Genomic DNA, 72,089 nt, shown 5'->3' with positions numbered 1-72,089 from the left:
AGACTAGGTCAGAGAGGGCTTGGTAGCTCATTCTCTGGACCGGACGAAGTCGGAGAGGGCTCGGTAGCTCGTTCTCCGGACTAGGTCAGAGAAGGCTCGGTAGCTCGTTCTCTAGACCAGGAAGGCAGATAGAAAGACCTAGTGAGTGAAGCTAGGCAGTTTGGAAGTCCTGGTGAGTGAAGCCGGGCAGATGGAAAACCCTGGTGAGTGAAGCCAGGTAAAAGTCCTAGTGAGTGAAGCTAGGTGAAAGTCCTGGTGAGTGAAGCCGGGCAAGGGAAAAATCCAGATGGATCAAGGATGATCGGACATCTGGTGTTGGAAAGACCAAGTGGGTCAAAGGGATTGACCGGACACTTGGTAGGGAGTCTTAGCAGGTCAAGGGAGTGATCAGATGCTAAGCATGAGATACCAATAGGTCAAGGTTGACCGGATATTGGTTTGGAAGGCTTGGGACTTGGTTTGGGCAAAAACCAAGCTCTGGATCAATCAGTGGATCGATCCAATGATACACTGGGTATCTAGATCAGTCTGGTGACCGATCAGTAACAAGCGAGCCTACTAGTGTTATCGATCGGTGCGGCGATCGAAACTCGATCGAAGGCAAGCTCGGGAGAAAGGAAGGATGGTCCTGGACCGATCGGAGAAAGATCTCGATCGGTCCCGGACCGATCGAGGATGGCCGGACGATCGGAGCATGCCCGATCGGTCCGCACTAAGTCGTAAAGGCCCGAGCGGAGGCTTAGCTGATCGGTCCCATGACCGATCGGAGCTTGTGGACCGATCGTGATGAGCCTGATCGGTCCGAACTATCCATTGTGGTGACAACGGCTATCTCCGTCTTCTTGATGTCCTCTTTGCGCACGGGTTATAAAAGGAGATCGAGGGCTTCTAAGCGTGTGCTTCTACCGCTTCTTCTTACGGTTGAAGCTCGCTTCTTCTTCTTCCTTCGTGATCGAAGCTTTCTTGAGCTTACGCTTGAAGCTTCGTGTGAGCTTCCCGGTGGTCACTGCTTTGTTCTTAGTGAAGTTCTTGCCGTCAACGAAACCGTCTAAGGCAAGCAAGGTGTTTTACATTCATATTGTTTGTATTTCTTGCTGTATTTCTATCTTGTTGTTGCAAGTTATTGTGGCGAGGTTTCTCCACCCAGAAGGAGTTGTTATTAGCCGGTTTTCCGGGGTCTCATCCACCGACGGATTGATAGGCTTCGCCCACCTTACGGACACGCCGAGGAGTAGGAGTTTATCTCCGAACCTCGTTACATCATCGTGTTAGGTTTGATTTTCTTCTCCTTCCTAGTTTCGTTTCGTGTTTTTATTTCCGCTGCGCTAACCCTAGTTTGTAGAAAGAAACGAGAATTTGGGACGGCTATTCACACCCCCCCTCTCTAGCCGTGACCATCGATCCTAACATGTGGTATCAGAGCGAGGTTGCTCTTCGCCGGATTAACACCCGAGGGAGCACAAGCTAGAGATGGATCAACTCGGAGACGACATCACCATTCCACCCTTCTACGATCGCGACGACTTCGCGTTTTGGAAGGTAAGAATGAAATATTTTCTTATGACTAATCTTGAGAATTGGAGTTGTGTCCAATTAGGTTTCAAGCCTCCGACGGACAAGAAAGGAGAAACCCTAGAGAAGAAGGAGTGGACCAAGGAACAAGTCCACCAATCCCTAGTCAACGATGAGGTATTGAAGATTTTTGAATTTTTTTTTACCTAATGATGTTTTGTGTAGGATAGGTGGATACAACAATGCCAAGGAGTTGTGGAACAACTTGGCTAAGTTCCATGAGGGGAACTCCACTTCAAGCCATGAAGAGGAGTCAAGTGAGCCAAGTAGCTCACATCATGAAGGAGAGGAATTAGAAGTTGAGGGCTACTCAACATCTAAGGAAGAAGAGAAGAAGAGTTATTCTTCAAGAATGGAGCAAGAGGAAGAAGCTGCTACCTCCGGAAGGGATGAAGAAGAAAGTCTTCATACATCCTCAACCCTAGGTAACTCAAGCATTTCAATTTCAAATAAATTACATATAATGTGCTTTGAGTGTAGGGAGTATGGACATTACAAGAGTAAGTGTCCAAAGAGGATTAGAAAGTCTCCACCGGCGCCAAAGGTCAAGAAAGCCGGAGTCCCGATACGCAAAGGCAAAGAGCACGTTGTGTGTTTTCAATGCAAGCGAAGGGGATATTATCGGAGCCAATGTCCGAGGGGGAGGCAACCTCACAAGGACAAGAAGACGAGCACATCGATAGGGGGAGCTAAGGCAAACCCTAAGGTAATCTCTAAGGCTCATTTTTGCAATTCAACTAGAACACATGCTAGTAGCCTTATTGCTATTGCTAATAATGATAAGCATGTTAATTATAGAAATCGATACACATGCTTAGGTGCCAAACATGTGAGCCTAGATAAGGATAACACTAGGAAAGCCAACCCTAGGACTAACTCATCTAAGGCTAAGGAGAACCTAGGTAGAAATCCCAAATCAACTAGACACATGCCTAGGAATACCTCAAAGAAAAATGAAAAATTAAAAATTGAGGTATTAGAGAAGGAGAATCAAGTCTTGAGGTCAAGACTTGATATTTTGGAAAAGGCTCTTAAGAACTTGGAGAAGTCATCTCTAGGGTTTAAGGGTCAAAAACCAATGTCCAAGGACAAAAAAGGTTTGGGTCACAAACCTAAGTCCCAAGTGGTCAAGCCCACTTATCACAATGTTCCATTCGATTATGGAACAAAATCTAGGGCTAGGAAGACCATCACCAAGGTCACAAGGGGAGTCACCCCTAGAGTTGATCTTGATGAGTCCCAAATGACCAAGGCTTCAAAGCCTAGGAGGGTCATTAGAAGGGTTGCTAGGGAAGTCATCCCTAGTGAATACTTAGTGAACCCAATGAGCTCAAATAGGTATTGGGTTCCTAGGAGCGTGATTTCATCACGCTAGATGAGTTAGGGTGTGCCAACCTTACTTGAATAGGTAGTTAACCTAATCATGGCAAAAGGTGGCACTTTAGGAATTTTCAAGGTGTGATCAAGCCTTGAAAATGAAATTAAGAGTTATTCCTAAGGTGATTAGAATGTGCCAACTACATTTGAGGAGTTCTCTTAGGTCAATCTAATTGGCACATAATGATCTAAAAGTCTTGAGGATATGACTTTAGGTCTATTACACTTAGGAATATAGAATTTTATGGCAAAATGATAAAAATTATCAAAAATGGCAACTAAGGCTAGAATTAGGTATTTTCTATACCTTTACATGTTATTTGCCATATGTTATTTGCCATATGTCATGTCATGACATCATATTTATTTTATGATCATTTAAAATGTCATGATAATGCTTAGGTTAGTTTAAATGTCATGCTTTATTTAAGTTTCATACTTTATGCCATGACATCATGACATTGGCACATGTTTCCATTTATGATATCATTTTATGCCATGTCATAATTTCTTGCATTTATAATCAATGAAATTGATATAAGGATAAGAAACACAATTTGATATGGAGATCAAATTGTTGTTTAGAAAAATGCATGAGAACTTAGAATAAGCTAACCTAAATCCATATCTCACATCAAAATTAACTTGGATGTGTTTTTGATACACCTTAGATGTGTGTGAGATATTAGGATGATGAGTTAGGATCAAGGTGCATAGTTCTTGTGCCTAGATGAGCCTAATTCGAAATTGAGGATCATAGGGAAAGCTTGTGTACAAGTCATGTACATTTAGCCCAAAGATTGTGGTCCTAAATTAAATGGTTTAAAATCATTTCAAAATTGATTTGAAAAACCTTGATGAAGCTTTTCTAGTAATAGCATTCATCATTGAACAAGTTGATACAAAGATAAGTTAACTTTGAGCTATTTCAAAGACTTTTGAACTTTGTATCAAGATTGAAAAATGGAAGTTATTTTCATATAAAACTATTTTTCCATGATAGTATATGTTATGAGGAATGTATCCTCAAAATTTCATAATTTTTTGAATTTTCTGTGATTTTCTAAAGGTTTCTGAATTTCGGGAGAAGAAAAATTCAGAAATCAGAAATCAGAGTTGTGGACCGATCAGGAGGTTCCCTGATCGGTCCAGGTCTGTGTGGATCGGTCACTGGACCGATCCAGAGGGAGCCTGATCAGTCTGGTACCGATCAGGGCGTGCCAACCTGCTGAATTTCGACTGTTTATCTGAAATTGCAGCTGTGGAAGTGGTGTTTTAGAGTTCTAAAGGTTTGAAACTCTCCAAGACATTGTTGGTGCAATGGTCAAGGGGGAGTTGATCTTTAGGGGGAGTTTTACGTATTAGTCAAGGGGAGTTGACTTTTAGGGGGAGTTTTTACTCATAAAGATTTGAGTGATATGGGATTATCACTAAGTTAATTGTTAAACCTTAGTATTAAGGGGGAAATTAAGAGTTTCAATGAAAGGTATGGGACTTTCATTAGGAAGAAAATCTTGACCTTGATTCACTCTTTTTGATGTGTGTCAAAAAGGGGGAGAGTGTAGGTTTGGGGAGAATGTTCAAGGAAGAACATTAGAAAATCTAAGTTAGGTTATCGGGTTAACCTAACTTGATTATGGGTTTGATTATGAGTTTTGTCAAACATCAAAAAGGGGGAGATTGTTGGTGCAACCTTAGGTCAAGGTTGACCTGGTTGACCAGACTCGAGTTGACTTGACTCGAGTTGTGTTTTGATGTTTGACGAGTTATGTTTGACAATGTTTGTACCTTGATGTTTGATAAGGATACAAGCTTGGGAGATTGTGGGTGCAACCCTTGGTCAAGGTTAACCTGGTTGACCCGACTTGAGTTGATCTATTTCGAGAAGTCCAAGCAGGGAGCTTGGCACGGGAAAAGTCCAAGTATGGAGACTTGGCACGGAAAAGTCCAAGCAGGAAGCTTGACACGGGAAAAGTCCAAGTATGGAGACTTGGCACGGAGAAGTCCAAGTATGGAAGCTTGGCATGTGGAAGTCGGAGAGGGCTCGGCAGCTCGTTCTCCGGACTAGGTCAGAGAGGGATCGGTAGCTCGTTCTCCAGACTAGGTCAGAGAGGGCTTGGTAGCTCGTTCTCTGGACCGGACGAAGTCGGAGAGGGCTCGGTAGCTCGTTCTCCGGACTAGGTCAGAGAGGGCTCGGTAGCTCGTTCTCTAGACCAGGAAGGCAGATAGAAAGACCTAGTGAGTGAAGCTAAGCAGTTTGGAAGTCCTGGTGAGTGAAGCCGGGCAGATGGAAAACCCTGGTGAGTGAAGCCAGGTAAAAGTCCTAGTGAGTGAAGCTAGGTGAAAGTCCTGGTGAGTGAAGCCGGGCAAGGGAAAAATCCAGATGGATCAAGGATGATCGGACATCTGGTGTTGGAAAGACCAAGTGGGTCAAAGGGATTGACCGGACACATGGTAGGGAGTCTTAGCAGGTCAAGGGAGTGACCAGATGCTAAGCATGAGATACCAATAGGTCAAGGTTGACCGGATATTGGTTTGGAAGGCTTGGGACTTGGTTTGGGCAAAAACCAAGCTCTGGATCAATCAGTGGATCGAGTGATACACTGGGTATCTGGATCGATCGGTGACCGATCGGTAACAAGCGGTAGCCTCTTGAGTGTTATCGATCGGTCTGCACGATCGAAACAACGATCGAAGAAGCTCGGGAGAAAGGAAGGATCGGTCCCGGGACCGATCGGGATGCTGGACCGATCGAGAGCATGCACGATCGGTCCGGACTCTTAAGTCGAAAGGCCGAGCGGAGGCTTTGATCGGTCCCATGACCGTCGGGAGCTCTGTGGACCGATCGGGATGGAGCTGATCGGTCCGAACTATCCGTTGTGTGACAGCGGCTATCTCCGTCTTCTTGATGTCCTCTTTGCGGTCACGGGTTATAAAAGGAGATCGAGGGCTTCTACAGTGTGCTTCTCGCTGTTCTTCTTCTCTCGCTTCTTCTTCTTCTTCACCGACGACGATCTCTGAGCTCGCTTCTGCTTGAAGCTTCGTGTGAGCTTCCTCGGCTGGTCAGCTGCTGCTGTTCTTCCGTGAAGTTGCTGCTTCGTCAACGGAAATCAGTCTAAGGCAAGCAAGGTGTTTTACATTCATATTGTTTGTATTTCTTGCTGTATTTCTATCTTGTTGTTGCAAGTTATTGTGGCGAGGTTTCTCCACCCAGAAGGAGTTGTTATTAGCCGGTTTTCCGGGGTCTCATCCACCGACGGATTGATAGGCTTCGTCCACCTTACGGACACGCCGAGGAGTAGGAGTTTATCTCCGAACCTCGTTACATCATCGTGTTAGGTTTGATTTTCTTCTCCTTCCTAGTTTCGTTTCTTGTTTTTATTTCCGCTGCGCTAACCCTAATTTGTAGAAAGAAACGAGAATTTGGGGTGGCTATTCACACCCCCCATCTCTAGCCGTGACCATCGATCCTAACAGGTAGGACTATTTGAAAAACCTTGAAAGCATGGTTACTTTAATGAGTTCCTTGTGACTCACCATAGCCTAGAAGTTTATTCAAAGAATGCTTACTTGTTGAACCCAAAGCTAAACCTGAATCTAACACAAAGTTAAATCAAACCCTTAAATTGAACCTCAATTCATCTCACAAAAATTATAGGATTCTCTGATTGAAAATTTAGATCGGGTGATATGACTAGGAAATTAAATTATTAAAATTGACTTGACCTAAATCAAGTTAATTAACAATTAAATTATTTTAACTTGAATTATTTTCAAATCTAAATTATTTTAAAAGTCAGTTTCTAAATCATTCTAAATTGTTTAAAATTATTTTTCAAAGATTAATTAACTTTAAAATTATTTTTTTAGTTTAATTAACTTTAAAATTATCTTTCAAAAATTATCATTCAAATTTAATTAACTTTAAAATTATTTTCAAAATTACTTTAAAAGCCTTGTAAACTCAATTTCAAAATTATTTAAAAATCTTTTCAAAATTACTTCAAAAATCTTTTAAACTCAATTTCAAAATTATTTTCAAAATTACTTTAAAAGCCTTGTAAACTCAATTTCAAAATTATTTAAAAATCTTTCCAAAATTACTTTCAAAATTATTTAAAAATCTTTACAAAATTACTTTCAAAATTATTTAAAAATATTTTCAAAATTACTTTCAAAATCATTTTAAAATTTTTTTCAAAATTACTTTCAAAATCATTTTAAAATCTTTTCAAAATCATTTTAAAAATCTTTTCAAAATTACTTTCAAAATCATTTTAAAAATCTTTTCAAAATTACTTTCAAAATGATTTAAAAATCTTTTCAAAATTACTTTCAAAATCATTTTAAAATCTTTTCAAAATTATTTAAAAATCTTTTCAAAATTAATTTCAAAATTAATTTCAAAATTATTTAAAAATCTTTTCAAAACTTAATTTCAAAATCATTTTAAAATATTTTCAAATCTTTCCAAAATTACTTCAAAAATTATTTAAAAATCTTTACAAAATTACTTCAAAAATTATTTAAAAATCATTTCAAAATTACTTTCAAAATTATTTAAAAATCTTTTCAAAATTACTTTCAAAATCTTTTCAAAATTAATTTCAAAAATATTTTCAAAATTAATTTCAAAATCATTTTAAAATCTTCCCAAAACTTAATTTCAAAAATTATTTAAAAATCTTCTCAAAACTTAATTTCAAAATCATTTTAAAATCTTTTCAAAACTTAATTTCAAAATCATTTTAAACTTAATTTCAAAATTATTTGAAAAATCTTTCAAAATCATTTTAAAAATCTTTTTAAACTTCATTTCAAAATTATTTGAAAAAACTTTCAAAATCATTTTAAAAAGCTTTTTAAACTTCATTTCAAAATTATTTGAAAAATCATTTTAAAAATCTTTTTAAACTTCAATTCAAAATTATTTGAAAAATCTTTTAAAAATCAGTTTAAAAATCTTTCAAAACTTAATTTCAAAATTATTTGAAAAATCCTTCAAAATCATTTTAAAAATCTTTAAACTTTAGGGCTCTGATACCTGATCAACACCAATTAGATAATTTGATTGTTATTTAAACTTAACTCATGCTTGGACTTAAGGACCAACTGAATAAATAACCTAAAATTTTAGCTACTCTCTCTCTTCAACCTAAAAATTAACAAGTTCTTTTTCAAAAATAAGTATTATTTTATTCAAAATTAAGCTAAGTCCCTTTTTCACTTAAACTATATTTTCAAAATTTAATGTTTGCAAAAGGCTCAGCTAAGTGACTCATATAGCAACTTTCAAACTTAGCCATCTTTATGAATTTTTGTTGAGTTACCTATTAGATTCATTCTATACTTAGCTAAAAGTATTAAAAGCATATTCCTTTACTTGCAAAATTTAACTCATGGCTTTCAAAAATTTTTTTGCCAAGTAAAAAGAGCCTTCAAAATAATTTGCCTCCAAAATTCTTTAAAATCTAGCTAAGTTTTTCTAAACTTAGTTACATTTTTTTTTTCTCTTTTCCTCTAAAACCAACTAAGTTTACAAAGAGGCTAAAGTCATCCTTCAAGTCATCCATAAATTAGCCATTTTAACTTAGGAGAAAAATAACTAACAAATTTTTCAGTTACTAGCTAAGTGTTTCACAAGCATTTTTCCAAAGACAAACTATTTTTTAAAAGGGGGAGAGTAGGAAATTCAAAATCATTAATTCAAAATCATTCAAAATCAAAAGTAAAAAGTGTTTTATTAAGGGGGAGAGTAGGTAATTCAAAAGTAAAACTTTATTTAAATTCAAAAAGGAAACCCTGTATTAAGGGGGAGCTTCACAAAAGTTTAAGTGTTAGCTTAAGTTAGGCGTTCATTTGAATTTATGTACTTAAGCTTGATCACTTAAAACTTTTTAACATACTTATGCATTTGTTTTTACTTAACTTTGAATTTGGGTTGCCATAATCAAAAAGGGGGAGATTGTTGGTGCGGGAAGCATCTGACGATCGAACCCAAGTTTTGATAATGGAAAATGGTTCAAAGTTAAGTCTTGTTGTTATCTAACATGTTGAATGAGTGTTTCAGGAAAGTCCTAATTGCGGTTAGGCAAAGGTGAAAGTCCTAGGGGGTGGTAACCCTAGGTCCTAGGGGGCGGTAACCCTAGGTGGAGGAAAGTCCTAGCTGCAGTTAGGCAAAGGGAAAACCCTAGGGGGCGGTAACCCTAGGTGGAGGAAAGTCCTAGCTGCGGTTAGGCAAAGGGAAAACCCTAGGGGGCGGTAACCCTAGGTCATAGGGGGTGGTAACCCTATGCGGAAAGTCTTGGCAGGTCGATGGCTTCAGGCAAAAGTTCTAAGGGGTGGTAACTCTAGGTGGAAAGTCCTGGTGTCGCGAACCAGGTGAAAGACTGGACTAGCCGGGAAGCGGATGTCCAGCAGAAAGTCCGGAAGCGTCGAGTGCTGAGCAAAAGTCCAGTCGATCTGGAGGATCGTACTGGCAGCAAGTAAATCTCCTGAGTGGAGTAGGTGAGGACGCGTTCCCCGTAGAGGGAACAGTAGGCGTCGGGTCGACCTAGGATTTCCGGACGAAAATCTGAAGTCAGACCCGAACAGTCCGGAGACTGTCATATTATTCTTTATCATATTCATACTGTTGTTTTATGCTAACTTTGTGTTGCAGGATATTGTTTGGGACTAACATGTCCTGCAGGTACAAAATAATGATGTTTTTCCTCGGATGAACAGTGTCCGAGGCGCCTCCATGGGGCTTGGAGGCGCCTCGGGTGCAAAAGCTGATCTGGCCTCGAAGCAGGGCTAAAGGCGCCTCGGTTGGCTATGGAGGCGCCTTGGAAGGCGCATTGGAAGGCGCCTTGAAGACCTATGAAGGCGCCTTCAAGGTGATAAGCGCAGAACGGTCAGCGCTTATCTGCACGGTGGACTCGGAGCTATGGAGGCGCCTTCGGAGGCTTCCAAGGCGCCTTGGACACCCTTTATAAGGGGGTTTCGAGCAGCACCTCAAGATATCTGATTACAAGTGATCGTGCTTCAATCGGCTGCTAAACGCGACATCCCGAGAAAGCTTCAACTCAACTCGACGACCCGACACTTCGATTTCCTTAGATTCTGTCGTCAGTATTGTATTTCTTTAGTTGACAAATTGTTCTAAGTTTGTAATATTCTTCGAGCTTATAGTTGTTGCCCACGGAAAGTGATCAAGGATCGCGGGCCTTCGAGTAGAAGTCGCCTTAGGCTCCGAACGAAGTAATTCCCTGTGTCTCTGTGTTTGACTGTTTTTATTCCGCTGCTTATTACTCTATTAATTTCTCGTACGATTTACGGATTCGAAAAACGAAATAGCCACGAGCGCTATTCACCCCCCCCCCCTCTAGCACTTTCTCGATCCAACACTTATGAGCTCCTCAAGGGGGCATCATCAATATAGATTACTAGGACACAATTTCTTTTTATAATCAACAACACACCATATAAATAATATCATTTCCCAACTTATCGGCCCTATTGATTTAATGAACTAAATCTCACCCATTGATAAATTAAAGAAATAAAGACTAAGTATATGTGCTTGTTATTATATCGGGATTAAGAGTATGCACATCCATAATAATAGAGGTTATGTTCTTTTATGCAATCAGTATAAAAGGAACAACCTCAAATGGTCCTGCTAAATACACACATAGTGTACTAGTATAATTTTATAGTTAAGATAAACTAATATCAAATTACACTACAATTATTCCAATGATTTGTCTCATTCCATCTTAGTTGTGAGCTACTATTTATAATTTATAAGGAACTGATAACATGATCTTCTGTGTGGCACCACATACCATGTTATCTACAATATAAATCAAATGAGCAACTACATTTAACAAAAATATAGACATTTGACCAATGTGATTCTTATGTTCATATAAAAAGCTAGGCTTTTAGTATATATCCCAACAAAGAAGATCCACTTGATGTGTCGTCGACCCTAAGGAAGAAAACAAGGTGAAGAGACCTTCTTCTTCTTCTTCTTCTTCTTCTTCTTCTTCTTCTCCACCAAACAATCGGGCACCAAGGATGAAGAGAGGTGTCGCCGGCCTCAAGAGAGAAAGGAAGAAGAAGGACCGACCACAAGGAATAGAAGAGGAGACTTAGGTTGTGTGTTACCCCATAAGACACCATCTACCTTTCTTTTATAATCCTTGGTCATGGTAAAAAAGGAAATTTTAATAATAATTAAAATCTCTCTCTTTTAAATTTCCTATTGTGATGGTTACAAAAGAAAAATTTTAAAATTAATCTCTCTCTTTTAAACATTGTAGATGACTACAAAAAAAAGAAAAGATTAAAATTAAAATTTTTCTTTTAAATCATGGTTACAAAAAAGGAAAGTTTTATCAAAATTAAAAATTTTCTTTTAAACACTACAAATAAGGAAAGATTAAAATATCTCTTTTTAATCCTTTGTAGATAGCTATAAAAGGAAAGATTTTAAAATTTAAAACTCTCTTTTAAAACCATGTGGATGGCTTCAAAAAATAAAAGATTTTACCAAAATTTAATTTTAAATAAAATCTCCTTTTCTATCATGCTATGGTTGACCCCTTGCTTGGGCACCAAGCAAGGCTTGGTCGGCCACATCTTGGACACCAAGATGGGCTTGGTCGGCCCCTTGCTTGGGCACCAAGCAAGGATGTGGCCGGCCCCTAGCTTGGGTAAGAAGCTGGGCTTCGGGTGGATAAAAAGACTTTTAATTAAGAGGCTACAATAGGGACCTAGAGGAGGAATTAGTTTTGACCTCCTGATGGACTTGAGTTTCCTGTGTTCGACCCGAACACCTAACTCAAGTTCATCAATAATAACTCATACCGCTAAAGAGTCATTATTGAACTACCGCGCCAATCCCATATTACATTATGGGCTCCTTCTTATCACGAGTGCATTAGTCTCCCTGTGTTTAAGATATCGAATGTCCACTAATTAAATGTGTTACTGATAACTCATTTAATTAATATCTAGCTCTAACAGTAGTACCACTCAACTTTATTATCATACCGGACTAAGTCCACCTGCAGGGTTTATATGAAAATCCTTATGAGCTCCTCAAGGGGACATCATCAACCTAGATAATTAGGACACAGTTTTCTTCTATAATCAACAACACACCATATAAATAATATTATTTTCTAACTTATCACGCCTATTGATTTAACGAATAAATCTCACCCATTGATAAATTAAAGAAATAAATACTAAGTATATGTGCTTGTTATTATATCGGGATTAAGAGTACACATATCTATAATAATAGAGGTTATGTTCTTTTATGCAATCAGTATAAAAGGAACAACCTCAAATGGTCCTGCTCAATACAAACATAGTGTACTAGTATAATTTTATAGTTAAGATAAATTAGTACCAAATTACACTACAACCATTCCAATGATTTATCCCAATTCATCTTGGTTGTGAGCTACTATTTATAATTTATAAGGAACTGATAACATGATCTTCTATGTGACACCACACACCATGTTATCTACAATATAAATTAAATGGACAACTGTATTTAACTAATGCAGACATTTGACCAATGTGATTCTTATTACAAAATAAATGTTCATTCAATAAATTTTTAATACAAAAAGTTAGGCTTTTAGTATACATCCTAACACCCTTAATGGAAGAGGGCATTTCTTCAAAGAAGGTCATCTTAGGCCTTGATTGAAACAGAAAGACACTAGGGTCCGACCTCTTGGGGTAGGAAAACATAAAAAAAATTTGGGGAGTCAGGGGAATGTCGAAAAGATGAAATATCATGTGCAAACCACATAGATAGCGGAATACATTATGGGCATATTGTTGTAAAGGGATATCGAAGTATCTGCTTATTTCTACCAGAAAAGGGGGAATGGGAAAGTGTAGGCCAGCTATCAGTTGATCTTTGAAAAAAGTAATATAACCGGCGGGAGGAAGATGAGGGTGAGCGTCAAGAGTAAGAATTGCAATAAGATGTTCTTTAGAAACTTCATACTCCAAGCGGATAGAAGCCCTATCAGCCTTATGGAAGGTGGAGGAAGTTTGGGCATACCAAGCGGCGAAAGACTCTTCGGCCATAGAATAACACAAGAACACAAGAAAGATAACTTACTGGAGCCTCGGAAGAAATGAACAAAAGGCGGAAGCTAGAAAGGAAGAAAAGGCAGTAGAAGCTAAAAAACACTAAACAACAGCATTAGCGAAGAGCGCAAGGGGGAAGACGAAGAAGGTAAAAAAATAAAGAGTTTAGGGTTTTTCCAATAATATTATAGATGATAAGCGTTGTTGGATATGAAGAACCCTCACAAGAGAAGCCAGTGATTTGCTAAGGGAAGAATGCGATAGAACGTTACTAAAAAAGTGTGCAAACTATTACATCAGGAAGAAGAAATAGAAAACACATGTCAAGAATCCATGAACGAACATTTATGATGGATATAACAGATTTAATCATGCTCGGGTTATTGTTGCAGTACCGTACGCCTCCAATATTCTCTTTCCGTTGAAGAACCAATCAACAACGAGGAAATGTGGAAAAAGGTGTTCAATTTTCTAAGCGCAATAAAGAGAAGAATGAGGAGTAAATATTGATAAATTAAGGCGAGGTCTGACTCCAAATATTCTGACCAAGCACAATCTAGACCGATTTTCGTAGATAGAATGAAGTCTAAAAACCTAATTAAGCTCATACTTGCTCGGGATTATACCTACAATTCTTTGTTTAATCACTCCTAAAGTAGTTGATCACCTGATTTTATACACCTCCCTCAAACATAAATAAAAGCTTCTGATATCACTATCAACGATTTTACAATCATAACCTTCGAGTTTCCATAGACAAATGCAAGGAGTTTGATGGAATAACAACCTAAACAAAGTATGAAGCAACAAGTCGACTTATTATCATGTTTTTTAGGAAGAAAAATTTTACTCAGTATTATTACCGATACAAAAATTTGTCACCCAACAGAATATAATGAGAACCACCCGATTGCTCTTCCCATCCTAAGTGGGGGCAGGTGGTAGAGTGACAGCTCGGACAAAGGGAGGAGGCTTGTCCTGTCCTGTCCTCTGGCGCTTGTGGGGTTCCCCCTCACAAACAAGTGACTGAAAGGTCATCTCTGACCTAATTTGAGCCAACTCGGCTTGTAGAAGATCCACCTTAGCCTTCTACTGATCCAAAGCTCGTTGCTATTGAGATATTAGTAAACCATCTGCATGTGCTTTTCTATTTAGAGTGGTTACCTTTGAGGTATGCTGGGCTCTTAGATTATCCAGCTCTTCAATTTTTTTCTTCAACTCCGAATAGGCTTTATTCCTCAAAGTTGCTTCTGACCAGACCTGTGATTGAGCTGATAACAGACGCACCTCTAGTTCCTGGTTGGGTGAACAATGTAGATCCAGGGCTCGCATGACCTCATTTAAAGATCTTTTCTTCTCGCGCAGCAATTAATCCCAAGGAGGAGGATCTGAAGCCATGACTTCCAATAAGACCTTTAGTAAGAAAGTAGAACAAGAGAAAGCAAAGTTGGATGTTGTAGAAGGAAGGATCACACACTTATAGCTGGAAGTATCACGAGACTATTGTAGTAGAGGTTACGGGATCATGATATCAGGAGTCATGGGATCATTGTAGCAGGGGTCACGAGATCACTGCCACACTCAAGTCTAGTCAGTCAGATACACCTCCTTCGACTATACTTGAAGGGGAGACTAGTGATATGGGTTATAAGGAGTGGAGTTCGTGTAATAATGTGCAAGGGGATGTAAGGAGAAGAAAGAGGAAGTAAGGAGGTTCAGTCAAGACAAATGTGCTCGGTAAGCAAATCTCGGTTGTCCACTTTGGACAAGCCGAGATAAAAATAACAGAGCACATGATATAAATTGGTATATGAGATCGGGCAAACCCAAATGGGTGAGTTACTAGCAAGTGCGCCTACACCTAACGAGGAAGTCTTGATCGAGCAGGAAATATCGACCGAGAATATAGGTATGGTTGAGAGTATAAGCCAGATCGAATTATAACAAACGAAGGATTACCGCATGTTGATACGCTCGACGGTAGAAGGGTGACCAAGCAGAAAATATCAGCCAAGTTAAAATAACAAAGGGTCAATAAACCTAGGAGCACTTAGTAAGCAAAGCTCCACTAAGTTTAAAGGCGTAAACCCGTAAGCAATCTTTGTAGTTGGTTTAGCAAAGACCGATTGCCTTTCATAAGGCCATGACTTGGTAGAAGAACCCCGGACGAGCATACACATAACTCACTCGGTAATATAATCTCGGGCGATCGAGCAGGCATACAAACCTAGGTTGTCAGAAGGGGCCCGGCTTAACACGGTCGGTATAATAATCCCGGACGAGCATACACATAACTCGCTTGGTAATATAATCTCGGGTGATTGAGCAGGCATACAAACCTAGGTTGTCAGAAGGGACCAGGCTTAACATGGTCGGTAGAAGAAGCTCGGACGAGCATACACATAACTTGCTCGATAGTGTAATCTCGGGCAATTGAGCAGGCATACGAACCAAGGTTGTCCGAAGGGACCTGGCCCGACACGGTCGGTATAGTAAGCCCGAATGAGCATACACATAACTCGCTCGATAGCATAATCTCAGGCGATTGAGTAGGCATACAAACCAAGATTGTCCAAAGGGACCCGACCCGATACGATCGGTATAATAAGCTCGGATGAGCATACACATAACTCGCTCGGTAGTGTAATCTCGGGCGGGTATACTAACACACACTTTTATAAGTTTATTAGTATAAAATCGACTTGGCAAAATCTGGTCGGGCATAAAGACACTCACATTCATTAAATCTCGAGAACGTAGCCAGTAAGGAGTACTACAACCAAATATAGGTGGTGTATGAATAATATACAATCATATGGCAACCTGGCGGGAAACAACTTCTAGAAACTTCTGTAAATGTGCTAGACGATAAAGAAGGTACATCTGTGGTACGAAAAAGATTCCTTAAACTATTATTACAGGTACTTACGTAATCTTATAACAAGCTCTAACAAACCGGGGTCCACTTCATGACTACGGAGGTTATATGAAGTGGTATAAAAAGGGGAATCCTCTCCGTTGGCAAGGCACGTGCACAACATCACCACTAAAACCCTAAGTTCCATTTGAATTCACTGTACTTCTTCTTCTTCCTCTTCCTACCTGAGAGAGGGGGCTGACTTGAGAGTCGGAGGGCCTAGTGAGGGATTCTCACCCCAGTCTTAGGTCACTAATGTCTTGTTGATTGGTTGCGTGGTGTGCAGGAAGCGATAGCATCCGCCGGAACCGTGAGCTGGGTTTTCTTCGACATGGTGTTTTAATTCGTAGGAGTCTTCCCTAGATCGACTTTCGATTTTTCTAATCTAGCTTCGACTTGCTATTCTCACCGCTGGGAGATATTTTTGATTAGATTTCTTCAGGATCTGCTTTGGTTTTCTCAGCTCCAACGTGATTCTACTTCCTCGGAGTCATCATCTACTTGCTCTCCGAAGTCTTCGCTCATCGTCTCCAGCTCTTCATCGTGTCACGTTCTCAGAGAGGATCAATAGCATTATAGGAGTTCTGAATTCTGGGAGATTATTTTTCATTGACTCAAAAGATTCAAAGTGGAATGCCTGTTGAAACAATTTGTTGCTGAAAATAGTTCATTGCTTTCCAGGGTTGTTGTTATTGTTAAGGGGAAATAGGAATTTAAAAAAAAAATAAAGAGAAGCTTAATGAGGGGATTGGTTTCTGCAGGACTCAGTTTGATTTTCCATCAATGCAATAAAAAGGCATGTCTGAAGTTAAAAAAAAAAATCAAACGCTGGGAATGCAGGAACTCAGTTCTGAGTTGACACTGCTGAGTTAAATAAACTTGATTCGGCTCTGTATTGATGCATTGTGAGACAATTCAAGATGGTAGAAGGGAAGTAAAATCTGAAAAAAAAGAACAAAAGAAAAAAATATATAGAGAGAGTGCTGAACTGCTTCAGTTTAAAAAAATTTGTAGAACAGAAATTATGTATCAGCTATCATAAATGTGTGCCAGGTTTCTATTACAAGCTTTTGATTAGTAAGATTTCAAGTGGAGCACTTGATCTACTATTACCATTTGCTGTTCCATCTTCTCCATGGAGCCCCTCTTAATTGACTCAATTGTGGCAAAAGGTGAATACGTTCGCCCCCAGTGTCCCCGTCAATTTGTCTCAAATTTAACACGAAGGAGGTAAATCACGGGCGGCTACTAGCCTTTGGAATATTGACTAGCACATAAGAGAGGTATTTATTTCGACTTTGCCGAGATTCGAACCTCAGACTTCATTATGGCAATACCTCATTTGCTAGCCACTAGACCCATCAGAGAGGACCCCTCTTAATTGACTCAAAAGCCTTGGAAAAGGGGTTAATACAAACGCTGAAATTGAAGTATAAAAAAAAAACTGATAGGGTAAAAAAAAAATTAAAAAAATATAATTTATATACAAAATTGAGCTATTTTAGATGATAATTTCTTCGATTAAATTTACTAAATGAAAGACATCCAATCTATGAAATCACGAAAAGATTAGGGGTAAGAGACGTAGAAATCCGAACTGTAATCATTTGGACAACTCTTCCATTTACTCTTCGCCAATTCCATCCGTTTTTAAAATTAAATTGTGACCTACCATTCTACTTATTAACATTTTTTTCTTTAAAAAGAAACTAAGGAATTAGATTTTTGTTTGGATCAATAAAAAAAACGTGATATGAAAAACTAATAAATTCTTCCTTCATTGAATATTTTAAAAACGGACTTTTATTTAATTTTTTAATTGTTTCATATAAACATTATGTAAAATAAAATTCCCTCGGCAGTTGAATCAATGGATTTCTCATATATTTGGAGATCTCTAATTCTTTAAAGTGTCTTTTGGAAGATGAATTACTCACATTATTTAACTAGAATTTTATTAAAAATATACCACGTAAGCCTTATCCTATGACCATATAAATCTATCATTTGATTATATTTCTTATTTATATCATTATTTTATATTTAAATAATTTTTTTTTTATTATTACTAATTAATATTTTTATTTTTAATTTATTTTTCATAATTTTAAATCACTTAACTAAAATATTTATGTGGAATATGGAGTTAATGGTAAAGCTAAGAATGGTAGCTCGTCCAGACTAAAAATATCATCCTAATAGATCTATGGGCTAAAAGCCTTTTCTTTCCCTTTAAAAATTCAAAATACATGATGAATATGTCAAATTAACTCAATCATCAGCTGCCTCCGAGTTATAGTTTGAGTAAAATGTTTGACTTCGTCATTGTATGGAGTGAGACAAACTCTATAGTCAACAGATGTTCAAATCTCATCCAAGGCATATTATATCAAGGGAATTTGAAAAACTTATGATGTTAGTCATCCATCAAGACTTATCTGACGGACTTATCTACTCTTCCCGATTTACTCCAACTATAAGGATAATTATGACCTTTTTCCTAATATATATTTTTTAATTTTTTATCTTTTACCTTTTATCTATCAATTTTTCTTTTCTTTATATATTCCGCACCTCCATCTTTATATTCTTATCTATGTAAATCTTTTATGCTTACGTGTTCCAGTTATAATGAAATTTTATTTAAAATATATTAATTATTATTTAAGAGGTTGATTTTATACTTACATATGTTATTAATTTAATTTATAAATTTTTAATTAATAAAGTAAATTACAATCAATTAATATATAATAGCAGTTTCTATCTTTTGTATCATTCTTTAATACTTGAGTGACTAAATATTTTAGTTCCTCAACAGTTTACTTAATAATGTTATCATTAATTTTTTTATATACTGTATTAAGTCACTTTCTATTTAAAATATATATTAAAAAAACCAAGTAAATGAAAAGTGTAAAATTTAAAATTTTACCTTCTCTATTATATTAGGTTAAGTAGAGCACCTATGAGTGTGAATCTAAATAAAAAGGGAAAAGGGTGTTAAAAAGGGAACTGAAATTTATCTGTTTTTTTTGTTGCCCCTTGGACTGTAACATACTGGTAGAATTTTTCGGGAACAAGGAAATGCTCAAGCAAACCTCCACTCCCTTTAGATCCGTCTACTTATGACAATGAACAAATTGAGAGAATAACAATGAGTGTAAATTATCCATATTGTAAATCATTAAATATATTTATAACCGTAAAATTTAATAAATTTATAATCTAGAGGTTTCCAAATGAAAAAAAAATCTTAAAATAGATTAAAATTTTAAAGTTTGGTAATTTTTAAAAATAAAATTTAGTTTTAGGGAGTATATATATCCTAATTAAATTTCAATTTATTTTATTATAAAATTATTATCAATGAAATATTAATTAATATGATAATATTGGTTTACATAAACTATTAGAAATGCTCCACTATGTCGGATCTAACGGTCTGTGTCTGTAGCCATCGAACCCGACCCGATAAAGAACAAGGTCATGTCCCATTCGCGTCTAAAGATTTCGACCCAGAGCGTCACTGCGTCACTGAGTGCGCCGGGGTCCTAGAGAGGACAGTGGCATGGGTAAAACTATTTAGGAGGCTTAAGGTACGGTAGCGGTCCCATAGCATGACTCACGCAGAAGACGCACACTCGAAATCGTACCCAGATCCACACGGTGATACGTGGCCCCACAGTCCCCGAGTGCATTCCCGCGGTGTACACTACGTGTAAATAAAACCCCTTCGTCGTCTACGCACCCACAGGCCTCGTCGCTTGATCCCGTCGAAGGGCTCGTCCTCTTCCTTTCCTCCCGATCCACGTCTGCCGCCGGCGATTCTCCGCTTCGGATCGGATTCCCCTACGCCATCGCCGCAGCAACCGACCACCCATGACTACGATGACGCCGCCCCCTCCTGACGTACGGTTCTTTCGACAATTCCTACTGTGTTCATTGGTCGCCCTAGTCATCGATTCTCTCGCTCGAGACGGGGCTGTAAACTTGGTTTTGTCTTGTTGATCTCGCTTGCTCCACTGCGATTTGTGTCGGTTCTAGGGAATGCGCGTCTGTGCCTGCACTCCATCTCGGGTTGAATTGCGATGTCTATTGACCCCTATCATGAATCTACTTGGGCGTCTTTTCTCAATCGAGGCATAGTTGTTTTGGGTGGATCTGACACTGATTCGCGTGACTCGGCTTTTTTGCAGCAGCAGGGGGACGAGGAGATGCAGGTGCCGCATCAGGAATTCGCAGAGGGACCTCAGTCGATGGAAGGTATTTTTTTTTTTTTTTTGGATTTCGTTAAGCCTACTGGTTGTGAGGAGTTCCTTCTTCGGTTGCCGAAAATTTATGATGTTGCGCCTAGGTTACTGTTGGTTTTGGTTTTGATTTTTAATGCGTTATTCTGCTTGACGTTCCTTCTTTTCTTTTTCCTGCTTAGTTATATCGGCCGACGCAGCAACTGCACCGGAGAGCCAACCGGTGGAGGATCCTCCTACGTTCAAATATAGGTGGACAATTGATAATTTATCCAGGTCGAACACCAAGAAGCTCTACTCTGATATTTTCTACGTTGGAGTGTACAAGTGGTAAGCTGATGCGTATAATGCCTGTTATGTCTCTATTTCCTAGGTGCATGATTCGTCTCGCTCAGTTCGGGTGATTGAAGGTCATTGAGCATTGATTTGACTGTTACAGGCGGGTGCTAATTTTCCCCAAGGGAAATAATATAGACCACTTGTCTTTATACCTTGATGTTGCTGATTCAGTTAACTTGCCATATGGTTGGAGTAGATTCGCCCATTTCTCACTTGCAGTTGTCAATCAAATTAATGGAAAGTACACAATAATAAAAGGTATATCATCTCTTATAAATTTACTCCTTTCTTTGATTTCATACTGTTGTCTTGTTGCAAAGGGATAGACTCGAAATAATCTGATATATGGGAACCAAGTAAACAACTCAAAGTTCTGGACTTGATGCAGAGAACACATTATTCTGGCATCAATATACTTATGAAATTTGGTTTTATTTGAAGAACTGAGATCCACTCATGTGATTAAACTTTATAATATTGGAATAGTGAAATTTAAGCTTTATAGACATTCAAGTCATGGAATGAGAAACCCCTGAATTGCCTTTCTAGTAATCATGCATGCATGATCTAGGTTGGTTGGTTAATTATGATTTAGAAAGTGTACAATGTTGCACATTTCTGAATGCACAGTTAAACTACTTACATTGGTTCTGAGATCTCCATCTCTTGCCATATCTACTATTTAAACAATTTCTAACCCTTGTTATCACATCAACTGAACTATCTCCGATTTATGACCAACAGAGACATTTTCTTTATATTGAGGAGCAAGTTAGTTGAGTAGTTCTTCATCCATGAAATACCATCGCAAATGATTTTTCAATACTGCCTAAATTATAGTCATAAAGGCCCCTTCAAGAGTGTAATCAGAATAGTGTTGTAGCCTCATCTTTGGGAAACAGTGTAGAAGATTGATCCAAGGATAAGCTCTTTGGGAAAAGACTGATGGTATTGGTTGGTGCCATCATATCTTCTTTGCAATTTATCATTCTATTGAGCTCTTTGTATATATAGATAGCTCTATTTATGGCTTTATCACTACTACCAATTGAATCAATTCAGTAATTTTTTATTATGTTAAAGTTTTTTTTTTTGTCTCCCTTTTCCCATAGCACCTTCCCCTACCATTTCAACTTATTTTTTCTCACTTATATCATCGACAAGCTAGTTGCTTCTGATTAGTAGTATATTTTTTTGTTTGATCCTCTCTAATATTCCCACAGCCATTTTAGTATTTTTTTTATCTTTGATATATTTTTTTTGTACGTGTTGTTTAAAACATTGAACTAATTACACTTTATTTCAAGTAACCTTTATATTATTTGCTGGCTGTTTTTTCTTTCTTTTTTCATTAAAGTAGGCAGCGTGTTCAACATTCCTGTGGTGGTTTCTTGAATGTTCTCTAGTCTCCAGGTTTCTGAGAAAATGTGTGTTAGCAATTTTGCATAAGGATCTAATTGAGAATTCTTTTCTTTAGTTGTTATAAATATGTTTTTTCCCCTGCAAAGTTGATATTTTTCGGTTTGTCTTTTTCTAAGTATTTTCTAAATGCAGATGCACAACACCAATTTAACGCACGAGAAAGTGATTGGGGCTTCACTTCATTTATGTCTCTGAGTGAATTCTATGATCCAAGTCAAGGATATCTTGTCAATGATACTTGTGTAATTGAAGCTGAAGTCACTGTACGTAAGGTTGTAGATTACTGGAATTATGATTCAAGAAAGGAAACAGGTTATGTTGGCCTTAAGAACCAGGGGGCTACTTGTTACATGAATTCTCTTCTACAGACTCTATATCATATTCCATACTTCAGAAAGGTAATCGACAGTTCATTTTGTTGTATGATCAAATTTTTCTGAGAATGATCTTACAAATCTCATTTCTAGGCTGTTTATCACATGCCGACAACAGAAAATGATATGCCATCTGGAAGCATTCCCTTGGCTCTTCAGAGTCTGTACTATAAACTTCAGTATAGTGATAACAGTGTTGCTACAAAGGAGTTGACAAAATCTTTTGGTTGGGACACGTATGATTCTTTCATGCAACATGATGTCCAAGAACTTAACAGGGTTCTTTGTGAAAAATTAGAAGACAAGATGAAGGTTTGAAAAATTGTACTGAAAGGGTCTTTGTTTATCTATTTCATTCATTAAATCGTTATATTCAATGTTGACACAGGGAACTGTGGTTGAGGGTACAATTCAGAATTTGTTTGAAGGGCATCACATGAACTATATTGAATGCATTAACGTGGACTACAAATCCACCAGAAAAGAATCATTTTATGGTATGTAAATGCTGTGACTCTGCTCTCATTGGATATGTTTCCTTATAAATTAATGCTGTCTTGGCTGCATTTTATATAGATTTACAGTTAGATGTAAAGGGTTGTCGAGATGTTTATGCTTCATTTGATAAGTATGTTGCAGTAGAGCGGCTTGAGGGAGATAATAAATATCAAGCAGAAAACCATGGGTTACAGGTATGTTGAACTAAAGTGCTGATCTTCTGGTAGTTCTTATTTCACTTGGTAAATTAAATTAAGTCTAACAAGTCCCAACTACCTAGATTGTATATGATCATTTATAAATAGATTCTTATTACAACAACTAAGTTCATTTGATTTTGATCTGTGTGATTTTCAATTTGATCTTGATCCATCTATCTTTTAGATTCTTTCCCATTTATATTGACCGAAGAAATAATTATTCTTTCATTTTATTATTTCTTTAAAACTTTGAAATCGGAGTCCATTTTTGGAAAAATTTAGAAACAACGTCAAAATATCTAGCAACATAAATTATTTTTTTCTGCATTTAGAATTTTAAAGGGGAGCCTTGGCACAATGGTAAAGTTGTTGTTGTGTGACGTCACGGGTTCGAGTTTCGGAAACAACCTCTTCTAAAATAGGGTAAGGTTGCGTACAATAGACCCTTCCCCAGGACCCATATTGGTGGGAGCTTCGTGCACAGGGCTGCCCTTTAGCCTTGGCGTAATGATAAAGTTGTTGCTGTGTGACTTAGAGGTCATGGGTTCGAGTCTGGAAATAGTCTCTTGTAAAATAGGATAAAGTTGCATACAATAGACCCTTATCTCGTATTGGTGGGAGTTTCGTGCACCGAACTACTTTTTTTTTTTTTTAGAATTTTGAACCACAACACTTAACAATCTTTTTTGACAATTGAAGTACCTTAATATTCTGTTAAGCTATTTTGCATGAGGATTTTCTTTCACCTTTATAATTGTGATTCTGTCAGGATGCTAAGAAAGGTGTTCTGTTCATTGACTTCCCGCCAGTTTTGCAACTCCAACTAAAGCGTTTTGAATATGATTTCATGAGAGATACAATGGTGAAGGTCAGTGAAATGCAGATCTAGGCTACACTGTTTTGCTCTATTTTTGTGAATCAAATATGATCATTCATCATTCTCTTTATTGCAAGCTTCCATCTTTTCATTTCAAATTATATTTGTTATCAGGAATATTTGTGTTGATTATATCTCAGCATTTAAAATTTTAAAAATCTTTGTTTGAATAAACACAAGGTCTGATTTTGGAGATTGTTTTTTAATGCAAAATGAATACTTTGTTAATTTCATTCTCATCTCTGACTAGGGCATAGTTGCAATTATGCTCAAGATTTGTTAGAGAATTCACCACCAATGACCTTCCTAGACATTGTTTTATGGACATTGAAATTAGGAGCTCTGGTCCCTACTTATCTTAAATTATTTTTTTTTTCAATTTTTTGTTGTTGTTGTTGTTATATTTTCTCAAAATTGTCAGTTAATACTTAATGAATATGCATTCTCTGTTTAGTTTTTTGTAAACCTTGTTATTAAGGGTTATTTACTTAAATGTTTTTCCATTATTTTTATTTTTGCTTGATATATTTTCCGAAATCTCTCAGTTAATATTTAACAGATATGGATTCACTATTTAATCAACATCACCTTCTGATGTAAACAAGTATGATATGTTTTTCAAGTTCACTCTATATCTCCGCCAATATATTATAAAGGGCAGCCCGGTGTTATGACACTCCCGCCAATGCGGAGCCTTACCCTGCATTGCAAGACGTTTCCACAACTTGAACTTGTGACTACCAGATGACATGGCAGCAACCTCCGCCAATATATTATGCAGGCTTAAATATAGGGCAGCTGCTGTTTTGAATTTCCGTGCAATGTGTAACCCCTGCCCCTCATTTAATATGTTCCTTTGAGTTGCATAGGAGGGAAATGGACACTTAAAGAACATAGAGGCCATTCAGAATAGGATTCCTTTGCTTGATTTTACTTGTTTATTTGTATGTTATTTCAACATAGAAGCTTAGTTCATATATTCTATAATTCTAGACTTGTAGCTTACTTTTTGGTGCCTGAACCAAAATAGTAAATATATGTAGGCCTGGAATCCATGAAAAGGAGTTGATTCGATTGCAGCTGCACGTATCAATATGGTTGTCTAACAGATTCATATCATCTATCATCTTTGAGTCCATCCTCTTCAGCTTATATATTACTCTTTGAACCCGAACAACTACACAAATTCATTTTGTCTCTGCATATGGAATAACTGAATTGATCACACTCATGTGGGATCATGAAGAAAATTCACTAGGGTTCTCCACACTTTGAGCTTGGAACATTATACTAAAATGTGTGTATTGCCAAATTGTGCAATCTAATAGCATTAGGATTAGGAGTTAGGATAGTTTTTTCATAACTTCTTATTTCATATTTATGGCCAATTCTTCCTTGGTATGCAGATAAATGATCGCTATGAGTTTCCACTTCAGTTAGACCTTGATAGGGATAATGGTAAATATCTCTCTCCCGATGCAGATAGGAGGATTCACAACGTGTATACTCTTCACAGGTAATATCTCTTTTCAAATTAAGAAAATTAGAAAACGTGGACATTGAGGTAATGGGGGCAAAAATTATTGGCATCACCCATCCTGCAACATTGAATTTTGATCAAAACTTCAAAAATATCATTAAAAAGTTTTCATATAGAAATAATTATAGTAAATTTTCCCTCAATGATTCTATATCGATTGAAACCTTTGAATGTTCAACTATTTATCAATACTACTGGATACATCTTTATCTTTTCTCCACATAAATAAATAATCATTTAATTAACAATCCATTACTCTGTTCCGCAATGTAATTATCAGATATCCATTTCTAAAAATGTGGCATGTGGTAGCATCTGTTGAAATGCTAACTTCACAAACAAATAACTACTATTAAGCACATCTTTATATTACTAATCCATATTTCTGCTCCACATTGTATTCTCAGATATTCATTGCTAAAGACTTCTCCCTGAAGTGGCATGTAGTAGCAACCACTTAAGTGTTAGCTTTACAAACTACAAACTAGTGAGCAAGTTGATTATTGACAATGCAAGACAAATGGATCTTTTCTTGTTTTGACAATTAAAGATTCTCATGACGTAGGTTTAGCATAAAGAAGCAACTCAGCATGCATTTAAGTGATTAAATTAGACTCTTGAGGGTGTTTGTCTATACAAAAGAGAATCCTACATGATACCTGCTAAATTAAGAACTGAATTTCATTAATATATGTTTGAAGTTCATGATTTTCATAATGAATTGCAATATTTGACATCCATGCTATTTCCTCAATGAATTGGAAAGATTCATCAGCTAATTAATTATATTAATCATCTAATGTTACAGTTGAGAAGGATACTGCATTTTAAAATCAAATTTTCTCCTTATTGTTACTTTAATCAATTAAGATTACTATTGTTAGAGATTGACTAAAATTTTTGGTATTTTACTCTGCCATAATAAATTATGACTGATGCTAAAGAATTTTTAATGAAGGACGAAACTGAAACTAATAAAAAATGCTAAATAAAATGGGTCATAGGTAATAATGGAATGCATCTTAGCGAGGTCTAATGATATCAAAGCATAAAGTGTGTTGCTGCAAGCTTCATGCTGTGTTAATCCTAAGTGTTTGGGGTTGTTGCTGAAAGCTTGTAAATAAAACATTTTAAGGATTCAATTTAGATTAAAGATTTTAGCTTGTACTGAGATCATTTGACAATTATAATATTGAGGATCAATTTAGTTAAACATTGTGCATATTCCAATAGAACTTCTTGCCTTGTTAGGACAATTGACCACATTGAGCTCTAGTATGTTCATGATGCTACCTCTTTGTAGGAAGTTGTGTAAAATATTATCATAATCACTTTGTCAATTATTTTCTGATCATTTGCTTATTGCATCAGTTGTCTTCAATATTATCTCTTATGTATCTAATATGAAATAACTAGAATGCAACTGATTTCAAATGAACTTATCCTTCATTTATTTTCTTTGGTTTCAGTGTTCTTGTACACAGTGGTGGGGTGCATGGGGGACATTATTATGCTTTCATCCGACCATCTTTATCAGATCAGTGGTATTTATCTTTATACCTGTATCTTCAAGCACATAAGCTTCTATTGTGCTTGTGGCAAAAATATGATTGGGGATCCTTCACATTAGCCACAGATCAACTAACTATATTACACTGAGTATTGATACATGTCTCAGTTTTAAACAATACCAATTGCTATTTCTTAATGTATACAGGGGTACTTTAAGCTTAAAGTGTTTATTAAATCTCTTGCATAGAGCAGTTTAAACCATTTGAGAATTGAGATACTAATTTATTACCATTTGTTCTGAAACCCTTCATTGAAGGAAGTTGAGCAGCCTTGTAGTTTGGATTTCAATTTTCCCTTTATAAAGTTGCATTATTGATTGCATAGATAAAAATCTCGAGTTGCTTTGCCCAATACGAGTGAAACATCTCGTTCCGCCCATGGGCTGACACAACGTTAGCACTCCGCGACCTCCACGGCAGCCCAGAGGGGTTATGTGACCCCCTAGGCCGTGTCGGAGGGGTGGCGCGGCCACCTCGGGCGCACAGGAGGGATCACGCGACCATCTAGGCTGCGCTGGAGGGGTCGTGCAACCACCTCGGCCAGCTGTGCGGGAGGGGTCGCTCGACCCCTCGGCCTCGTCAGAGAGGTCGCCGGTTGCATGACCCCACGACTGTGCTGTAGAGGTTGTGTGATCCTGGCCAAATCGAGGAGGTGGTGGGAGGTTGGTTGCGCGTCAGTGATAAATTTTTTAATTAAATCATTGCTTAATAATTTCAATTAACTTCTAGCTATAATAGGGATAATCTAAATAGACTTTATTAAACCCTAATACAATTATCACATTAATTATATATATATATATAATTTATTTGATTTCTAAAAATATATAGTAAGAGTTATTTATTTATTATATGTATTTTTTAATTTTGTAATATTTAAATTAAAATTTTTATTTTTATTAATATATTTTATATTAGAAAAGTACCGAAATTATATTGGCATGACATGGCATGCCACGATACCAAAACATAGACCGAAACTCCGATACGGCTTGAAATTTTAAACCATGATTGATTGTACTAACTACACTACTGTATAAGCTTTCTGTTTAATTTAGTTATGAGTGAATATATATATGTAACTGGGGCTCCTTGTCTTTTGAAAATATCCTCTACTGATTGCTCATGGGAACAATGCTTTTACTTCTCCAATTTCTCAAATGACAGATTGTTAAGCAACAGCTTCTAATTTTATGTTTCTTTCTTGGATTTGACTAAACTATGCTAGTTGTCAGCTCTTATATAAACTATATGAAGTTAAGCAGAGTTTCATCACAGGTTTAAGTTTGATGATGAGCGAGTAACAAAGGAAGAGGCCAAAAAGGCACTAGAGGAGCAGTATGGCGGTGAGGAGGAGGTTCGAGCAATAACCACTTTGTTTGATACTAATGCCTTATGGAACTCTGTATATGCTAATTTAGCTTCGACTATTTGTACCTTGCAGTTACCTCAACCAAATCCTGGCTTCAACAATACTCCATTTAAATTTACTAAATACTCAAATGCTTATATGCTTGTGTATATTCGTGAAAGTGACACGGAAAAAATTGTGTGTAATGTTGATGAGAAAGATATTGCAGAGCACCTCAGAGTAAGTTCATGAGATTCAGTTGCTATATGGTATAGAGTATCTTTGAGATATTCACAATTTGATGCCTACAGATTAGATTAAAAAAAGAACAAGAAGAGAAAGAGCACAAGAAGAAAGAGAAAGCTGATGCTCACCTTTATACTATTTTAAAGGTTTACCTTATGATTAAATTGTAATGGGATAATTCTTATTAATTATCCTGCTCTTCAATGATTTTTCCCTTAACCCATGTAGGTAGCTCGAAATGAGGATTTGGCGGAACAAATTGGCAGAGAAATATTTTTTGATCTTGTGAACCATGACAAAGTTCGGAGTTTTCGTATCCAAAAACAACTGCCATTCCATCATTTTAAGGTAGATCCCTACTGGTATTGAACTAGTTAGACAATTGGAAGCGACTAATAGGATTTCATAAGATGATGGTGGATGTATAAATTACCTCAAAAATCATGAATGCTAGTGGTGTATATGAAATTATGGCCCTGTTTGGAATAACTTGAAAAACACGTGGGAATGTAAATACAAAATGTAGTATTGATTCTACTATATAATAAGCGAAAGAGAAGCAAATCTGAGTTCTGTATCTACAGTATTCAGTGTATCTGAAACTTGGAATTTGTGCTTCAAGGGTTGTGGAATTTTCACTTTCTTGTATAATCAAGTATATGCCAGTTAACTTAGAATATGGAGCTCTTTCTGAAATGAAATGCCCTTTCCATGAGTATGTTTTAGCATGAAGTTCTGAGCTACTTTAGATAAGCACCTTATGTCATGCAGAGATTTATCATTCATTATGCTACAACTTATGGCTTCATGGCCCTCATTAAAAAATCTCCTATGTGGAAATCGCTACATGAATAATTTCATTGGCAGGAGGAGGTAGCCAAAGAATTTGGTATTCCAGTACAGTTTCTGCGATTTTGGCTGTGGGCCAAGCGGCAAAACCATACATATCGGCCCAATCGACCTTTGACCCCCCAGGAGGAAGCACAGTCTGTCAGTATAGTACTCACTTCTCTTCCTGCTGTTTATTTCAAAAGGCATTTGGCAAAACACGAGATTTTGAAAATGAACTGTTTTTCACTGCAATTCTAGTATTTGTCTGTCTTTGTCAATCAAGTTTTTTTTCTCTATATGTAAGGTTATTTTTACACTAATTCAACTTTGAGAACATGAAATAATTTACCACTTTGTTTGCATTTGAGGTAAATGAGACAGCGATGTCTTGTACTGGATGCCAAGCGAAGTGTTTGCTGATCCATGATTGGTCATTTCTTAAATTTAAAATTTGACTATTTCTCAAACATTTAGACAATAATGGAGTTAGTACAGAAATGATTTCCTGAAGTTGTGGGGCCTCAGCCATACCTGAAGTGTGGGCAAAACATGAATGATTTTTTTCTGGATTAATTATGCTCTTCTAGTTTTGTTTGAAATAAATGGTTTAATTTTTGTCCGTGCAACTTTTCGTCAAGGGAGCCTTGACGCAATAGTAAAGTTGCCTCTGTGTGAGCTAGAGGTCATGAATTTGAGTCTCGGAAACAGCCTATTACAAAGTAAGATAAGGGTGCGTACAATAGATCTTTTCCGGGACCCTGCATTGACGGGAGCTTCGTGCACCGGGCTTCCCTTTCTTAACTCTTTATCAAGATATAAACCCAATAGATAAAACAAATATAGGCTTCAAATAAGAAAAGGTGTAGTACTCTTACAATGTAACTTATGTGCATGCTTATTGCGTCATTTTGTATCTCTGTATCATTTGCAAACTTACTGTATACAGTATGTCAATGTAATCTAGTCATGGCAGTTTTGTGGTTTAAGTTTCCTCGTCGTATGGAAATTTGTTTGCCAATTAAATTTCTTTGTTCTTTTGTTTTGCTCATTGGTCTGTAACTAGCCCAGGCAGATGCAAATTGATCCAACCACTGGTCGAAATACTTAAGCCTGTTGTAATTCACTCATCTAAGCCCATAAATTATCCACAATTCTCCACCTGAGACTAAAATAGGGTATCAAAATATTGAAACAAAGCCACTTAATGAGAGTTCTAATTCTTTAAATTGATACGTCCAACACTTGGTGCATTATGCTTAAGCCTAAATCAATAGTCGTCATTCATCTACACATGTAAATTATCTTCATAGCTCACAACTCTTAAGGTGGGACATAATCAACATGCCATAATTTTCCCCATTTTAAGACTTTGATGATTTTGCCAAATTCTAAAGTTCAATTCATGATAAAAAAAAATCATTTGCACTTGACAATGTGTCAAGTCTCATGGTTTCCCACAATCACATGGATAGATATGCCCTAATACCAATATCAAAACTATATATCTCAATTCAGATGAAAGAATTAAGTCATCAACTTGTTGGGCACAACTGCTATTTCTTAATCTCATTTTAGTAGTTGTGCCCATTGAAGGTATAGTTGATTAAGACTGCTGTTTCAATCTTAATCACATGTGGAACTGTGCCCTATTGAAGGGAAGTTATAAGACTGCTTTTTCAGTTGTGCCCAACAAGTTGCTTATCTTATAACTTCCCTTCAATAGGCCACAGTTCCACATGTGATATATCCCTATCATATGCATTCACTTCTCTTTTGGGCTTGTTTGGTCGATGAAAATAGTTGCTTATGTTATGTATATGCATGAATGTAGGTTGGACAGCTAAGGGAGGTTTCAAATAAGGCACACAATGCTGAGCTGAAGCTATTCATGGAAGTTGAGCTTGGGCTGGTAAATCCATATTTCACATCTTTGTGATATTCATATCTTTTCAGGGTTCTCTTATATTTTGCATTGATCATTTATAGTCTATATAAAGGTGACATATTTTGCATTAAAAATCTCCAAGTCCTCATTTCATTTTCTAGTTGAATTTTTCAATTGACAATTGGCAACCTAGGATCTTCTCCCTCTTCCTCTACCATCAAAAACCAAGGAGGACATACTACTTTTCTTCAAGTTCTATGACCCTGATAAAGAAGATCTAAGGTATGCTATATTCTCTTCTCTGTTATTTTGATTATGATTTTGTATGATTTCATTCTGAAAGGAGTCAATTTTCCCACAAAATTCACTCCGTTATAAGATTTGAGGATGTTTTTCTGTTTGCACGGGTAGTTTAGACTTTACCTATCAAAGAAGTTATTTTCACAACTGAAATCCTCGACATTCAAGTACAAATAATGTTAATTGTGTGGTAAGGCTTGTTCTTATTTTATTATTTTATTTTTTGTTTTTGTGATTATAGATTTGCAGGAAGGCTGTTCGTGAAGGCTCTTGGAAAGCCAACTGAAATACTCTCAAAACTGACTGAGATGGCTGGATTTCCTCCAAATGAAGAAATTGAACTTTACGAGGTTTGTTTTTCATCCATGGCAGTGATTTCTGTTATTTGTTTGTCCCATGAACTGGGATCCTTTATCGTTAGGGATATAAAGAGAATGAATGGAGAGCAGATAGTTACCTAACCATACTCTGAATACTTGGTGAGGCATAGTAATCTGGAATCACTGAAATCTTATTTATATTAGTTAAGATGGATAGTTAGTAATGTATTTCTTGGTAATTTAGTCGCATACCTCTTATTCATGATAGGGAGCTAATCTCCCTGCTAAAACATATAGGAGATAAAGTTCGAACCAAAAGTTATGTGCGAACACATCGACATGCGGCTTTCTTTTAAATCAAGCCAGGTATGTATATAGGATATACATTTTTAACATTTCTTCTTTGATTCCACTTCTGGGCTTTTATGGATCTTTGAATGTAGCTTGAAGATGGAGATATCATTTGCTATCAAAAAGCTATACCAATAACAGATAGAGACCAGTTTCGTTATCCTGACATTCCTTCTTTTCTGGAGTATGTTCGTAATCGCCAGGTCCGTCTTCCTTCTCTTTATTGAATGTTTTTCCTAGTGACTTTCTGCATAATGATACCATTGGAGGGTTTTCTATCCATTTCCCAGGAAAGCAATCCGTAAAACCATGAGAAGGAAACAGATTCATGAATAATGTCCAGTTTTTAAAAGTTCAGCAGATGCTGTCTTGAAGGGGAAAATGTTTGTAGAGGAAAATTTTCCACGAAAACAATCAAAGTTTAGAAGTTGAATGCAAATTTATACTATTTTGTTGTACTACATGGGTTGCTAAAATGCAAAACTAAATTAATAGTTGAGACATTACTAATCATCTTTCCTTACTATATTACAACTTGAATGAACCTCCTTTCTCCATGGATATGACTTATCTACAAAATACTCCATTTCTCCAAGAGATCTTATTTGCTTGGAGTGGAAGGAGGGAAGAGATGGACTTTTCCTCCTTAATTGTTCCATCCAAACATTGGAAGAATGACTTCTGTTAAGTTGGAATTTGTGACTATTGATTAAAGCTGTGATGTGCTTGCATTATCTTTTAAATTCCGCATTATTTTCTGTCCTATCCTGGTGCTTCTTATTCTTGACTCAGGTGCTGCATAATGTGATGTTATAGGTTGTTCATTTTCGATCCTTGGAGAGGCCAAAGGAGAATGATTTTTCCTTGGAGCTGTAAGTGTTTGAAAATACTGTCCACGTGTAATTATGCTTGGCTAAGTAATCTTGTCTAACCCTTTATTCTAATATAATATCTGTTCAGATCTAAACATTTTTCATATGATGATGTGGTTGAAAGAGTTGCACCGCTACTTCGCGTCGATGATCCATCAAAAATTCGTCTCACAGCTCATAATTGCTATTCTCAGCAGCCTAAACCACAACCAATCAAGTTCCGGGGTGTGGACCACCTTTCAGACATGCTGGTTCACTATAACCAGGTTGTATAGATTATTCAAGTAAATTTGTCCCCATAAAAATTAGTAAAAAATTTTGCAATAAATTTACAATGGTTTAATTGCTGCAGATTTCAGATATATTGTATTATGAAATATTGGATATTCCTCTGTCCGAATTGCAAGGTTTAAAAACTCTAAAAGTGGCATTCCACCATGCCACAAAGGAGGAGGTTGCCTTTAACCTTCACTTCTATAGTTATAACCTTCTTTTATGAAGTTTTCTTGAAACCTAGATTCATTCAATTTCAGGTGGCAATTCACAGCATCAGGCTTCCCAAGAATAGCACTGTATCTGATGTAATCAACAACCTAAAATCTAAGGTATCTTCATGGCTGTTATGAAAATATTTAGTTTGAGTAGGAAGAGAGGGCATACTCAATGTTGCATTAACTTTATTGTTTTACTGTTTGTTCGTTTTATCAACAACTTACCATTTCTATCATTTTCTTTTCCTTGCTTAGGTTGAACTCTCTCGTCCTGATGCTGAACTTAGGTTACTTGAAGTATTCTATCACAAGATCTACAAGGTACCTATAATTTGGTGCTTCCCAGAACTCAGAAAGCCTCTCTGGCCAGAATCTGTTTAGAGTATTCTGGAATTCATATTTATGTTATATCTTTGCAGATATTTCCTCCTGGTGAGAAGATCGAGAATATTAATGATCAATATTGGACATTACGTGCTGAAGAGGTTAGTTGCATCTGTTAGGATTATGTGAGACTTTTTTGTTGACATGCTACTAAGCCTGGCTTTTTAAATGCATACTCGGGTAATTTTTTTCATGTATATTAGTGAGTAATGATATCTTATTTCTAGTGGATAATTCTTTGTGCAGATTCCAGAAGAAGAGAAAAACCTTGGATCTCATGGTCGATTGATTCATGTTTACCACTTTACTAGAGATCATAATCAGAACCAAATGGTAAATTTATATGTTTGAGTTATAATTTTCTACTTTTTTCACAATACTGAAATAGATATAATTTTTTTTTGCATTAATTAATATCTGGTTCACTTTACCTTTGCCTACATCATCACCTTTTTTTGCTCAAAATTCAAACTTTTCCTGATTTATGTGCATAGAGAATGTAATTTTCAATGTTTTCCTTAGTTAACCTTCTGTTTTTCAAGACGTTAAGGAGCTAAGCTCATTAATCTTCAAGCTTGTTTATTTAATTTATTTTCTATTATTAAACAAATATGAATAAGTTCTTATGGTACAAGTAATGAACTTGTTCATGAACATTCTATTTATTTACGACTTTAGTTAGTGGTCAAAATGGAGAATTGCCTCTTAGGCTACAAGAAAATCTTTATGAGATTATGAATCAGCCAAACATACTTGGTAATTAAAATATCAGAAGATAACTAAAATGGATATGTGATAATAAAAAGAGAATAATATCCAGGAGTAATTTGGTGGTGTTATAATATTTGATGAAGGAGAGCTTGACGTAACGGTGAAGTTGCTGCAATGTGACCTATGGTCACAATTTTGAGTTGCAGAAATAACCTCTTGCAATGCAAGGTAAGTGTGTGTATAATAGACCCAATGCGGTCCGACCTTTACCCTGCATTGGCGGGAGCATAGTGCATTGGGCGGGAGCATAGTGCATTGGGCTACCCTTTATAATATTTGATAATGTGACAGTAAAGATAGCTAATAGATTTTGTAGCTAATATTCAACCTGAATTAAAATCCATTGATCAATTTTCTATTTCTATTTCTTATGTGAATATTCTATATTTCTTTGCAGCAAGTTCAGAATTTTGGAGATCCATTTTTCTTAGTTATTAGAGAAGCTGAGACATTAGCAGATATTAAGATACGCATTCAGAAGAAATTGCAAATTCCAGATGAAAAATTCTTAAAGGTACTCTTCCTAGTTCTATGATTCGTTGTTCATTATGTTCTGTTGTCCATCATTTCACATCATGATCCCATCTATTCGTCCATTGAGTTCTAGCAAGATTATATCAATTGTATTTTTCATATTAATTAAAATTGTGTTTTATTACACTGTTTAATAGTTTTTACTAACCTCTTCACTTTGAACATTATGGTTTCTTTTGTTACCTGCGAGCGTTAACTTATCAGCATTTAAATTCTCTCAAAAAAACGTGAGCAAGACGTCCTGTTCTGGTCTTGGAGAATGGGGGTAATACATCAAAAATAAAATAAAATAAAATAAAAAATCAATTATACTTATTGTGCTGGGAATAGCTACATGAACAAAATGTCTTCTCATTGTTAGCGGCTTCACCAGATATTCCATTGCATTCATATATACACATGCTGTTCAACTAATTTGCATTTCTAGCCCGTCAGTTTACTATCCAGCTTATCATCGAATCTAATACGATTGTTTTGTTCAATCAGTGGAAGTTTGCTTTTATATCACTTGGACACCCGGAATACCTCCATGATTCAGATGTAGTGTCCAATCGATTTCAGGTATGTTAGTTTGGTTGTTTCTTCTTCCATCGTCAACTCCGGGTAACACAATTAAATTGATGCAGAGGAGAGAGATTTATGGAGCCTGGGAACAGTACCTTGGCTTAGAACATTCTGACACCTCTCCTAAAAGAGCTTACCCAGCTAATCAGGTATAGATTAGATTTTTCATCTGAACGCACTGTCAATCGTCAGTTTTTTTCCCCTCGATTTTCGAGCGTCAAAAGTCTAGGTTTGATTCACGTTTGTGGTATGTTTTGAATCCACACTGTTTTGTTCAAATTTCTGTTAATCCTTTGGGTTTATTTATTTATTTATTATTTTTATTATTATTTTTTATCTCTCTTTCTCCGATTTCACTGCCTTTGGTGCGCTATGCTTCATTTGCCTTTTGTGGCATGCTTTGTTTCATCAAATCCACTTTTCCATTGTGACACGTTTTCAACCCTTCAGTTTTCTTTCTCAATTTGCTAACTTCGATTGTGTAGCTTTCCCTGGTTACTTTTCTCCAATGTGTTGTCAACCCCACATTGCTAATGCCAGTGATGTACATTTTACTGCCATTTCTGATTCTTTGTTAGCCAATCCACCAATTAACCCTTCGCCAGTGTCAGTTGTACAGATTTCACTGGTCTTTGCGCGTTATATAGATTTTCTTTTGTTATCGAATCCACATGTTTTCCTGCAGAATCGACACGCGGTTGAGAAGCCTGTGAAAATTTACACTTGAGTGGCTTGATCTCTCCCATGGCATCCTATGCTGCCACCGCACCATGCCATGATAGAAAAAGATGTGTACATTCTAAAAAGAAACGCAGGCAAAGTGAGGTGAAAATACGGGAGATTTAATCATCGAAACTTTTGAGTATCGTGTGCCAGTGTCAGACTATCAGTTGGGAGGTCTGACGAGAGCATCCTCACTTGATGACTAGATCCTGTGAGATCTTGCCTTCTTTTTGTAACCTTTCTTGGTGTCTCTTTCTGTTTGCTTATCTTTGCTGCAGTGGAGTTGCATAATATTTTGGATTAGAGGGGGGTATGAATAGGGTTATGGTTTTGTGTCTGTTGTTTTTTTCACCTCGTCCTTATCCCCATCACATTCATTATATTCTCATATCTGTTGTAAAATGGCTGTTAATATTCATTCAACTTCTTGGAAGAAAATAGAAACGATTTTAATGCAGATGATCATTAATGAATTGAATTAGAACAGCACTGTAAAATGAACTTTAAAACATGATATATAATAATGAACTTTAAAAACTTAAAAGCAGGACAATATCCGATTATATATATATATATATATATATTCGTTTGGTGCACTCTTTGATTTTCAATGTCCAGCTGCATGTCTGGATGCTCAGATTCCTAAAATTGAATCAGGATGTCGGGGGTGTATTTGGGTGCTTAGATCTGAGGGTCATTAAGGAACGGGCATCGAATATATATAATGTACAAAAAGTGAGATAATTTAAGTAAATGTAAATTAAATATACTAGCATTTTATATGAATTGACTAGTAAATAAATTTAAAATTTTATTAATAATTGTTCACGGCTCCTTTGCGTTAATTGAGTTTCCCAATTTGGCGTAAGGGGACAACTGAAAATTAAACCCGTTGGACATTCCCCTACGTTCCTCGAATCGACTTGTAATTTAACAATATCATTTGCATGGCTATTATTAAGCCAGCCGATTTTATTTCAGCACATCATATTCATTAGTTTCACATTTTATGTAAATTTTCTTCAATCAAAGGCATCAAATCATAGAAACGAGCAAAAAAAAAAAAAAAAAAAAACACATGTCCAGAAAAAAAAAAAACCAATCTGAATTTTGAGCCGACCTTAATTAAAAATTGAGGTTTTTTTTTTCTAGATTTCAAATTTTAGATATGTTCAAATTTGAATTTACGAAATTCTAATATGATATTAAATAAGATTTATACAATATTAAATATTATTTAGCATATCAAAAACTAAAGAAAGCTAAAATCTTTCACGTATGGTCTCGTCGAGAGTCCAATTGTTTGGGAGACCAATGTTTCACGTTGAAAGTCCAACAATACACTTTTACCTTGAAACAGGAATAATTGCTTCATATATCAAAGTAGAGAAATCTCATTCCTTGCTCAAGACTTTTGGCACTTTTATATATGGATCATCGTAGCTTGGCGCCACTCTAATAATTGCCTCCCTATATTCATCGCATTAAAGAGAGAAATAAAAATAAATAAATAAAAAACTAAAGCAAACCAGATAATCGAAGCCAAAATTTAAAAGATGTGACCTGAAAAGTAAGATCACTAACTTCAGCAAATCAGACAATCCATACCTATTCTCAAATGTTTCTGGCGTATCCTCTCGTTTATACATACTAACTTCGGCATCTGAAAAGTCAGAAACAATCAAAAAGATAAAAGAAAGAAATAAAAACAATAAAAATTGTAGATGATAAAATATAAGAGAATTAATACCTTTTCAATCTGTTATTTTAAATTAACGGTCTCAAACAAGAGGCCATTGTTAAGGATGAAGTTAATCTCAATGCAATAGAAATTATTGGCGTCTACCTCACAGCAACAAATACCTTTGTGAAAGATCATCTTTTCAAATAAAAACTATTTTGGCTTAGTGGTAAGCAAGTTACATCGGGAGGGCTTCCTCAAATGTTCAAATTCAAATAATAACACTACTAGGACACCGTGATAAGCGAGCTACATCGGGAGGCTTATATCTGATATGGTCTAGTGGCACATAGTGATTAAGTCAAAAAGATAGCCCGGTACATGAAAATCTCACCAATGCGAGGTCCAGCCTTACCTTGCTTTGCAAGAGGTTGTTTCTAAGACTTGAATCCGTGACCTCTTCTAGGTCACACGACAACAACTTTACTGTCACATTGTGGTTAAGACAATCAAAAATAAAAAAAAAAATTGATGCTCCATGAAGTCTTTGGATCTTAGAGTTAAGAATCATAAGACTCCCATGATAAATTTAGATGTTAACCCCATGCATCATTGTGGTGATTAGTAAAGTGAACAAAATTCAATCTGTCACTCACATATAACCAATAAAGAAAAGACATGTTTGGTCAATTTGATCAATAGCTAGAGTTTGTTATGGGGACAAGCTGTATCAACCTCGACTCTCACTTTGTATCACTCACTGAGTCACCCTGAGGTGTATAAAAGGGCCAAGGGCAAATTTGACCTAGAAGGCTTTGTGAGATTTTCCTTGGAACAATGAATATCAAATGATCACATGAGCAGTGCTTCTTGTATCTTACAGACATATTATATGCAACATAACTTGTTTTCCAGAACTTGTAACAGAAGAATAAGAGGCGCATGAATTTGAGAATGTTTTAATATGCTTTAATTAGCAAGGTAGGGTTACTGAGTGGTAAATTAAACATAAAAGAACTATGATAACTAAGATTTAAACCGGAACATCATAATAGAAAGAGATCTACCAGCTCGAACTGAAGGTTCAACACTCTCCAAATCTACAGCCTGAAGTTGTCCAAACCTGTTAAGAGATCATTTGACAAATGCACCAATTATATTGGCAAGAATTCGTCATTGAAGGGTAGTTTACTAAATAGTTACCGGAAGTAGCTGTAACTCTGACAAACAAATGAAAATGCATATATCTATATACATGAGAGCAAGAAAACAAGTCAAATTGCTTGGTTACTTGACAAGGCTTGCACTCTCAACAATTATAGGCTAAATGGAAGTGCTCACTTACCAAGTTGGTAAATGCCAAGAAAGCTATTTCTAAGGTTCTTGGTTAAAACTTGGCTTGTTGAAATAAATGGGGGTTGCTCGACATCTACTATCCCAGTTCTTTCAACCCTGAACCTAAGTAACCAGTTCATCAAGTTCAACCGAGAAGTGGATGGAAATATGGTGCAGTTTACTAAGTTCAGTGGCTGAGAGGGTGCAGTCCTAATAGTAGATCACAGTTTCAAATGCTAGTTTGCCTCTTTTTCCCTACACAGACGCATCATATTTGCCAATCAGGATTGAAAAGGAGTCTATCATAATTTTCAATATTCAAATGCTTAAAATGGAGCAATTAACTCGCCAAGTATTATCATAAATACGCATGTCTACCAAAAGATCACCAATGCTTAAGATCATCAAAAGTATGAAAAGCAAGTAAGCACATTTCAAGCTGAAGCCAAGGTTGATTGATCGTACCAGTCGATTACTTGCCTAATTTTGGGGCCAAAGTCTTCCACCTTCCACAAATGAGGGTTTTAATTTCCCATCCCTTGAAAGAGTAAAAGCACGCGAAATAAAAAAAGAATCGGGAAGATGGAACCTCTCCCGGAGCAAGCGAGATCCGAGCGGAGTCGGCGAGGTGGGATACGTCCGGAGGTTCGAAGGTGGCACCACGCACGATGTACGACGAAAATAAGCGCATCCTCCTGGGACAACCAGATCGCGCCACCAGCAAGGTGGAGAGGCGGCGGAGAAGAGTGGCGTCGCTCATCGTCATCCCCGTCGCCATCGCCTAAGCCCACCCTTGACGGGAACCTCATCTCGTTCCCAACTAATATATATAGAGTCGAGCCTAATAAGTTTTGGGCCGTTCTGTAAAGGCCCAACATGAAGATCGAACCGAGTTGAGTGAAGCCGTAAGGGCATTGCAGGGGGTTTATGACATGGATTTAAGCTATAAACCCCACTCCTACTTTCTACGTGGATGCATGCGTATGCATGGATGAAGTTTATAAATTTTTGGTAAACCGATCTTAAAATCTCATGACCGGCTTATACTTTTCTTTTTGAAAAAAAAAGCCATGCAGCAAGGGCCTCTGCCCTATTTAATATATTTTTTATTTTATCAAATTTTCAATTTTATATTTTTGTTAAATATTTTTTTATTTTTTATCGAATTATTATTTTTTACATAAATAAATACATAAAATTTAAAGTACTAATATAATTATAAATGTTAAATTAAAATATTAATTAATATTATATATAATCAATGAAATTATAAATAAAAATAAGCGAAAAATATAAATAAAAATAATTAAATTGATAATGAGATCATAAAAAATTTGTTGGAGAGGTTTATGTTGGATTTTTCGGGCCGTGAAAACCATTTTTTTGTATCGCGGAAACCTCGAAACCCCCCGCCACCGAATCCGTGCGAAGAAAAATAAATACAAAATACGAGTACGAGTTTCTAAAGTCTAGATCTACACTAGATAAGAGCGTTACCCTCGATGCGATGCCATTCTCTATCTCGCTAGTCCAACGGTTTGCCGGATCTCAAGATTGTCAAAGTAGACAATCCTCTAGAAGTATCCACACGAACAAAATTAGGTGGAGGGGACCAAACAAAGGTGTGCTAGCACCTATGATGTTCGGCCAAGAAAGGAGAGGGAGAGCAAGAAGAGAGAGCTCTAGAAGGAAGAAGATGAGAGTTACTTCACAAAATGAAAACTCCACTTGCAATTGATGTGGCCGGCCACATTAAGAGGAGTTGTAACCTCTATGGAATGCCAAGAGTCACAACTCTTGGTAACTCTCATGAGGTGGCATCCCACTTAAGTAACCAGGATGATGTGGAGCATCATCATTGGGCCACTCAATGCCAACTCACCAATGAGATGACATAAAGTCAAGTCAAACTTGACTCTTCATCTTCCTCTCAAGTCAAGTCAAAATTGACTTAATCTCTCTCATGGTTGATCTAATCCAACCATTTAATTCAAGCCAATTTAATATAATGAATCTAATTCATTTAATTAAATTGATTCAATGAGTCATAATCTAAATTAGACTCATTGAACACATGAATCAACTTGAGTCCAACTCAATTAGCCCAATTAGGATTACTCTTAATCCAATTTGATTCATCAAATGAATCTAATCCTCTTGGTTCATCATATGAACCTAATCTCCATCTAATTGTCCTTAGTGTGTGACCCTATAGGTTCTTGTAACGTTGGCAATGCCCCTAAACCCATTTAGGAGCATAAGTAATGAGCGGTAACTAGCAATACATCATTACTACCCAAGTTACAAGAATGTTGAGATCCAATATCACCTTGTGACTACTAATTGTGACTCCTCACAATATATGACAAGTGTCCTTCTATCTAAGACATCTAGATTGATCAATGTGAGGCATAGACCGTGTCATACTCTAATCAATCTAAATCTTGAGCTCCAAGTAGACTCACTAAATCAAATGAGCTCAATATCTCATATTGACTCATTTGGGCATAGCCATGCACTTCGTGGTCTCATTCTATCAAGAATATCGATGTCGCTCCCATCATATAGGAGGGATAGATCCCATCTACATCACTCACATCCCTCTGCATAATTCGTTACATACCCAGTAATCGCCTTTATAGTCCACCCAGTTACGGGTGACGTTTGACGAAACCAAAGTATATAACTCCTTATGTAGGGAACCATGGTGACTTCAGGTCTAAGGACTAGTAGTCATACTAATAGCCACATGAGAAAGTATATGACACTCATATAACGATCCATGATACTTTCTCATGGCGGGTCATTCAGTATATATTCTCCAATGCATACCTATGTGTCAACTTGATATCTCTATATCCATGACTTATGAGATCAAGTCATCGAGTTGACCTACATGCTAGTCTTATTACATTAATATTGTACCTGAATGATAACACTCGACTAGGAATGATTAAGAGTAGTGTTCCCTATATCATCTCACTATCGGTTCAACTAACCGATTGATATAGGTGAGAACCTTCTACTCAAGGATGCTATTATACTTAGTTTATTTGACACCAATACAAGTAAGTATAATAACCAAAAAACAAATGCCTTTATATATATAAGAATATGATACAACAAGTCCATAATACAATCATCAAATGATTGGCTCTAGGGCTCTAACTAACAATCTCCCACTAGCACTAGTGCCAATCAGTATAGGCTCTAAGCCCCAATGACCTAGTGTGACCATCATGCTTCCTCTGTGCCAAAGCCTTGGTCAAGGGATCTGCGATGTTAGCCTCTGTAGGTACTCTGCAAATCTTCACATCTCCTCTCTCGATAATCTCTCGAATGAGATGGAAGCGCCGTAGTATGTGTTTGGTCCGCTGGTGTGAGCGAGGTTCCTTAGCCTGTGCTATAGCTCCATTATTGTCACAAAGAGCTCAATAGGGTTAGCGATACTGGGAACCACCCCAAGTTCAGTGATGAACTTGCGGATCCAAACTACCTCCTTTGCTGCCTCTGATGCAGCAATGTACTCGGCCTCTGTCGTAATCAGCGACTGTGTCCTGCTTCAAACTCTTCCAGCTCACAACACCACCATTAATGCAAAACACGAACCCTGACTGCGATCGATAATCATCCTGATCCGTCCGGAAGCTGGCATCACTGTAACCCTTTACAGCTAGCTCGTCATCGCCTCCATATATCAAGAAATATTCTTTAGTCCTTCTAAAGTACTTAAAAATATTCTTGACCGCTGTCCAGTGACTTTCACCTGGATCTGACTGGTATCTGCTCGTCATGCTCAAAGCATACGAGACATCAGGTCGAGTACATAGCATGGCGTACATGATAGATCCTATGGCTGAGGCATAAGGGATCTAATCCATGCGATCTCTCTCCTCTCTAAAAGAGGGACTTTGAGTCTTCGAAAGACTCACGCTATGTGACATCGGCAGAAATCCCTTCTTGGAGTTCTGCATGGCAAACCGAAGGAGTACCTTGTCAATATATGTACTCTGACTTAGGCCAAACAATCTCTTAGATCTATCTCTATAGATTTGTATCCCTAGAATGCGGGATGCCTCACCTAAGTCCTTCATTGAGAAGCAACTCCCTAGCCAGGTCTTGACAGACTGAAGCATAGGGATGTCCTTCCCAATGAGTAGTATGTCATCCACATACAATATGAGGAAGACAACTATATTCCCTACAACCTTCTTGTAGACACAAGGCTCATCTTCGTTCTTGATGAAACCAAACTATTTGATTGCATCATCGAATCGAAGATTCCAGCTCCGAGAAGCTTGCTTTAGTCCATAAATGGACCTATGCAGCTTGCATACTCTGCTAGTATACTGTGGATCTACAAAACCCTCAGGTTGTGTCATGTACACATCCTCGAGTAGGTTTCCATTCAGAAATGCGGTTTTGACATCCATCTGCCATATCTCATAGTCATGGTATGCTGTAATAGCAAGCATGATCCGAATGGACTTAAACATCTAAACTGGAGAAAAGATTTCATCATAGTCAATACCATGAATTTGCTTGAAACCTTTAGCTACCAAGCGACCCTTATAGATAAGTCCATCCATGTTAGTCTTTCTCTTAAAGACCCACTTACACCCAATGGGTTTTACCCCTTCAGGTGGATCAACCAAAGTCCATACTTGGTTGGTGTACATGGATTCCATCTCGGATCTCATGACCTCTAGCCATTTCTCGGAATCTGGTCTCATCACAGCTTCCTGATAGGTGGTAGGCTCATCATCTATGAGCACAATGTCATCATGGTCAGACAAGAGAAATGAGTATCTCTCAGGCTGACCTGCGAAGAGGTATGTCTACTTGAATTGGTTGTTGTTCCTCAACTCCTTGTGGAACAACATCATCCACAACACTTTGTGGTTCCAGTTCAACTTCCATCGAGGCTTCAGTGCTATGGTCCGCATCTTGAACTTCTTCAAGATCGAACGTGCTCCCACTAGTCTTTCTAGAAACAAAGTCCCTTTCTAGAAAGACCCCAGTCTTTGCCCTGGGAATGTAGAAGTAATATCCCTTAGTTTCCTTGGGATATCCAATAAAGTAGCACTTGTCGGATTTGGGTCCTAACTTGTTTGAGACTTGACGTCGAACGTAAGCCTCACAACCCCAAATCCTCATGAAAGACACCTGGGCATATCTCCCAGTCCATATCCTATATGGTGTCTTTATTATGGTCTTGGATGGAACTCGGTTGAGTATAAAAGCTGCCGTGTCTAGAGCATAGCCCTAAAGGAATGTCGGAAGATCTGTGTGACTCATCATAGATCGTACCATATCTTATAGGATACGATTCCTCCTTTCGGATACACCATTCCACTGTGGTGTTCCAGGAGGAGTGAGTTGGGATAGAATCCCATACACAGCTAGGTAGTCACGAAAATCATGACTAAGGTATTCTCCACCTCGATCTGATCGAAGTATCTTAATACTCTTGCCAAGCTTGTTTTGTACTTCATTCTTGAATTCTTTGAACTTTTCAAAGGATTCAGACTTATGTGTCATCAAGTACACATAACCATATCTACTGAAGTCATCAGTAAATATAATGAAGTACCTATAACCGCCTCTAGCAGCGACATTGAAAGGGCCATATACATCACTATGTATAAGTCCTAACAAATCAGTCGCTCTTTCGCTATGCCCACTAAAAGGAGTCTTGGTTATCTTGCCTAGTAGGCATGACTCGCACGTCTCATAAGATTCAAAATCAAATGAGTCCAGCAAACCATCCTTATAGAGCTGGGATAAGCGCTTGTCATTTATATGACCTAAGCGACAATGCCAGAGATAGGTTTGGTTCATGTTATTTGACTTAAACTTTTTGGTATTTGTGTTATAGATAGTGCTTTCAAGGTCTAGAATGTAGAGTCCGTTCATCAGAGGTGCACTACAATAGAACATATCTTTTAAATAAACAAAACAACATTTGTCCTTTATTATAAAAGAGAACCCTTTCTTGTCCAAACAAGAAACTGATATAATGTTCTTAGTTAAGGCAGACACATAACAACATTCATCTAATTCTAGTACAAGCCCAGAGGGTAGAGATAGATAGTAAGTTCCTACAGCAACAACAGCAACCCGTGCTCCATTGCCTACTCGTAGGTATATCTCGCCCTTCGTCAATGCTCTGCTATTTCTTAGCACTTGTACATTAGTACAAATGTGAGAAGCACATCCGATATCTAATACCCACGATGAAGAAATAGAGAGGTTGACTTTTATAACATTTATACCTGAAGTAGAAATCTTATTTCTCTTCTTCTTAAGATCTTCCAGGTATCCTATGCAGTTCCTCTTCCAGTGCCCTGCTTGTCCTTGATACAGTTGACGAAGATGTTCAACCATATCATAAGCGTCCATTAACTCATGTTGCTTCTGAAGCTCAGAGTTCATGGTCGCGAGCATAAGACAGGACACATCTAATGTGTCATCTTGATGCTTCTTGTAAGCATCTCGGTCAGCTCGCGTGCCAGTGACAGGAGGAGCCTCCAGAATGGGCTGCTCCAGAATGTACAGTTTACGTTCTTGGGTGAGAACGTTTCTCAAATTCCTATACCAGTCTAGGAAATTTGCTCTATTGAGCTTGTCCTTCTTAAGGACAGAACGCAGAGAGAAGTTGTTCGTGTTTGACGTCATGACAATTCTACAACAGAAAAATGCAGAAAATAAAAATCATATTCTTTTAAATCATTTAATTAGGCCTTTAACTAAATGATGCTCCCACTGAATTATATAATTCATGTGGGACAAGATCCACATCATACTAACTCTTGAGTTAGCTTTGGCTAATACACCCAAGATTTAGTATGATCGGTAGGTAACGATTTACCAATTACATCTCTATGCAACTCTTGTTTATATGATCATTATCCGCAGTTATATTAAAACTTGAGTTAGCTTTGGCTAATACGCCCAAGAATTAATATAAATGTGATTATGTCCTATATTCCAACCATTGGAAAAATGCCTATAGTTGTACTCGATCCAACCGAGTTAACTAGGAATACTCAATCTAATTGAGTTTGTACTCACCCATGCGTTGATAAGCGGGACCAAGATTGTCCCTCCGTACCCTACCAAGATATATGTTGCTCTGCTTTGGCAGATTCAACAACACATGCGATCGAGGTAGTGATAGGTATCACAGTACGGTAGGCATTAGAGTTGATGCGATTTAGATCTAATCTAATCGTCGATGTGTATCAAATACACGATAGATCTAATCTAATCGAAAGGGTGCATCTTGTACACGATTTAGATCTAATCTAATCGTTAGACACTAATTAATTACTAATCATGCATCACATACACACAAGTAATTAATTAAATTAATTTGTGATTAGTTATGACCCTAATACTATCTTCTCAAGCCAATGAGAAGATCGGATGGTCAACCTAGGGTCAACAGCTTCTCAAGCTCCTCCCTTTGACCACCTTGTGTTGCTCGCGCCCTCCTCGTAACTCCGTCTTGAGTGAACCTTCCACGGCTCCAATTTTGTACATTACAATTTTGAAACTCGAGTTACATTCGAGTTTAAACTAATTTACAATAAGAATAAATAGAGAAAGGCACGACGCGCAGGTCGCATATCAAAAATACAGCACACACAATCACATGACGACACGCAGGCCGTATTATGAATTACAACACAAAATATACCAATCCAATTGGGTATTTTTGGGACATGACTATCAAAAATTATACATAATTCTAAATTATGTATTTTCTATAATTTTCTGCAATTTTAATACCAATTTTTACGAGTAAAAATTCCCGGCGGTCCCGTTTAGCGGTTTTCGGGCGCAATCGTGGAACGAATCCCCTTGCGGGGCCAGGGGCAGCGCCCCTACCCGCGATCTAACCATCGTGAGTGTCCCTAAGCGATCCTACAGTGCCTTAGTCCGCTGTCCCAAAAAATTTTGGGGCGAAACCTTGCCGTTTCAGAAAAAGCTTCTCGGTAGTCGAAGCCTACAAGTGTCGAAACACTTGTGCTTCGCTTCTACGAGAAAAATACCCATAAAAATCATAAAAATCAGAAATTTACAGAAAAATATAGTACTATTTTTTTGTCATAAAAACAAAAACTAAACTCGTACAAGCTTCGCACATGGCTCTGATACCACTGTTGGATTTTTCGGGTCGCGAAAACCGCTTTTTCACGTCGCGGAAACCCCGAAACCCCCCGCCACCGGATCCGTGAGAAGAAAAATAAACACAAAATACGAGTACGAGTTTCTAAAGTCTAGATCTACACTAGATAAGAGCGTTACCCTCGATGCGATGCCCTTCACTATCCCGCTAGTCCAACGGTTTGCCGGATCTCAAGATTGTCAAAGTAGACAACCCTCTAGAAGTATCCACATGAACAAAATTAGGTGGAGGGGACCAAACAAAGGTGTGCTAGCACCTATGGTGTTCGGCCAAGAAAGGAGAGGGAGAGCAAGAAGAGAGAGCTCTAGGAGGAAGAAGATGAGAGTTACTTCACAAAATGAAAACTCCACTTGCAATTGATGTGGCCGGCCACATTAAGAGGAGTTGTAACCTCCATGGAATGCCAAGAGTCACAACTCTTGGTAACTCCCATGAGGTGGCATCCCACTTAAGTAACCATGATGATGTGGAGCATCATCATTGGCCCACTCAATACCAACTCACCAATGAGGTGGCATAAAGTCAAGTCAAACTTGACTCTTCATCTTCCTCTCAAGTCAAGTCAAAATTGACTTAATCTCTCTCATGGTTGATCTAATCCAACCATTTAATTCAAGCTAATTTAATATAATGAATCTAATTCATTTAATTAAATTGATTCAATGAGTCATAATCTAAATTAGACTCATTGAACACATGAATCAACTTGAGTCCAACTCAATTAGCCCAATTAGGATTACTCTTAATCCAATTTGATTCATCAAATGAATCTAATCCTCTTGGTTCATCATATGAACCTAATCTCCATCTAATTGTCCTTAGTGTGTGACCCTATAGGTTCTTGTAACGTTGGCAATACCCCTAAACATTTAGGAGCATAAGTAATGAGCAGTATCTAGCAATACATCATTACTACCCAAGTTACAAGAATGTTGAGATCCAACATCACCTTGTGACTACTAATTGTGACTCTTCACAATATATGACAAGTGTCCTTCTATCCAAGACATCTAGATTGATCAATGTGAGGCATAGACCGTGTCATCCTCTAATAAATCTAAATCTTGAACTCCAAGTAGACTCACTAAATTAAATGAGCTCAATATCTCATATTGACTCATTTGGGCATGGCCATGCACTTCGTGGTCTCACTCTATCAAGAATATCGATGTCACTCCAGTCATATAGGAGGGATAGATCCCATCTATATCACTCACATCCCTCTGCATAATTCATTACATACCCAGTAATCGCCTTTATAGTCCACCCAGTTATGGGTGACGTTTGATGAAATCAAAGTATATAACTCCTTATGTAGGGAACCATGGTGACTTCAGGTCTAAGGACTAGTAGTCATACTAATAGCCACATGAGAAAGTATATGACACTCATATAACGATCCATGATACTTTCTCATGTCGGGTCATTCAGTATACATTCTCCAATGCATACCTATGTGTCAACTTGATATCTCTATATCCATGACTTGTGAGATCAAGTTATCGAATTGACCTACATGCTAGTCTTATTGCATTAACATTGTCCCTGAATGTTAACACTCGACTAGGAATGATTAAGAGTAGTGCTCCCTATATCATCTCACTATCGGTTCAACTAACCGATTGATATAGGTGAGAACCTTCTACTCAAGGACGCTATTATACTTAGTTTATTTGGCACCAATACAAGTAAGTATAATAACCAAAAAACAAATGTCTTTATATATATAGGAATATGATACAACAAGTCCATAATACAATCATCAAATGATTGGCTCTAGGGCTCTAACTAACAGTTTATGATAGTGAAGAGAAATTTTTAAAAGGAGTGGGACTTTTAATTTTTGATGTGATAGTGATATGATGGAGAATCTATGTAAAAAATTTACGATCACCAATGCCCTAAGAATATCATTTTTTTTGACACATTTATAATTATGTGTATACATCCGCGAATTCGAGGAGGCTCTTAAAAGTAGGGATAGATCGAGTGAAATAGAGAGTGATGATTCATCCATGAAAAGCATATATATAAATGATATGATTTTGATAGCGTGGGCGATGCACATGGACGTCTCTTATCAGTACAGTTGACACTAATAATTGAACTTTAGTTTTGATGAATGATAAATGGTTAAAGTTAGATTTTGTGTGGTCTAATACCTTTACTAAATGTGCAGGAATTGACAGGTCTAGAGGACCTGACACTAGGCTTAAGCCCAATTAGGTCTAAGGATAGATAGGCCAAGGTGTGATTTGATATCTAGCAAAAAGTCTAGTTGGGTTTGCGGGATCTGACATGGCTAAAGTTCTATTGGGTCTGCGAACCTAACAAGTGACAGGAAGATCCAGTGGGTCAAGAGGCAAGTCAAGTGGCTGCAAATGGTAAGTAAAGGTAAGTCACTGGAGAAGAGTGATCCAGTAAGAATTAGTCCCAGAGGGACTATAGGTGCTGGTCCAGCTTAGAGACATTTTAGAAGTCTAAGATGAGACTATGACTAGATCCTGGTTTTGGTAAAATATGATCTAATTACTAATCATTCTATTTTATATTGTGCTAACTCTATCTTGCAGGTTATACTTGGTTGTACTAATCTTGTGATGCAGGGAATCGGATGGCTGAAAAAAGGGTTTCCAAGAGCTTAGGAGGGATCTAAATGCTTGGAGGTCCGAGCGCTTGGGCCAAGTCCAGGTGCCTGGATTGGTCCGAACCCAAGCACCCGAGCAGATGAGTTGGTGCATACTGATGGACCATCACATGTCAGAGTTTAGGTGCCTGAATATGGATAAGTCAACGAAGCCCCAGGATTGGATAAACCTTGTCGGAGGCGCCCGGGGGTGGGGGGGGGGGTGGGGTGGTCCGGGCACCTGGAAAAGGCCTATAAAAAGGACTTCGACCAGAAGCTTCAGTAAACATTCGCTCTGACTTTCGTACTCAAGCTGTTAGTTAGAGCCCTAGAGCCAATCATTTGATGATTGTATTATGGACTTGTTGTATCATATTCTTATATAAATAAATGCATTTGTTTTTTTTGGTTATTATACTTACTTGTATTGGTGCCAAATAAACTAAGTATAATAGCGTCCTTGAGTAGAAGGTTCTTACCTATATCAATCGGTTAGTTGAACCAATAGTGAGATGATATAGGGAACACTACTTTTAATCATTTCTAGTCGAGTATTAACATTCAGGGACAATGTTAATGCAATAAGACTAGCATGTAGGTCAACTCGATGACTTGATCTCACAAGTCATGGATATAGAGATATCAAGTTGACACATGGGTATGCATTGGAGAATGTATACTGAATGACCCGCCATGAGAAAGTATCATGGATCGTTATATGAGTGTCATATACTTTCTCATGTGGCTATTAGTATGACTACTAGTCCTTAGACCTGAAGTCACTATGGATCCCTACATAAGGAGTTATGTACTTTGGTTTCGTCAAACGTCACCCGTAACTAGGTGGACTATAAAGGCGATTACTGAGTATGTAACGAATTATGCAGAGGGATGTGAGTGATGTAGATGAGATCTATCCCTCCTATATGACGGGAGTGACATCGATATTCTTGATAGAGTGAGACCACGAAGTGCATGACCATGCCCAAATGAGTCAATATGACATATTGAGCTCATTTGTTTTAGTGAGTCTACTTGGAGATCAAGATTTAGATTGGTCAGAGGATGACACGGTCTATGCCTCACATTGATCAATCTAGATGTCTAGGATAGAAGGACATTTGTCATATATTGTGAGGAGTCACAATTAGTAGTCACAAGGTGATGTTGGATCTCAACATTCTTGTAACTTGGGTAGTAATGATGTGTTGCTAGATACCGCTCATTACTTATGCTCCTAAATGGGTTTAGGGGCATTGCCAACGTTACAAGAACCTATAGGGTCACACGCTAAGGACAATTAGATGGAGATTAGGTTCATATGATGAACCAAGAGGATTAGATTCATGTGATGAATCAAATTGGATTAAGAGTAATCCTAATTGGGCTAATTGAGTTGGACTCAAGTTGATTCATGTGTTCAATGAGTCTAATTTAGATTATGACTCATTGAATCAATTTAATTAAATGAATTAGATTCATTATATTAAATTGGCTTGAATTAAATGGTTGGATTAGATCAACCATGAGAGAGATTAAGTCAAGTTTAACTTGACTTGTGAGGAAGAGGAAGAGTCAAGTTTGACTTGACTTTATGCCACATCATTTGTGACTTGGCATTATGTGGCCAATGATAATGTGCCACATCATTATAGTTGGCACATGTGTGTGCCACCTCATGGAGGTTACATATTCCCTCTTTAATGGCCACTTAATGCAAAAATGTGGGTTACACTTCTTGAGGTGGCCGACCACTTTTGTGTTGAATGAGAAATTCATTTTTCATTCAAGGCTCATTCACATCTTCTTCTTCCTCAAGCTCTCTCCTCAAGCTCTCCTTCTCCTCCTCTTGCCGTGGCTGATCAAGGGTGCTAGCACACCTTTGTTTAGTTTTTCTCCACCCATTTGTTCGTGTGGATACTTCTAGAGGATCGTACGCTTGACGATCTCAAGATCCGACACTTCCTTGGACGAATGGGATTCGTAAAGGGCACGCATCAAGGGTAATTCCTTCTCTTAGTTTAGAACTAGCATAAAACTCGTACTCATAATGTTTTCAAAAGTTTTTTACTTCGCACGGATCCGGTGGCTGGGGGTTTCGGGGTTTCCGCGACGCGAAAAAACGGTTTTCGCGGCCCGAAAAACCCAACAGTGGTATCAGAGTCACGTGCGAAGGCTTGTATGAGTTTAGTTTGTATTTTTATGAAAAATATAGATTCTGTAACATTCTGTAATTTTATGATTTTTAGATTTTTTATGGGTATTTTTCTCGTAGAAGCGAAGCACAAGTGTTTCGACACTTGTAGGCTTCGACTACAGAGAAGATTTTTCCGAAACAGCAAGGTTTCGCCCCAAAACTTTTTGGGACAGCGAACTAAGGCGCTGTAGGATTGCTTAGGGACACTCGCGATGGTTAGATCGCGGGTAGGGGCGCTGCCCCTGGCCCCGCAAGGGGATTCGTTCCGCGATTGTGCCCGAAAACCGCTAAACGGGACCGCCGGGAATTTTTACTCGTAAAAATTGTAAAAATTGGTATTAAAATTACAGAAAATTATGGAAATTACATAATTTAGAATTATGTATAATTTGTGATGGTCATGGTGTTGGATCGAGACGCGCTAGAGGGGGGGGTGAATAGTGCTCGCGGCTATTTCGTTTTTCGAATTCGTAAATCGTACGAGAAACTATCAGAGTAATAAGTAGCGGAATAAAAACAATCAAACACAGAGACACAAGGAATTACTTCGTTCGGAGCCTAAGGCGACTCCTACTCGAAGGCCCGCGATCCTTGATCGCTTTCCGTGGGCAACAACTATAAGATCGATAAATATTACAAACTTAGAACAATTTGCTTAATTAAAGAAATACAATACCGACGACAGAATCTAAGGAAATCGAAGTGTCGGATCATTGAGTCGAGTTGAAGCTTTCTCGGGATGTCGCGTTTAGCAGCCAATTGAAGCATGATCACTTGTAATCAGTTGTTCTGAGGTGCTGCTCGAAACCCCCCTTATAAAGGGTGTCCAAGGCACCTTGGAAGCCTCCGAAGGCGCCTCCATAGCTCCGAGTCCACCGTGCAGATGAGCGCTGACCGTTCTGCGCTTATCACCTTGAAGGCGCCTTCATAGGTCTTCAAGGCACCTCCATAGCCAACCGAGGCGCCTTCAGACCTGCTTTGCGGCCAGGTCAGCTTTTGCACCCGAGGCGCCTCTAAGCCCCATGGAGGCGCCTCGGACACTGTTTATCCGAGGGAAAACATCATTATTTTGTACCTGCAAAACATGTTAGTCCCAAACAATATCCTGTAACACAAGGTTAGCATAAAACAACAGTATGAATATGATAAAGAATAATATGACAGTCTCCGAACTGTCCGGGTCTGACTTCGGATTTCCGTCCGGAAATCCTAGGTCGACCCGACGCCTACTGTTCCCTCTACGGGGAACGCGTCCTCACCTACTCCACTCAGGAGATTTACCTGTTGCCAGTGCGATCCTCCAGATCGACTGGACTTTTGCTCAGCACTCGACGCTTCCAGACTTTCTGCTGGACATCCGCTTCCCGGCTAGTCCAGTCTTTCACCTAGTTCGCGACACCAGGGCTTTCCACCTAGGGTTACCACCCCCTAGGACTTTTGCCTGAAGCCATCGACCTGCCAAGACTTTTCGCATAGGGTTACCACCCCCTAGGGTTTTCCCTTTGCCTAACCGTAGCTAGGACTTTCCTGAAATGCTCAAGCAGACTTGTTAGATTACAAAGACACCTTAACTTTGAATCCTTTGCCATTATCAAAACACGAGTTTGATCGTTGGATGCTTCCCGCACCAACAATCTCCCCCTTTTTGATTATGACAACTCGAATTCAAAGTCAAGTAAACAGATATCACAAACGAATAGATTAACACAATAGATTAACACATTTAACACAAGCTTAGCAATTTTGCTAAATTAAATTCTATGAATTTAAAGTATAGGCTCCCCCTTAACTGTTGCTCCCCTTTAAATATTCATTATTTTAAGTTTGAAGTATTTTGAATTTAAGTACTTTGAATTTGCTACTTTTTGAATTTGTTATTCTCCCCCTTTGCCATATATAAAAAAATAAGCAAAAATAGATATCTGATTAAACAAGATTTTGAAAGCACTTAATAGTTTATAACTCTCATTTCTTACTTTTAATTAAGGAGAAGAATGATATTGGCTCTTGGAAAACTTGGTTGAAATTATAAAATTTTAATAGTAACATTATACATAGAGGAGTACTTGTTGGAAAATTTGTTGGAGAAAATATTTTTGAAGTCGCTTTTTAATTTTTGAAAGCAATGAGTTAAATTTTGCAAAACTGTGCTTTACTTAGGAATTTCCAAAGTTAGAATTCAAAGTGAGCTAAGTTTTAAAATTTTGAAAATAAAGATTGGTACTTAATTTTAAACAATACTTATTAAATTTTAAGGCTGGGAGGGAGCAAAGTAGCTAAAAAATTTGGTTTAGGAAGTCAGTTGGTCCTTAAGTCCAAGCATGAGTCAAGTTTAATAGATTGACTTTAAGAGGTATCAGAGCCCTAAAGATCAAAACATGCTTAACCAGAAAACTGAGTGTCCTTTACCAGCTGTCTAACCTTTAGCTACTTGCTGATTGCCTACAGGGCAACAACTTTCACATAGTTAGTCAAGTTAAGTCATTTTGGTCCAGTTAGTTTTGACTAGAGCTGGAAAACTCAACTTGATTGATGTATACTATGTGTTTAACGCCCAGACTCATATTGATGCACAGATATAAGCATTCTTGAGTCCAGGCTATACCCTATGCATCTCACACCGTTCTAAGTCTTTCAAACACAATCAAGGTATACCTAGGTGTTTGTGAGATGCTCTGGCTTAAGTTTAGGGGAACATGATTTCTAGGGGGTCAGCTTAGGCTAAGTCCAATTTTTGAAAAGTCTAAAATATTGGAATTTTGAAAATTTTTTTCCTAGAAATTTTAAAAACCAATTTAAAAGTTATTTTTGAACCTATGCTCACAAAACATAACACATAAGTACTCAATTAAATAACATGTCCAGACAGTCTAAAAGATCCAAGATACAAACCAAAATCTGAGTAATATGGGCAGATCCAAGAAGTGAATAACAGGTGGATCGTCAGCTGGTGGATCAGCTAGATGCGGCTCGGGTGTCGGCTGATGCTGTCCTTGACGCCGAATCTCGCCTCGGAGAGATGCGAAACCAGCATCCATCTCGGATCGCATAGATCGAAGGAAGCGATGGCTATCTAACACAGCTCATCGCGTCTGAGTGGACTGGATCTCGAGTCGAGTGAGTCTGTCCTCGACAGAGAGTGGTGCTGAAGATGAAGGTCTGGCTGAGGTGGAGGGTCCAGCAGAGGTGGAAGGATTTGTGAAAAAATCCTCTGCTAGGAAATCAGGCCACTCCTCATCCGCATCTGGTGCGTCCTCGGCCTCTGGAGCACCAGGGGCAGCAACTGGTGGTGGTCGGCCCTTCCAGGACAGAATCCCCTCGGCAGTGACCTCTGCCCCTGCTAATCTAAAGCTACGTTGACCGAACTCATCATAAATGGTAAGTGGGATAAGTACCCCTCTAGTGATGTCTATCCTAGAGCTGGAGAATATCTGGGTCAGGATATGGCAGTAAGGCATATGAACCACTCCAGATGTAACTGTACTAGATGCAAGGACAATGTTATGAAACATATGGAGGGCTATGTCTATATCTAGGTGCTGGCTGAGGGCGTACAAAAAGAACGAGTGGGACGGTCGCATCTTCGAGACGTCTCGAGATGAGATGGGTAGTATGCAAGCTGTCAAGACTCTGTACATAGCATAATCCTGAACACGAAGAAGAGTGGATCTGAACTCGGTCAGGCCTAAGAGTCTCTCTTCCCCAAAGAAATGCATGTAGATATCATCTAAAGTAATGTGGGAATAGGGATCACCAAAGGGTAGGTCCCTACTCGGGTAACATAAGAATGTACACTCAGACTCCCTAAGCTCTAGGCTAGTGCGAAGTAGGGAGGGAGTAAACTGAAGGTCAGTACCACCAACTCTGGTGGAATAGGTACTATCATCAACCTTTTCAAGGTTGTGATAGAACTGGGCACACAAATCTTGGTTGACTGTAGTGGTACAGTCAACCAGTTTATCTAGATGATAGTAGTTTATCATCTGGATTATGGGTTGACAGTATTGGGACAGAAACTCCCGACCAATATATCTAGTTTTAATAGACTCAAAGGTAAACCTAGCGAAATCTATCCTATGCTGTTCCGAGGGGAATCTAGGATCCGTGGAAGGGGCCCTAGCTGGTGTGGAATCCACAATACGACGTTTCCTATTGTTGACATTAAAAAGAAAAAATTGCAAAACTAGCAAAGAATATAGGAAATAAATGATTGAAAAGAGTTTAGGTTATACCTAGGAGTCATAGCTAGGAATGAAGGGGAAGGAGATGGGTAGAAGGCGCCTTGGTTGGGAAGAATCGGATGAAGTTGGCTTGCGGCAAAACACGAGCACGAACAGAAGGAAACACTTCTGTTCGTGGCAAAAGGGAAGGCTTAAGGCCCCTTAAGGGCTCTTTAGGGCGCCTTTGGAGGCGCCTTAAGGGGTTCCTTAAGGCGCCTTAAGTAGGCGGCGGGAAATTTCCCGCCGCTGCTTGAGGGCGCCTCCTCCTTGAGGGAGGCGCCTTCATGTGCCACGTGTCCCTAAATATTTATTTATTTTTTGGTTGAATTAATTTTAAATCAACACATATTTTACATGATTTAGGTTAATTAAATTTTGACAAAGATAATTTTAAAGTTAATTAATTTTGAGAAATAATTTTAAAGTTAATTAATAATTTTAATTTTAAAGTTAAATAATTTTGAAATTTGAGTTTTAAAATAATTTTGAAATTTGAGTTTTAAAAATAATTTTGAAATTTGAGTTTTAAAAATAATTTTGAAATTGAGTTTTAAAAATAATTTTGAAATTTGAGTTTTAAAATAATTTTGAAATTTGAGTTTTAAAATAATTTTGAAATTGAGTTTTAAAAATAATTTTGAAATTTGAGTTTTAAAATAATTTTGAAATTGAGTTTTAAAATAATTTTGAAATTGAGTTTTAAAATAATTTTGAAATTTGAGTTTTAAAAATAATTTTGAAATTGAGTTTTAAAATAATTTTGAAATTTGAGTTTTAAAAATAATTTTGGAATTTGAGTTTTAAAATAATTTTGAAATTTGAGTTTTAAAAATAATTTTGAAATTTGAGTTTTAAAATAATTTTGGTTTTGAAAATAATTCAAGTTAATTAAAAATAATTTAATTGTTAATTAACTTGATTTAAGTTCGAGTCAATTTTCATAATTTAATTTCTTAGTCATCTCACCCGATCTAAATTGTCAATCAAGGAACCCTATAATTGTTGTGAGATGAATTATTGTTGAATTTAAGGGTCTGATTTAACTTTGTGTTAGATTCAGGTTTAGCTTTGGGTTCAACAAGTAAACATTCTTTGGATAAACTTCTGGGCTATGGTGAGTCACAAGGAACTCATTAAAGTAACCATGCCTTCGAGGTTTCCCAAATAGTCCTACCCATTGAACTTAATACTAATCCTTGGTCTAACTAGTTAGGATCCATTTAAGGGTAGCTTCGGTCAGTTCCACTTGGCCAAATGCACCAGGTCGAAGCCATATCTTCCTAGACATGCGATGCCCAAGCTTCCCTAACGTACTATCATCCAAAAACTTCACCAGTACTGTGGGTCAAGTTGAACCTAGCCCGTTTTAATCTAACCTTAATTACCCTGCCGGGTAATCTACTCTTGTTTTACCCATTTCGGGTAGATTAGGTTCAGTTACCCTGTCGGGTAGTTCAGTTGGGGGTGCCAGCTAGTCTGGATCCTCCATCTATATTTGATTTTGAGTTTTTAATTTAACTTTGAATTTTTAATTTGATTTTGATTTTTTGAATTTTTAATTTAACTTCTAATTTTTAATTTGATTTTGAATTTTGAATTTTAAATTTATAATTTAATTTTAAATTTTTAATTTGATTTTGAATTTTGAATTTATAATTTAATTTTGAATTTTGAATTTGATTTTGAATTTTGAATTTTGAATTTATAATTTAATTTCGAATTTTTAATTTGATTTTGAATTTTGAATTTTGAATTTATAATTTAATTTCAAAATTTTAATTTGATTTTGAATTTTGAATTTATAATTTAATTTTGAATTTTTAATTTGATTTTGATTTTTTGAATTTTGAATTTAAATTTCAAATTTTTGAGATCGTTTTTTTTTTTGCTCCCCCTGGATCATGGCCTCGATATGGTTTATCGAGGTAGTGTATTTGATCCTTTGGAACCCAGTATTGGCCAAGTCCAACTTGATTGATCAATTTGGACTTGGGGACCCATGCTTGGACTGATTTACTACTTTGTTTGTTTATTAAGGATAAATAAGATTTATATTTCTTTTTTACTTTTATATCCTAGCCAGTTCTATTGTAAACGGCTCTTTGTGTCCCAAGAATTAGGTCCAGATTCTTGGAGCCCAAAGAAAACCGTTCTAAGGTATTTTTTAAATCTTTGACCTGATTTTTCAAACTAGAATTTTCTTCCTTAAGTTTTTGAACTTGAGTTGAATTTCCAGTCTGAACTTGATCAGGTAAGGATTTAGTGTTAGTCACTTCTTTAAGGACAGCTACTTCCTTTAGAAGTGATTTAATCCTAAGGTTTGACTTAGCTAACTTGCGTAATAAATAATTGACTAAATTATTAAGCCTCAGAATACTTACAGTGGAGTCTGGCCCTTCGGAAACGAATGCGGATCCGTGGCTTCGCTCGGACTCGACCTCTGACTCGCTCTCGCTCTCGGATTCGACGATCTGGTCCCGGACCATCAATGCAAGTAAACTTGTCTGATCGAGTTCGTCGTCGTCGTCTTCCGAAGAAGATTCGTCCCAAGTTGCCTTCAGGGTCTTCTTTCTTCTTTACTTTTTGGCTTCCTTTTGGTTAGGGCAGTTGGCCTTGATATGCCCTTTCTGATTGCACCCGTAGCAGGTAACTTCAAACTTTACCTTCGAACGTAACTCGGTTGGACCTCCTTGGATTGTACTGCCTTTTTCAGGTCTTTCTTGTTGAAGCCCTTTTTCTTCTTGTAGAGCTTTTTCACGAGGTTCACGAGTTCACTGGTCAGTTCGTCTTCTGAATTTTCTGAGTCGGGTTCGTCTTCTGATTCCGGTTCAATTTTTCACCGTACTCTTGGTTCCCGTGTTCGACTAGTACCTGCAACCAAAGCAATACCCTTCTCGATTGGCTGTGCATTAGTTTGTTCATGAAGTTCAAATTCACTAAATAGTTCATCTAACTTTAAAGAAGATAAGTCCTTGGAGACTTTGTAGGCATCTACCATTGATGCCCACAATGTACTCCTAGGAAACGAGTTAAGAGCATACCTTATTATATCCCTATTTTCTACCTTCTGCCCGATTCCGTGAAGGGAGTTCAGAATATCTTGAATTCGAGCGTGTAACTGGCTCGCCGTCTCATTTTCCTGCATTTTTTAAGTTATACAATTTATTAAGTAAAAGATCCCTTTTACTTACCTTAGTGTCGGAAGTGCCCTCGTGGAGTTCGATCAGTTTCTCCCATAGCTCCTTTGCGGAAGAGAACGAACTAACTCTGTTGAGCTCCTCCTTGGTTAGACCACACTGGAGGGTGCAAGTGGCTTTGGCATCGGCTTCCACCTTTTTGATAAGGTCTGGCTCCCAATTCTCACAGGATGTAGGCTTGCCATCTGTATCAGTTGGTAGTCGCAGCCCCGTCTTGACTATCATCCAGGTGTCGAACTGGATCTTCAGATATATCTCCATTCACCCCTTCCAATATTCGAAGTCTTCTCCAAAAAATAGTGGGGGACGAACAGTGCTATATCCTTCTTGTTGGGTCATATAAATCTAACAATAAAACAAAAACAAGAAGATCTGTTCCAAGACTGAGTCTTGGATTAGTAATGTGGGAAGAATAGAAAAAAAACGAACTCAAGTGGTTTTGACCAACTTTGAGCAACACCGATTTTGAAAAGAATTAGAATTTTAGCTACTTAGCTAATTTCTAATTGACTCCGAAAAAACAAAAAATACCACGAAAAAAAAAATGTTTTGAATGGTGGTTGCACCAATTCAAAACAACCCCGCTCTGATACCAATTGTTGGATCGAGACGCGCTAGAGGGGGGGGTGAATAGTGCTCGCGGCTATTTCATTTTTTGAATTCGTAAATCGTACGAGAAACTATCAGAGTAATAAGCAGCGGAATAAAAACAATCAAACACAGAGACACAAGGAATTACTTCGTTCGAAGACTAAGGCGACTCCTACTCGAAGGCCCGCGATCCTTGATCGCTTTCCGTGGGCAACAACTATAAGCTCGATAAATATTACAAACTTAGAACAATTTGCTTAATTAAAGAAATACAATACCGACGACAGAATCTAAGGATATCGAAGTGTCGGATCGTTGAGTCGAGTTGAAGCTTTCTCGGGATGTCGCGTTTAGCAGCCAATTGAAGCACGATCACTTGTAATCAGTTGTTCTGAGGTGCTGCTCGAAACCCCCTTATAAAGAGTGTCCAAGGCACCTTGGAAGCCTCCGAAGGCGCCTCCATAGCTCCGAGTCCACCGTGCAGATGAGCGCTGACTGTTCTGTGCTTATCACCTTGAAGGCGCCTTCATAGGTCTTCAAGGCGCCTTCCAAGGCGCCTCCATAGCCAACCGAGGCGCCTTCAGCCCTGCTTCGCGGCCAGGTCAGCTTTTGCACCCGAGGCGCCTCCAAGCCCCAAGGAGGCGCCTTAGACACTGTTTATCCGAGGGAAACATCATTATTTTGTACCTACAAGACATGTTAGTCCCAAACAATATCCTGCAACACAAGGTTAGCATAAAACAATAGTATGAATATGATAAAGAATAATATGACAGTCTCCGAACTGTCCAGGTCTGACTTCGGATTTCCGTCCGGAAACCCTAGGTCGACCCGACGCCTACTGTTCCCTCTACGGGGAACGCGCCCTCACCTACTCCACTCAGGAGATTTACCTGTTGCAGTACGATCCTCCAGATCGACTGAACTTTTGCTCAGCACTCGATGCTTCCATACTTTCTGCTGGACATCCGTTTCCCGGCTAGTCCAGTCTTTTACCTAGTTCGCGACACCAGGGCTTTCCACCTAGGGTTACCACCCCCTAGGACTTTTGCCTGAAGCCATCGACCTGCCAAGACTTTCCGCATAGGGTTACCACCCCCTATGACCTAGGGTTTTCCCTTTGCCTAACCGCAGCTAGGACTTTCCTGAAATGCTCAAGCAGACTTGTTAGATCACAAAGACACCTTAACTTTGAATCCTTTGCCATTATCAAAACACGAGTTCGATCGTCGGATGCTTCCCGCACCAACACATGGCCCAAAATGATCCAATCTGATTGGAAATGTGTTGTAATTCATATTACGGCCTGCACGCCGTCATTTGTGTTGTGTGTGTTGTATATTTGATTCACAACCTGCGCGTCGTGCCTTTCTCTATTTTATATTCTTGTTGTAAATTAGTTTAGACTCGAATGTAACTCGAGTTTCATAATTATAATGTACAAAATTGGAGCGGTGGAAGGTCCACTCGAGACGGAGTTACGAGGAAGGCGCAAGCAACACAAGGTGGTTAAAGGGAGGAGTTTGAGAAGCTGTTGACCTTAGGTTGACCATCCGATCTTCTCATTGGCTTGAGAAGATCGTAGTAGGGCCATGACTAATCACAAATAAATTTAATTAATTGCTTGTGTGTATGTGATGCATGATTAGTAATTAATTAGTGCCTAACGATTGATTAGATCTAAATCATGTACAAGATGCACCCTCTCGATTAGATTAGATCTCAATCGCATCAACTCTAATGCCTACCGTGCCGTGATACCTATCACTACCTCGATCACATGTGTTGTTGAATCTGCTAAAGCAGAGCAACACATATTATCTTGGTAGGGTACGGAGGGACAATCTTGGTCCCGCTTATTAACACATGGGCGAGTAAAAACTCAATTAGATTGAGTATTCCTAGTTAACTCGGTTGGATCGAGTACAACTATAGGCATTCTTCCAACGGTTGGAAATATAGGACATAATCACATTTATATTAATTCTTGGGTGTATTAGCTAAAGCTAACTCAAGTTTTAATGTAACTGCGGATAATGATCCTATAAACAAGAGTTGCATAGAGATATAATTGGTAAATCGTTACCTACCGATCATACTAAATCTTAGGCGTATTAGCCAAAGCTAACTCAAGGGTTAGTATGATGTGGATCTTGTCCCACATGAATTATAGAATTCAGTGGGAGCATCATTTAGTTAAAGGCCTAAATGATTTAAAAGAATATGATATTTATTTTCTGCATTTTTCTGTTGTAGATAACCATGACGTCGAATACGAACACCTTCTCTCTGCGTTCTGTCCTTAAGAAGGACAAGCTCAACGAAGCAAATTTTCTGGACTGGTACAGGAACTTGAGAATAGTTCTCACCCAGGAACGTAAACTGTACGTTCTGGAGCATCCCATTCCGTAGGCTCCTCCTGCCAATGCCACGCGAGCAGACAAAGATACTTACAAGAAGCATCAAGATGACGCATTAGATGTGTCCTGTATAATGCTCGCGACCATGAACTTTGAGCTTCAGAAGCAACACGAGTTGATGGGCGCTTACGATATGGTTGAACATCTTCGTTAACTGTATCAAGGACAAGCGTGGCACGAGAGATTTGAGATCTCAAGGGTACTATTTCAGTGCAAGATGTCAGATGGGGCTCCCGTAGACCCATATGTACTCAAAATGATTGGGTACATAGAAAACCTACAGAGGTTGGGATTCCCGCTTGGCCAAGAGCTGGCCACTGACCTAATCTTGCAATCCTTGCCGGATAGCTATAGTCAGTTCGTTCTAAACTACAATATGAACAAAATTGACAAGCCACTGCCCGAGCTGCTTAGCATGTTAAGAACTGCTGAGATAAAGCCCCACTCTGTTCGATGGTTCGAAACACAAGGGCAAGGGCAAGCCCAAAGGCAAGGGAAAGTTCCAAGCCAAAGGCAAAGGCAAGACACTGAAGCCTAAAGGAGGGGTTGCCAAGGATGCTACCTGCTTCCACTGCGGTCAGACCGGGCACTGGAAGAGGAACTGCAAGGTGTACCTGGAAGATCTTAAGAAGAAGCGAAGTGAGACTTCCACTTCAGGTATATATGTTATAGAAGTCAATCTATCTATTTCTTCATCATGGGTATTAGATACCGGATGTGCTTCTCACATTTGTACTAATGTGCAGGCGCTGAGAAATAGCAGGGCATTGGCGAAGGGCGAGGTGGACCTACGCGTAGGCAATGGAGCACGGGTTGCTGCTGTTGCTGTAGGGACTTATCATCTATCTCTGCCCTCTGGGCTTGTATTAGAATTAGATGAATGTTGTTATGTGCTTGCATTAACTAAGAACATAATTTCAGTTTATTGTTTGGATAAGAAAGGTTTCTCTTTTATAATAAAGGACAAATGTTCAGTTTATTTAAAAGATATGTTCTATTGTAGTGCACCTCTGATGAACGGACTCTACATTCTAGACCTTGAAAGCCCTATCTATAACATAAATACCAAGAGGTTCAAGTCAAATGACATGAACCAAACCTATCTCTGGCACTGTCGCTTAGGTCATATAAATGACAAGCGCTTATCCCAGCTCCATAAGGATGGTTTGCTGGACTCATTTGATTTTGAATCTTATGAGACGTTCGAGTCATTCCTACTAGGCAAGATTCCCAAGACTCCCTTTAGTGGGTACAGCGAAAGAGAGACTGATTTGTTAGGACTTATACATAGTGATGTATGTGACCCTTTCAATGTCGCTGCTAGAGGTGGTTATAGGTACTTCATCATATTTACTGATGACTTCAGTAGATATGGTTATGTGTACTTGATGACACATAAGTCAGAATCCTTTGAAAAGTTCAAAGAATTCAAGAATGAAGTACAGAACTAGCTTGGCAAGAGTATTAAGATACTTCGATCAGATCGAGGTGGAGAATACCTTAGCCATGAGTTTCGTGACTATCTAACTGAGTGTGGGATCCTATCCCAACTCATTCCTCCTAGAACACCACAGTGGAATGGTGTATCAGAAAGGAGGAATCGTACCCTATTAGATATGATACGATTTATGATGAGTCACACAGATCTTCCGATATTCCTTTGGGGCTATGCTCTAGATACGACAGCTTTTATACTCAACCGAGTTCCATCCAAGACCGTGATAAAGACACCATATAGGATATGGGATGGGAGAGATGCCCAGGTGTCTTTCATGAGGATTTGGGGTTGTGAGGCTTACGTTAGACGTCAAGTCTCATACAAATTAGGACCCAAATTCGACAAGTGCTACTTTATTGGATATCCCAAGGAAACTAAGGGATATTACTTCTACATTCCCAGTCAGCACAAGGTAGTTGTGGCAAAGACTGGGGTCTTTCTAAAAAGGGACTTTGTTTCTAGAAAGACTAGTGGGAGCACGTTTGATTTTAAAGAAGTTCAAGATGCGAACAATAGCACTGAAGCCTCGATGGAAGTTGAACTAGAACCATAAAGTGTTGTGGATGATGTTGTTCCACAAGGAGTTGAGGAACAACAACCAGTTCAAGTAGACATACCTCTTCGCAGGTCTGATAGGGTACGTCGTCAGCCTGAGAGATACTCATTTCTCTTGTCTGAACATGATGACGTTGTGCTCATAAAGGATGAGCCTACCACTTATCAGGAAGCTGTGATGAGACCAGATTCTGAGAAATGGCTAGAGGCCATGAGATCCGAGATGGAATCCATGTACACCAACCAAGTATGGACTTTGGTTGATCCACCTGAAGGGGTAAAACCCATTGGGTGTAAGTGGATCTTTAAGAGAAAGACTGACATGGATGGACTTATCTATAAGGGTCGCTTGGTAGCTAAAGGTTTCAAACAGATTCATGGTATTGACTATGATGAAACTTTTTCTCCAGTAGCGATGTTTAAGTCCATTCGGATCATGTTTGCTATTGCAGCTTACCATGACTGTGAGATATGGCAGATGGATGTCAAAACCGCGTTTCTAAATGGAAACCTGCTCGAGGATGTGTACATGACACAACTTGAGGGTTTTGTAGATCCACAGCATACTAGCAGAGTATGCAAGCTGCATAGGTCCATTTATGGACTAAAGCAAGCTTCTCGGAGCTGGAATCTTCAATTCGATGATGCAATCAAATAGTTTGGTTTCATCAAGAACGAAGATGAGCCTTGTGTCTACAAGAAGGTTATAGGGAATATAGTTGTCTTCCTCATATTGTATGTGGATGACATACTACTCATTGGGAAGGACATCCCTATGCTTCAGTCTGTCAAGACCTGGCTAGGGATTTGCTTCTCAATGAAGGACTTAGGTGAGGCATTCCGCATTCTAGGGATATAGATCTATAGAGATAGATCTAAGAGATTGTTTGACCTAAGTCAGAGTACATATATTGACAAGGTACTCCTTCGGTTTGCCATGCAGAACTCCAAGAAGGGATTTCTGCCGATGTCACATGGCGTGAATCTTTCGAAGACTCAAGGTCCCTCTTCTAGAGAGGAGAGAGATCGCATGGATTAGATCCCTTATGCCTCAGCCATAGGATCTATCATGTACGCCATACTATGTACTCGACCTGATGTCTCGTATGCTTTGAGCATGATGAGCAGATACCAGTCAGATCTAGGTGAAAGTCATTAGATAGCGGTCAAGAATATTGTTAAGTACTTAAGAAAGACTAAAGAATATTTCTTGATATATGGAGGCAATGACGAGCTAGCTGTATAGGGTTACAGTGATGCTAGCTTCCAGACTGACCAGGATGATTATCGATCGCAGTCAGGGTTCGTATTTTGCATAAATGGTGGTGCTGTGAGCTGGAAGAGTTCGAAGAGGACACAGTAGCTGATTCTATGACAGAGGCCGAGTACATTGCTGCATCAGAGGCAGCAAAAGAGGCAGTTTGGATCCGCAAGTTCATCACTGAACTTGGAGTGGTTCCCAGTATCGCTGACCCTATTGAGCTCTATTGTGACAACAATGGAGCTATAGCACAAGCGAAGGAACCTCGCTTACACCAGCGGACCAAACACATACTACGACGCTTCCATCTCATTCAAGAGATTATCGAGAGAGGAGATGTGAAGATTTATAGAGTACCTACAGAGGCTAACATCGCAGATCCCTTGACCAAGGCTTTGGCACAGAGGAAGCATGATGGTCACACTAGGTCATTGGGGCTTAGAGCCTACACTGATTGACACTAGTGCTAGTGGGAGATTGTTAGTTAGAGCCCTAGAGTCAATCATTTGATGATTGTATTATGGACTTGTTGTATCATATTCTTATATAAATAAAGACATTTATTTTTTTTGGTTATTATACTTACTTGTATTGGTGCCAAATAAACTAAGTATAATAGCGTCCTTGAGTAGAAGGTTCTTACCTATATCAATCGGTTAGTTGAACCGATAGTGAGATGATATAGGGAATACTACTCTTAATCATTCCTAGTCGAGTATTAACATTCAGGGATAATGTTAATGCAATAAGACTAGCATGTAGGTCAACTCGATGACTTGATCTCACAAGTCATGGATATAGAGATATCAAGTTGACACATGGGTATGCATTGGAGAATGTATACTGAATGACCCGCCATGAGAAAGTATCATGGATCGTTATATGAGTGTCATATACTTTCTCATGTGGCTATTAGTATGACTACTAGTCCTTAGACCTGAAGTCACTATGGATCCCTACATAAGGAGTTATGTACTTTGGTTTCGTCAAACGTCACCCGTAACTGGGTGGACTATAAAGGCGATTACTGAGTATGTAACGAATTATGCAGAGGGATGTGAGTGATGTAGATGGGATCTATCCATCCTATATGACAGGAGCAACATCGATATTCTTGATAGAGTGAGACCACGAAGTGCATGGCCATGCCCAAATGAGTCAATATGAGATATTGAGCTCATTTGTTTTAGTGAGTCTACTTGGAGATCAAGATTTAGATTGGTCAAAGGATGACACGGTCTATGCCTCACATTGATCAATCTAGATGTCTAGGATAGAAGGACATTTGTCATATATTGTGAGGAGTCACAAGGTGATGTTGGATCTCAACATTCTTGTGACTTGGGTAGTAATGATGTGTTGCTAGATACCGCTCATTACTTATGCTCCTAAATGGGTTTAGGGGCATTGCCAACGTTACAAGAACCTATAGGGTCACACACTAAGGACAATTAGATGGAGATTAGGTTCATATGATGAACCAAGAGGATTAGATTCATCTGATGAATCAAATTGGATTAAGAGTAATCCTAATTGGGCTAATTGAGTTGGACTCAAGTTGATTCATGTGTTCAATGAGTCTAATTTAGATTATGACTCATTGAATCAATTTAATTAAGTGAATTAGATTCATTATATTAAATTGGCTTGAATTAAATGGTTGGATTAGATCAACCATGAGAGAGATTAAGTCAAGTTTGACTTGACTTGAGAGGAAGAGGAAGAGTCAAGTTTGACTTGACTTTATACCACATCATTTGTGACTTGACATTAAGTGGCCAATGATAATGTGCCACATCATTATAGTTGGCACATGTGTGTACCACCTTATGGAGGTTACATATTCCCTCTTTAATGGCCACCGATCCTGTCTGAGAAGCTGAACAAGGCGAAGATCCGGAAGAAGGAAACCCACTACGCTGATGAAGAATAATACTCGTAGAACGTCGATCCGAGAAACCCAAAGCGGATCGGGAAAAATAGAGTCACCGAAGGTCCTCCTCTACGAAGGCTCGATGGCGAAGAGGAAATCCAAATCTGAAGAGAAAAAACCCAGATCCGAAGCTTCCAAGACTTCCTGCGCACAAGAGACCAACCAACACTACCGTCAGTGACCTAAGACCGAGGTGGGAATCCCTGGCTAGGCCCTTCAACGCTCAAGTCAGTAATCTCTCTCGGTGTGGAAGAAAGAGAAAGAAGATGAATAGTAGTTGAAAAATTAGGGTTATGAATGTGCACGATTATCTGAACTTACCTTGCCAACGGAGAGGATTCCCCTTTTTATACCACTTCATATAACCTCCGTAGTCATGAAGTGGACCCCGGTTTGTTAGAGTTTGTTATGGGATGACGTAAGCTGCGTACTTATGATAAATGACTTTTAAGGAATCTTTCTTGTACCCCAGATGTACCTCCTTTGTCGTTTAGCACCTGCAAAATAATCTAAAAGTACATTTCCCAATGAAATATATAACACCTGTCATGTGGTTACATATTGCAGATATCCTCATTAATTATCTTATTTGAAATATTTATCTTTATCCTTCCTCATTAGGCTTCTGTTCGCGCCCTTCTATGTTAATTATCCTAACTAGCAATAGGTCATATCTTATCAAGTATTTTTCCAAGGTGTTGGTCGACCTGGCTAATGTTAACATTCCTTCTTTAGGGCATTTCTCGGTCGATACTATTCTACATGCTTCAGAAGTATCTCCCGGCTGATATTAGCCTACTTCCTTTGAGGTATACGCCAAGTGATATGGATCTTTCCCCTTTGAAGGCATATCCCGGCCGATATTAGCCTACCTCCTTTGAGGTATATAGATCTTTCCCCCTTGAAGGCATATCCCGGCCGATATTAGTCTACCTCCTTTGAGGTATATAGATCTTTTTCCTGGGAAGTATATTTCGATCGATACAAACTTACCTCCCTTGGAGGTATATCCCGACCGATATTAGCCTACCTCCTTTGAGGTATACATATCTTCCTCCTGGGAAGCATATTTCGATCGATACAAACTTACCTCCCTTGGAGGTATATCCCGGCCGATATTCGCCTACCTCCTTTGAGGTATACAGATCTTCCTCCTGGGAAGCATATTTCGATCGATACAAACTCACCTCCCTTGGAGGTATATCCTGGCCGATATTAGCCTACCTCCTTTGAGGTATATAGATCTTCCTCCTGGGAAGCATATTTCGATCGATACAAACTCACCTCCCTTGGAGGTATATCCCGACCGATATTAGCCTACCTCCTTTGAGGTATACAGATCTTCCTCCTGGGAAGCATATTTCGATCGATACAAACTTACTTCCTTTGGAGGTATATCCCGACCGATATTAGCCTACCTCCTTTGAGGTATACAGATCTTCCTCCTGGGAAGCATATTTCGATCGATACAAACTCACCTCCCTTGGAGGTATATCCTGGCCGATATTAGCCTACCTGCTTTGAGGTATATAGATATTTCTCCCTTGAAGGCATATCCTGGCCGATATTAGCCTACCTCCTTTGAGGTATACGCCAAGTGATATGGATCTTTCCCCCTCGAAGGCCTATCCCGGTCGATATTAGCCTACCTCCTTTGAGGTATATAGATCTTCCTCGTGGGAAGCATATTACGGTCGATATAAACTTACCTCCCTTGGAGGTATATCCCGACCGATATTATTTTATCTCCTTGGGTTTATTACTTCCTTTCCTTTCCTTATCGGGGACCCACGAAACTTAACCCATATTACTAGCCTTCCCTTCATGTCTAGTCGAAGGAGGTGTAGACGACTGACTAGACATAAGTCTGGTTTTGTCTTTTCCTACCCGTGATTCTGCTCCAAATATTGAAATGACCTCACAGATTTTGTGTACAACTGTCTCATTAAACCAAGTATAGTGATCCTGTGAGCCTTTTGATCCTTTAAATAGGGCTACAACTTTCTCTTCATCCACCACCCATCTCAGTTCTTTTCCTTCCTTGCCGCCTTTCACTGCTAAGGTTATGGTCTCGGATCCTCCTCTTTGGAGGCGACTTTTGTCGGACAAGGTGAGATCTATATATGAGTTTATTGGGATTTTTGCTCCAGCTTCCTCTAGGGTTCAAGGGATTGTCTTAAGAGATGAAGCTTCACAATCCAAACTTTTCATCCAAAGGTGTCCAGTTTCTGAAGGCTCGAGGGACTTCAGAGGGATTCTCACTACTTATGAAGAGGCAACTAAATAACCCATGGATGTTGTGTGAAGGGCACAACACATGTTACCCTTGGGCTATGCTTGGTTGCTTCACTTGCAGAGCTCTAGGGCTTGAGAGGGGAAGTGGTTTTTACATTTACTTTTTCATCATGGTCTGAATAGACCCATCCCCTTCCCCTTGCCCTTGAGTCTTTCTGCTTCATTGTTTCCTTCGTCCAGGGCAAAATATTGCCACTTATGTGCCTTGATAAGCCTAGACGAGGTACAATATTTCCATCTCTGCTCCCTGGTAAGTTTGAATCTAGTGGGACTGAGATATTCCAAGTGTCTCAAGAGCTTATGTCTGTAATTTTTGTTATTTGTCTGAGGCTTACTGTTTTGAAGGGAAATGTAATATTGTACGAAAACAACCTCTTGTACTGAATTAAGTGATTCTATTGAATCCTCTTGATTTATAAGAATAAATGTGATGTGGTGCTTATTACCTCTCCTTATGTTTTATGTGTCGTTTGTCATGGCCGAGGCTATCTTAACTATTGGAATACTTCTATATTATAGCTAATATTATGCCAGCCAATATTGTTTCGCTGATTGAAATCAATATTATACTTACCTAGCATAACCAAAGTTATACCAGCTAATATAAAATTATTTTGATCAATATTAGTTTGCATTTCATAAGGACGTTAATTCAAAATCTGTTATTCGCCTAAATCTCCATCCTTAAAAGTTTTTGTCCTTAGCTTGGACTTAGTCAAGAAAATCAGTCCTTTCTACTTTATTATATCCATCTAATTACGTCTTCTTTCGAAGCTTCCTAGCTGGTGATTAGCTCTTCTTTGGGTGAGAGAATGTTAGAAGCGTACCACGAGGCGTTACCAACCCCAGCGTGATCCGATCCGTCACATCCAATATAAATGTTTTTTATGATGATATGACACATACTTTTTCTGACCGTCACATCACGTGGGCCTCTCGCCTTTCTCTTGTGATTCTCAGCGTCTGCTGAGATAAAAAAAGGTTTTGATCTGACGATGGTTGTGTGCTTTTCAAACCCTAAACCCTTCGTCTCCTTTTAAACTTTGTCCCTTCTTTTCTCTTCTCTAGAGTTCTTTTCTTGTTGCAGTCTTCAACCAAACCCCGTGCTCATCATTTCTTGGCGATCTTCTTTCTTGTCTTCAGTAAGTAATCTATTGTTTCACTAGCCTATACTTTTGTCCATGGCTGAGGAAGCAATTGCCTCGTGGTATGTCCATATGTCTTCTTCCTTTGATAAAATTGCTAGGCTGGCTATCCGTCGTCAGTATGAGATTCCTCGAGAGTATGGCATCATAATCCCAAACCCGGATGATCACCCTCATCGTCCCCCTGCTGATTGTGTAACATTTTTCAAGGATCAGTTGATAGGGGGTTTAAGGTTTCCTATCCCTCCTTTCTTGATTGAAATAAGCCAGTATT

General features: G+C 38.2%; 2 protein-coding genes across 8 annotated transcripts; one reads left to right on the top strand and one right to left on the bottom strand.

Moving 5' to 3' along the window:
* Window positions 1-19,729: 19,729 nt before the first annotated feature.
* Window positions 19,730-37,124, top strand: LOC122001519 (ubiquitin C-terminal hydrolase 12-like). Of its 7 annotated transcripts, none has more exons than XM_042556297.1 (32): window positions 19,730-19,885; window positions 20,176-20,239; window positions 20,406-20,553; window positions 20,663-20,820; window positions 22,117-22,382; window positions 22,452-22,670; window positions 22,747-22,855; window positions 22,935-23,050; window positions 23,826-23,924; window positions 25,340-25,449; window positions 26,943-27,017; window positions 28,323-28,401; window positions 28,489-28,635; window positions 28,707-28,787; window positions 28,870-28,989; window positions 29,509-29,631; window positions 31,304-31,381; window positions 31,551-31,639; window positions 31,899-32,007; window positions 32,275-32,343; window positions 32,421-32,531; window positions 33,145-33,200; window positions 33,289-33,466; window positions 33,553-33,654; window positions 33,734-33,805; window positions 33,947-34,012; window positions 34,111-34,176; window positions 34,322-34,408; window positions 35,244-35,360; window positions 35,867-35,941; window positions 36,007-36,093; window positions 36,630-37,124. In XM_042556297.1, the coding sequence occupies exons 1-32, from the start codon at window positions 19,856-19,858 to the stop codon at window positions 36,669-36,671; spliced, it is 3,348 nt and encodes a 1,115-aa protein (XP_042412231.1). In that variant the 5' UTR covers window positions 19,730-19,855; the 3' UTR covers window positions 36,672-37,124. The 7 variants fall into 7 exon arrangements, with proteins under 7 accessions (XP_042412231.1, XP_042412233.1, XP_042412230.1 ...); XM_042556299.1 differs by having other exon boundaries at window positions 20,173-20,239; window positions 22,998-23,050; window positions 29,509-29,640; XM_042556296.1 differs by having other exon boundaries at window positions 20,173-20,239.
* A 726-nt stretch (window positions 37,125-37,850) lies between these two features.
* LOC122001517 (glutamyl-tRNA(Gln) amidotransferase subunit C, chloroplastic/mitochondrial-like) lies at window positions 37,851-40,486 on the bottom strand. The gene is made up of 5 exons (XM_042556292.1): window positions 40,273-40,486; window positions 40,149-40,189; window positions 39,416-39,471; window positions 38,276-38,330; window positions 37,851-38,137 (listed from the first exon to the last, which is right to left on the bottom strand). Exons 1-5 carry the CDS (start codon window positions 40,459-40,461, stop codon window positions 38,062-38,064), a joined length of 417 nt encoding a protein of 138 aa, XP_042412226.1. The 5' UTR covers window positions 40,462-40,486; the 3' UTR covers window positions 37,851-38,061.
* Between the last annotated feature and the right edge of the window lie 31,603 nt (window positions 40,487-72,089).

Source organism: Zingiber officinale, chromosome 7A (genome assembly GCF_018446385.1).
Source record: "Zingiber officinale cultivar Zhangliang chromosome 7A, Zo_v1.1, whole genome shotgun sequence".
Lineage (NCBI taxonomy): Eukaryota > Viridiplantae > Streptophyta > Magnoliopsida > Zingiberales > Zingiberaceae > Zingiber > Zingiber officinale.
This window is presented reverse-complemented; position numbering and strand designations above follow the sequence as displayed.

Bases quoted from the DNA above. Each gene is read 5' to 3' on its own strand.
- LOC122001519 (XM_042556293.1), top strand. From the start codon at position 19,856: ATGACTACGATGACGCCGCCCCCTCCTGAC. The intron at 20,554-20,662 runs GTAAGCTGATGC...TGACTGTTACAG, and splicing joins TACGTTGGAGTGTACAAGTG to GCGGGTGCTAATTTTCCCCA. The intron at 20,821-22,116 runs GTATATCATCTC...TTCTAAATGCAG, and splicing joins AAAGTACACAATAATAAAAG to ATGCACAACACCAATTTAAC.
- LOC122001517 (XM_042556292.1), bottom strand. From the start codon at position 40,461: ATGGCGACGGGGATGACGATGAGCGACGCCACTCTTCTCCGCCGCCTC. The intron at 40,190-40,272 runs GTTCCATCTTCC...CATTTGTGGAAG, and splicing joins TCTCGCTTGCTCCGGGAGAG to GTGGAAGACTTTGGCCCCAA. The intron at 38,331-39,415 runs GTAGATCTCTTT...CTGACTTTTCAG, and splicing joins TGAACCTTCAGTTCGAGCTG to ATGCCGAAGTTAGTATGTAT.